This window comes from Lathyrus oleraceus, chromosome 7 (assembly GCF_024323335.1).
Source record: "Lathyrus oleraceus cultivar Zhongwan6 chromosome 7, CAAS_Psat_ZW6_1.0, whole genome shotgun sequence".
Lineage (NCBI taxonomy): Eukaryota > Viridiplantae > Streptophyta > Magnoliopsida > Fabales > Fabaceae > Lathyrus > Lathyrus oleraceus.
Window position 1 is genome coordinate 176,868,406 of NC_066585.1, and position 71,698 is coordinate 176,940,103.

Below are 71,698 nucleotides of genomic sequence, written 5' to 3' on the forward strand. Positions count from 1 at the left end.
TAGGCTAATCCAAGGTACGTGCTTTATTAATGGTACACCTTTGACTGCCATTATTGATACCGGTGCAACACATTCTTTCATTTCTTTGGATTGTGCTAAGAGATTGAATCTTATATTATCTGATATGCGTAGAAGTATGGTTATTGATACACCTGCTATGGGTTCTATTTCTACTTCCTATGTGTGTCTGAATTGTCCGTTGAGTATCTTTGGTAGGGATTTTGGAATTGATTTGGTTTGTATTCCTTTAGAGCAACTTGATGTGATTTTGGGTATGAATTGGTTAGAATTTAATCGGGTGTATATCAACTGTTTCGAGAAGATGGTTAATTTTCCTGAGGTTGGTGCGAAGGAAGATTGGTTTGTGTCTGCTAAGCAAGTTGATGAATCGGTGCAAGGTGGTGCCGAGTTATTTATGTTGTTGGCAACTTTGGATATTCGTGAGAAGAGGACGATTGAAGAATTGCCAATAGTTTGTGAGTTTGCGGAGGTATTTCCTGAAGATATAAGTGATTTACGGCCGGAACGTGAGGTTGAGTTTTCGATTGATTTAGTTCTTGGAACTAGTCATGTATCGATGGCTCCCTATAGAATGTATGCTTCTGAGTTGAAAGAGTTGAAGAGTCAACTTGAAGACTTGCTCAAGAAGAGGTTTATTCGTCCTAGTGTATCGCCGTGGGGTGCACCTGTTCTGTTGGTCAAGAAGAAAGAAGGTTCTATGAGATTATGTGTTGATTATAGACAACTGAATAAAGTGACGATTAAGAACAAGTATCCACTTCTGAGGATTGACGATCTGATGGATCAGCTGGTTGGATCTTGTGTGTTTAGAAAATTGATTTGAGGTTTGGGTATCATCAGATTCGTGTAAAGGTTGAGGATATTCAAAAGACTGCTTTTCGGACAAGGTATGGTCACTACGAGTACTCAGTGATGCCTTTTGGTGTGACTAATGCACCTGGTGTATTTATGGAGTATATGAATAGAATTTTTCATGATTATCTGGATAAGTTTGTTGTTGTGTTCATCGACGATATATTGAAGGTTGTGTTATCGGTGTTGAAAGAGAAGAAGTTGTTTGCTAAACTCTCTAAATGTGAGTTTTGGTTGAGTGAAGTAAGTTTTCTTGGACATGTGATTTTGAGTGGTGGTATTTCTGTGGATCCTACGAAGATTGAAGTTGTATCTCAATGGGAAGCTCCTAAGTCTGTTGCTGAGATTAGAAGTTTCCTTGGTCTGGCGGGTTATTATAGGAAGTTCATTGAAGGATTTTCTAAGTTGTCGTTACCATTGATGCATTTGACTAGGAAAGGTCAAGCTTTCATTTGGACTTCGCAGTGTGAAGCGAATTTTCAAGAGCTTAAGAGAAGATTGACTACGGCTCCTATTTTGATTTTACCGGATCCGTTAGAAACTTTCGTTGTGTATTGTGATGCTTCTTGGTTAGGTTTAGGAGGTGTTTTGATGCAAAAAGGGCAAGTGGTAACTTATGCTTCAAGGCAACTTAAAGTTCATGAGAGGAATCATCCGACGCATGATTTAGAGTTGGCCGCCGTTGTGTTTGTGTTGAAGCTTTGGAGACATTATTTGTTTGGATCGAGATTTGACGTGTTTAGTGATCACAAGAGTTTGAAGTACTTGTTTGATCAGAAGGAATTGAATATGAGGCAAAGGAGATGGTTGGAATTCTTGAAAGATTATGATTTTGGTTTGAATTATCATCCTGGAAAGGCGAATGTTGTAGCCGATGCATTGAGTAGGAAGTCATTGCACATGTCTATGTTGATGATTCGAGAGTTTGAATTGTTGGAGCAATTTAGAGATTTGAGTTTGGTTTGTGAAGCGACACCTTCGTATGTTAAGCTTGGTATGTTGAAGCTTACGTGTGGCATTATTGACGAGATTAGAGAAGGTCAGAAGTCAGATTTGAAATTAGTCGATGTTATGACATTGATTAATCAAGACAAAGGTGGTGACTTTCGGATTGACGGGAATGGTATCATGAGGTGTCGTGATCGAGTTTGTGCTCCGGATGTTGCGGATTTGAGAAAGAGGATTCTCGAGGAAGGGCATAGAAGTGGTCTGAGTATTCATCCTGGTGCTACTAAAATGTATCAAGACTTGAGAAAGATATTTTGGTGGCAAGGTATGAAGAAGGATGTAGCGAAATTTGTGTATTCATGTTTGACTTGTCAAAAGTCAAAGATTGAACATCAAAAGTCGTCTGGTTTGATGCAACCGTTATCTATTCCCGAGTGGAAGTGGGATAGTATCTCTATGGATTTTGTTTCGGGCTTGCCGAGAACATTGAGTAATTGTGAGGCGATTTGGGTCGTTGTGGACAAGTTGACGAAATGTGCTCATTTTATTCTGATGAGGATGGATTATTCGATGGAGAGACTTGCTAAGTTGTACATCGAAAGGATTATGTGTTTGCATGGTATTCCGTCGAGCATTGTTTCGGATAGAGATCCGAGGTTCACTTCGAGATTTTGGGAAGGTTTGCAAAGTGCTTTGGGTACGAAGTTGCGTTTGAGTTCGGCATATCATCCGCAAACTGATGGTCAAACGGAGAGGACTATTCAGTCACTTGAAGATCTTTTGAGGTCTTGTGTGTTGGAACAAGGAGGAAATTGGGATAGTTTCTTGCCTTTGATCGAGTTTACGTATAACAACAGTTTCCATTCGAGTATTGGAATGGCACCTTTTGAGGCTCTTTATGGTAGAAGGTGTAGAACTCCTTTATGTTGGTACGAATCGGGAGAGAGTGTTGTGGTTGGACCCGAGTTGATTCAAGAGACTACAGATAAGATTAAGATGATTCAAGAGAAGATGAAGGCTTCTTAGAGTCGTCAAAAGAGTTACCATGATAAGAGGAGGAAAGCTCTTGAGTTTGAGAAAGATGAGCATGTGTTTCTTCGAGTTACGCCAATAACGGGTGTTGGTAGAGCTTTGAAGTCGCGTAAGTTGACGCCGCGTTTCATTGGTCCTTACCAGATTTCCGAGAGGGTAGGTGAAGTGGCATATCAGATTGCATTACCACCGTCACTTTCTAATCTTCATGATGTGTTCCATGTGTCTCAATTGAGGAGGTACATTGCGGATCCATCGCATGTTGTTCCATTAGATGATGTTCAAGTGCGGGATAATTTGACGGTTGATACATCACCTATGCGAATTGAAGACCGAGAAGTGAAGAAGCTTCGTGGTAAGGAGATTGCTTTGGTGAAAGTGATATGGGGCGGAGCCGCCAATGGCAATATTATTTGGGAACTCGAGGATAAGATGAAGGAATCATATCCGAAGTTGTTCGTTTGAGGTAAATTTTCGAGGCCGAAAATCTTTTAAGTGGGGGAGAGTTGTAACAACCCAATTTTAGTAATTATTTCTTATATTATTATTATTTTATTTTATTTTATTTATTTGGATTGTTAAGTAATTAATTGGTTATTAGGTAGTATAATAATTGATTATATTAATTAACTTGGTGTGTATATTGTGTTGGTTTAATTTATTTGAATTAAATAGAGATATTATAATACTAGGTATTATTGGGCCTAATAATTAAATTAGAGGTATCATTCTTTAAGCCCAAATATAATACTAGGATATAAGAGGTGAGGAGAGTGAGGAGTAGGATTATTTTGATCATTTGACGGCAACAAAGAAAGAAAAAAGGAAAAAGTAAGGAGAAGAGGGGAAGAACAAGAGAGAAGCTAAGGTTTCCAGAAAATTGAAGAGGTAAGGGGGAGAATCCTTATTATTATGGGTTAGTATGATTGGGTCAACGGGTAGAAATATGTTTACGTTGAAATCCTTAAATTTCATGGTTTTGGAATTGTTAGGTTATGATGAGTATTCTTGATTTGTGGTGATTTGATTGTGTTAAAACTGCAAATTAACGTTATATACTTAGAGTATTGTATGAGTTATAATTTTCTGAACGTTTGACTTTTTACGGAATCGAAATCGGAGGTCCGAAAGGCCTCCAACGATGAAAAACGCAGAAAATTTTGCATTCTGTTTTGCGTTAACCGGTTACCCTCTGAGCGTTAACCGGTTACTTGCTAAAAATCTGCGCAGGAAATTGCATTCTGTTTTGCGTTAACCGGTTACCCTCCGAGTGTTAACCGGTTACTTGCTAAAAATCTGCGCAGGAAATTGCATTCTATTTTGTGTTAACCGGTTACCCTCCGAGCGTTAACCGGTTACCACTGTTGAAAAATGAAAATTTGAGATTTTAAAAGTTGTATTCAATTTGAAATGCAATCTAAGTGTGTGTAGTTGATAATTAGCCTATATTTGTGAATGATATATTGTTATGAATGTGTATATGTACCATTGGTGGATAATTTATAGAGTTGAATTCTGGTGATATGTGGAATGTTAAGATGGTAGAGATGATCTTAATTGTATATGTGTTGGTATTTGTACATTCATTCATGGCATGGTCGGCTTCATGGTGGAAGCGGTGAAACTGTGGGTTCACATGGTAATAGACGTTGATCCTTAATTGGAAATAGGCGTAGCAGACGTTGATCCTTAATTGGAAATAGACGTAGTGGCTTGGATTCTAGATATTGAATCGGAAAGCGGTGAAACTGTGGGTTCACATAGACGTTGATCCTTAATTGGAAATAGGCGTAGCAGACGTTGATCCTTAATTGGAAATAGACGTAGTGGCTTTGATCTTGTCCGGATCGGAAGCGTGGCTTGGATTCTAGATATTGAATCGGAAAGTGGTGAAACGTTGGGTTCACATTGCGGTACCACATGCATAGAGTCACATGTCTTGAATTGAGTCACATTAGAGTTATGTGATAATTGAATGTATGCATTGACGTGATTGTGAGGTGTGTATGAGATATGGTAATTGAATTTGGTGATGTTTGGATACATAATTTGGCAAAATATGTGCTTATGTGATAGTTGTAGTTGTGTGTGTATTTGGGAATATAATATTGGATTTGAATATTATACTCCTTGAGTTTTGATGTATGCTTGAAACCTGTTTTGTGTTAACCGGTTACCCTCCGAGCGTTAACCGGTTACCACTGTTGAAAAATGAAAAATTGAGATTTTAAAAGTTGTATTCAATTTGAAATGCAATCTAAGTGTGCGTAGTCGATAATTAGCCTATATTTGTGAATGATATATTGTTATGAATGTGTATATGTACCATTGGTGGATAATTCATAGAGTTGAATTATGGTGATATGTGGAATGTTAAGATGGTAGAGATGATCTTAATTGTATATGTGTTGGTATTTGTACATTCATTCATGGCATGGTTGGCTTCATGGTGGAAGCGGTGAAACTGTGGGTTCACATGGTAATAGACGTTGATCCTTAATTGGAAATAGGCGTAGCAGATGTTGATCCTTAATTGGAAATAGACGTAGTGGCTTGGATTCTAGATATTGAATCGGAAAGCGGTGAAACTGTGGGTTCACATAGACGTTGATCCTTAATTGGAAATAGGCGTAGCAGACGTTGATCCTTAATTGGAAATAGACGTAGTGGCTTTGATCTTGTCTGTATCGGAAGCATGGCTTGGATTCTAGATATTGAATCGGAAAGCGGTGAAACGTTGGGTTCACATTGCGGTACCACATGCATAGAGTCACATGTCTTGCATTGAGTCACATTAGAGTTATGTGATAATTGAATGTATGTATTGACGTGATTGTGAGGTGTGTATGAGATATGGTAATTGAATTTGGTGATGTTTGGACACAGAATTTGGCAAAATATGTGCTTATGTGATAGTTGTAGTTGTGTGTGTATTTGGGAATATAATATTGGATTTGAATATTATACTCCTTGAGTTTTGATGTATGCTTGAAACCTGTGAAATAAATATTGGTTAGTATTATTTACATGGTTATACAAGGTGTGATGAATTTCGTTAATTGTTGATTTAATCATTGTGCTTTATTATACTTCTTCATAATGATTTGAATTCTCACCCTTCTGTTTGAATGTTGCTTTACATGGCATCGTGCAGATACTACAAAGTAGTATTGTTGAAGTAAGTGGACGGTAGCTCACTCGAGATTAGCTGGAGGGCTTCGGTGCTTTATTTTAGAGACTAAGTAGTGAGTCAATGCTCTGGTCATGTAACACGGGGTAGATTAGTAGTATTGAACTCATGTCTTATTTGGATACGTATTATGTTATTACTTGTGAACATGTTTAATTGCATTTGCTGTTTGAGAGACCATAGTGCCAATTATTCTGGATATGGTTTTATTTTATCTTGAGGAGATTATTGAGAGATGATCATGGTATGGGACATGGATCATTTTATGAAATACATGAGTATTCATTATTTTCCGCTGCGAACGCATATTCTTGAATATTCATGATAATTGAAATGTGCTATTTTAAATAACCAGGTGTATTGTATATGGATGATGAATGACGGTTGGTTTTTGAGAGCTTTTAGTTTTTGAAAATGTCGATGTGACGCCCTTTTGTTTATATGCGTGCTTATTTACTCTGATCATATGTTAAGTATTTTGGGGTAGAAAAAGGGGTGTTACACATGCCTTACTTTATGCGCCATTGATAAGGGCGTCCGCCTTGGATTATTATGGAAGAGGCATCTTCTTTGCAGGCGCATGCTTTGGTTTTGGATTATTAGGGCATAGAATTTGGTGTAAGCCCTAGAGGCCAATACTTTTGGTACTTGTATCGAATTATTTATTAATAATAAAAGACGTTTTCTTTATTATGGTTGATTAATAAAGTCCCTGGAATGGTTAGTCCGTTTAATGTATTAAGTGTGACTTAATCATGAGAGCACATTAAACATAAGGACACTATTCTTAAAGTATCCGTAGTCGAGATTTAGTGTGAAGTGGGATAACATTAAAGCATTAAGACTATTATATTTGTAGACTGATGATCACATCTCATGGATCATGGATAAAGAGTTATCAAGTCTTAAACATAGGTATGAATATTAGGAGTAATATTTATACCGGATTGACCCACTATGAGAATACTATATAGAAAGTTATGCAAAGTGTCATAAGTTATTCTCATGGTGATAATAGTGTATACCACTCTTCGACCTGAAACCACTATGGATCCTAGATGTAGAGTCGAGTGCTTTATTGCTGATCCAACGTTGTCCGTAACTGGATAACCATAAAGACAGTTGATGGGTACTCCACGAAGCATGCTGAGGGACATGAGTGTCCTAGATGGAATTTGCCCATCCTGCGTAACAGGATAAATGTCTATGGGCCTGTCATACGGTGAACTGGACTTTTTGTGTTTTTAATCGCAATGTCGCGGTTAGCAAGAGTCGCCACCGACTTTTCTTTTATCCAATAAGGAAAGGTGGAAAAGAACAGGAAAGACCTTAATTTAGATTTTGGGTTCGGGAGGTACATTATACAAAGGGAAGGTGTTAGCACCCTTTGTATCCATGGTTATCCATGGGCTCTTAATTGCTCGATCACTTATGTTATTTGTCTGAAAAAGTGTTTGTGAATTGTTTGGAAAATTGTTTTGAAAAGAGAATTTAACTTTGTAATGATTCTTGTATGAATGTATACAAAGTGGTTATCTCGTTTAGTTTTGAAAATTGTTTAGAAAAATATAACTCGGTAATGATTCTAGTATGAATGTATACCAAGTGGTGATTTTCTAAAGGTATTTTGAAAGGTGTGAGGTGTGGAAAATGTTTTAGATAGTGAGCCAGCAATTAAGAGTTATACCTGTCCAAGGTCTTTATGAGCATTTCCTATCCTTATGAGGGTAAAACTGTCCTTATTATTGAGAAATAAGTAGTTTTATCCTTTGGATGTAAAAGGGGCATCGTAGGGTCATCGATTGGTCATCGAAGGCAACAATTGTGAGGATACCTTAGTATTCGAAGGGACTATCATCATTTAACCGTAGGTTACACTGAAGGGTCATCGAGGGACAAAATTGTATGTTCGAAGGCAACATCCGAGGGACTATCGTTTATTTTATGATGATTTAATCGAAGGGTCTTTGCTAAGGGTATCCCCACGTTCGCGGGACATGACCGTAATATCGTAATCGTAAGGCAACAAAGAGAGGTTCAAGATCACTTATTCAAAGGCAAAGTTTTACAATTAATTAGATGATTAGGATGAATTTCCACATTAAAATTAATACATTAAAATTAATACATTAAAAATTAATACATTAAAAATTAATACATTAAAAATTAATTAGGTAATTTAGGATGAAACTCCACAAGGGTATCCCACAAATAAAGTGGAAGACCTAGACAGCAATCTTCTCCTGGGAAAGGTGAACCTTTACAAAATTCAGCAAACGGGTTAGGACAACGAGATAAAGTGCAATCGAAAATTGCACCACAAATTCAACACAGCAATCACATGGTCAGATAAGGCATGACTATAATGAGTTCGGATTAGACGAACATAAGACAAGACAAAAATAAAAAAAGCTACCGTCACGTTCGCTTCGGCCTCGCCGGGCGAAGGCCTGGCGAATACTCGCCCCAGGCTCGCTTAGCGATGTGCTAGCGAGCGGCCACAGATTTTGAATTTGAAAACAGCCCCATGTTAGGAACCTTGAATTTTTATGGCATTTAATCACAGGAACAGCATGGTCAAACATTCATGGTATTCAGGCATATTTACATTCATATACGAAAGCAAATTATATATCGAAATTTAATCATGATGCATTATATGTGTATAGATTACCAATTGAAAGTATAAAACAATAGGGATACGCAAACCTGTTTGCCAATGCAAGGTTGAAGGGATTGACCACTTGTGGTATCGGAATGAGTTAGGCGGCGGGAATTGGGCGGCGATGGCTTCGGTGCGGATGAGCTGCCTTCAGGGTTTCTTTACTCTGAATTCTCCGGGTTGGCAGGGTTCCTATGCCAAAGTTTCTATCCGTCCTTCTCTGTTCTCTTTTTTTTTCGTCGTTTTTCATTACTGAAGTGCTGGTATTTATAGTGATAATGGTGACCTAATGGGCTCAGAATGAGGCCCAGAATTTTCTGTTGTCTGTCAGCTTCGCTAGGCGAGCGTGTAGCGAACGCGTAGCGAACGTTCGCTAGGCGAGCGCGTAGCGAACGCCTAGCGAGCAGGCCAGTTTGGGCCATTTTCTGGATTGGGCCATCCGTGAGCTGGGCCTTTGTTTCTTTGAGATTAGTGCCTTGCAAAATACGTTGGAATGCCTTTAGAAGTCCTTTGGAATATTAACGGGCAAATTTTGGGGTATGACAGCTGCCCTTGTTCAATATTCTTGAACCGAGAGAGTTAGGATGGCGTGTATGCCATTCGTGGTCTGGAGGTGGAAGATTATTGAACACTAGAATGCCCCAAAAATTTGCACTTGTAAATCAGCAGTTGGTCTTGATGGAGATGTGCTTAAAGATGCCATCCAGGAAATTTGATGATGAAAGCTTCAGATTGCGCCGTACGTTAGACCAATTTGAAGACATGGGTGCCACACTGGGTCGTACGTTAGACCGTATAATGAGTCATCCATTAGGCTGTCGACTTCGCTGGGGAGTCGGAGTGTGTCATATGCGGCTGGGGATAAAGGATCAGAATGGATCATACGCTAGATCGTATCTGAGTTGCAGAATGAGCCGTACGTTAGGCTGTATCTGAAGAAGAAAGTAGTCGTACGCTAGACTACACCCCTGAATGTACCGTACGCTAGGCAGCATCTGAGGATTTGAAGGTCCAAATGGGTCGTACGTTAGACCGTATTGGAGTTGTTGAAGTTCAGAATGGATCGTACGCTAGATCGTATCTGAGTTGCAGAATGAGCCGTACGTTAGGCTGTATCTGAAGAAAGAAAGTAGTCGTACGCTAGACTACACCCCTGAATGTACCGTACGCTAGGCAGCATCTGAGGATTTGAAGGTCCAAATGGGTCGTACGTTAGACCGTATTGGAGTTGTTGAAGTTCAGAATGGATCGTACGCTAGATCGTATCTGAGTTGCAGAATGAGTCGTACGTTAGGCTGTATCTGAAGAAGAAAGTAGTCGTACGCTAGACTACACCCCTGAATGTACCGTACGCTAGGCAGCATCTGAGGATTTGAAGGTCCAAATGGGTCGTACGTTAGACCGCATTGGAGTTGTTGAAGAAGTCATATGTTGGGCTGAATCAGAATGAACTGTATGTTAGGCTGTATCTGATAACCTGTATATGTTGTACTTGCAATAGATGTCTGAGATGGGCTTAAAGATGCCATCGTTAAGAGGATATCGAAGTGTTGTCAGAATGAATGTTCCCATGAACTGTATCTGAAGATATGTATCTGAACCTTGAATGTGATTAATAAAGGTGTCTGCCTGAACGAACCTTTTACTTTGACTATGTCAGGAGGATAATTAACCTGCAAAGAAAAGTTAACTTCATGATATGTCATGATGCATGAGATGTTTCGTGTTATGCTAAAAAAAATAAATGCGAATGTTGTATGCATGCGTATGCTGTGAAATGATGTAATGAATGAGTTATGCGTCTGAGAAGTTCTTTCTGGCGGCTCCACTGGGGAAAATAAATCTCCATATACTGGTTGGAGACATTTGTGTTGATGATCCTTTCTCAGCTGGGGGTTTCTGATTTCTGTCTAAAGGTGGAAATATTCCACAGAGTCTGGCTGGGGATGGATGAGATGATCAATCTGTCTGCTGATGCCGACCTCTGTTGGGGAGTAACTGGCTGTGCCGGGGAATACTGTCAATTTCTTCTGGGGAACAACAGGCTTGCTGGGGGGAAGAGAATTGGTGGCGGATTCATTGGAAGCATGGTTAGACCTTTTCCTTGCTCCTGAAGTCAAGTAGTAATTGCTATTGCCATTCTATGCATGTATTTTGGTAAACATTTATCATATTCAAATGCACATATTAATTCAAATCAAATCAATGGACGCTTATGCGAACAAAACAGAAAAAGTAAAACAGAAGCATCTTTTTTTTGAAAGAGAGTTGTATTGATTTTGAAAGAAGGCCTATAAACAGGCAAATTGTGTACAAGGAGACAGAAATCCTAGTAAGAGGAAATTGTCAAAAACAAAGAGAAAGCTATGCAGAAAAAGTCCTATTGATTTTAAGTCTACTACTGCCATTATGTCTTCAAGCGTCTCATCCCTTGCTGTCGGGTAGAAGTGATTGGCTTGGTCAGTCCCTTGAACTTGATGAAGTTGACTGAGAACGGGACATAGTCATACGCTTTATATCCCTAATTTTTGCCTGGACCGCCTTTTCAGGTTTTCAGTCCACCAGGATACCCTTTTTTGTCCAAGCCACCTTTTCGGGTTTTCGACTTGCCGCGGGTGTACATTTTTTTATATATATCCCTAATTTTTGCCCGAACCCTTTTGGTTCGCCGGGATGCCCTTACTTTTGCCTAGATACGTCGATCTAGCGGGTCTCTTTTATGCGTAGTATTTTTTAACTATGTCCGCGTTCACGGGATGCGGGAAATCTTCGCCATCCATTGTAGCAAGTATCATGGCTCCACCAGAGAATACCTTCTTAACTACAAATGGCCCTTCGTATGTGGGAGTCCATTTGCCTCTGGGGTCAGCTTGTGGTAGGATGATGCGTTTTATCACCAAGTCGCCAATTTGATACACCTGTCTCTTGACCTTTTTGTTGAATTCCCTGGTCATGCGCTTCTGATATATCTGCCCGTGACATACAGCCGCAAGTCTCTTCTCATCAATCAAATTTATCTGATCGAGTCGTGTCTGAATCCATTCGTCCTCGTCTAAGTCCGCCTCTTTCATGATTCTTAGAGAGGGAATCTGAACTTCCACCGGTAACACGGCTTCCATTCCGTAGACTAAAGAGAAAGGAGTTGCCCCTGTCGAAGTTCGTACTGAAGTACGATAACCATGAAGAGCAAATGGTAACATCTCATGCCAGTCTTTGTATGTTACCGTCATCTTTTGTATAATCTTCTTAATGTTCTTATTAGCCGCTTCTACGGCGCCGTTCATCTTTGGCCGGTACGGAGAGGAGTTATGGTGTTTTATTTTGAACTGCGCGCAGAGTTCAGTAATCATCTTGTTGTTCAAATTAGTGCCATTGTTAGTGATAATTCTCTCAGGGATGCCGTATCGGCAGATGAGGCTGTTCTTGATGAATTGTGCTACCACATTCTTGGTAACAGAAGCAAACGAGGCTGCCTCCACCCACTTTGTGAAGTAATCAATAGCAACAAGGATAAAACGATGTCCATTAGAGGCGGTAGGTTTAATCTCGCCAATCATATCAATGCCCCACATTGCAAAGGGCCAAGGCGCTGTCAACACGTTTAATGGAGCAGGAGGCACATGTACTTTATCCGCATAGATCTGGCACTTGTGACAAGTTCTGGAGTGATGGTGGCAATCAGCTTCCATGGTAGACCAATAATACCCTGATCTCAAAATCTTCTTGGCCATTGTATGTCCACTAGAGTGAGTCCCAAAGATACCGTCGTGCATGTCTTCCATAATCTTTTCTGCTTCCTTTCTATCCACACAGCGAAGCAAAGTCGAATCATGGTTACGTTTGTACAATACTCCATTACTCAAAAAGAATTTAGCGGAGAACTTCCTCAGAAATTTCCTGTCATTGATGGATGTCCCTTCAGGGTATTCCTGAGTTTCTAAATATCTTTTTATCTCGTGGAACCAAGGTTTCTCTTCTACTTCATCAGTGTTAAGCTCATAACAATATGCTGGTTCGTCTAGTCGTTCAATGGTAATCCGGGGAGCTTCATTGTCCCATCTGACTCTGAACATAGATGACATGGTAGCTAATGCGTCCGCCAACTGGTTCTCCTCTCGTGGAATATGTCCGAATGTGATCTCTTCAAAGTATGGGATTAATGTCAACACCTGCTCTCGATAAGGGATGAGGTTCGGATGTTTAGTGTCCCATTCTCCTTTGACCTGACTGATTACTAAGGCTGAGTCTCCATACACCCTCAAAAACTTGATTCTCAGGTCTATAGCAGCTCTGAGTCCCAAAATACATGCTTCATACTCAGCCATATTGTTGGTACACTCAAAACATAGTCTAGCAGTGAAAGGCGTATGGCCACCCTTGGGGGAAATGATTACGACGCCAATACCGTTGCCCAATGCGTTAGACGATCCGTCAAAAACCATAGTCCATCGGGATCCCACTTCGGGTCCTTCCTCTGGTCCAGGTTCTTCATAATCGGTAACAAGCATGACATCCTCATCTGGGAACTCAAAATTCATAGACTGGTAGTCATTCACTGCCTGATGAGCCAAATGATCAGCTAGCACGCTTCCTTTGATTGCTTTTTGGGTGGTATACTGGATATCATACTCTGTTAACATCATCTGCCATCTTGCTATTCTTCCGGAGAGGGCGGGTTTCTCAAATATGTATTTGATAGGATCCATCTTAGAAATCAACAAAGTGGTGTGATTCAACATATACTGTCTTAGTCGGCGAGCAGCCCAGGCCAAAGCACAGCAAGTTTTCTCGAGCAGTGAGTATCTTGTTTCACAGTCGGTAAACTTTTTGCTAAGGTAGTATATGGCACGCTCTTTTCGACCAGACTCGTCATGTTGCCCCAACACGCACCCCATTGAGTTTTCTAAAACGGTTAAATACATGATTAGAGGTCTTCCCTCAACTGGTGGCACCAGAATCGGAGGTTCTTGGAGGTACTTCTTGATTTTGTCGAAAGCTTCTTGACATTCATCATTCCATATCATCTCTTGATTTTTTCTTAGTAACTTGAAGATGGGTTTGCAGGTATCGGTCAAATGGGAAATAAATCGGGCAATGTAATTCAAACGTCCCAAGAAACCTCTGACTTCTTTATCCGTACGGGGAACTGGCATTTCTTGAATAGCTCTCACCTTGGCTGGGTCAACCTCAATACCTTTACCACTGACAATAAAGCCCAAGAGTTTACCGGATCTTACTCCAAAGGTGCACTTGTTCGGGTTCAATCTCAACTTGTATTTCTTCAACCTCTCAAACAGTTTGTATAAATGATCGAGATGTTCTTCTTCAGTATGAGATCTGGCTATCATGTCGTCCACATATACTTCTATTTCGTGATGGATCATGTCATGGAACAAAACCACCATAGCATGCTGGTACGTTGCCCCTGCGTTCTTTAAATCGAATGGCATTACTTTATAACAGAAGGTGCCCCATTGCGTCACAAACGTAGTCTTCTCCATGTCCTCAGGTGCCATTTTGATCTGATTATAACCCGAGAATCCATCCATGAAGGAGAATACCTTGTGTTGAGCGGTGTTGTCTACCAGAACATCAATATGTGGCAGTGGAAAATCATCCTTGGGACTCGCTCTATTCAAATCTCTGTAATCTACACACATTCGCACTTTACCATCCTTTTTTAGCACTGGTACCACATTAGCAACCCATTGAGGATAAGAAGTAACAGCCAGAAAACCTACATCAAATTGTTTCATCACCTCGGCTTTGATTTTCTCGGACATTTCAGGGCGCATGCGACGAACCTTTTGCTTAACAGGATGACAATCTTCCTTCATCGGCAAACGATGCACTACTATATCGGTATCCAACCCTGGCATGTCTTCGTAAGACCAAGCAAAAATCTCTATATAGTCATGTAACATCTGAATCAATCTTTCCTTGACACTGCTTTCCAAGCCTGCTCCTATTTTGACTTCTTTCTTGTCCACCTCGGTACCCAGATTTACAATTTCAACTGACTCCTCATGCGGCTGTATAGTCCTTTCTTCTTGCAATAACAGTCTGGCAAGTTCTTCAGGTACTTTGCAATCTTCCTCACTTCCATCCTCGGCTTGGTAGATCGGACTTTCGAAGTCATAATTAACAGTAGCAGAACTATTATCAACAGGATCCGGAGTGGATATGGATACGCAATTTGTTACGTGAGTGTGTGCAAGAAAACATAGCTTGTTTGAAAGATGATAGGAAAGACAAAGAGCGCAATATTTGAATGCAAAACGTCCATTGATTTATTGAATATAAATATGCTTATGAAAATGACAAAAACCCTTAACAAATTAGCTATTGTGCCTCGGGCATAGACACAATGCTTTAAGAAGTTCGATTGTAAAAGAAAATTAAAATTTGCAACTCTAAAATACACAATAACAATTACTCCAGACTAAAGGAAATCGGGATAATGTCTTCAGCCTTCCAATTGTTGAGTCCGTCACCAATTGTTGGGAAAATCCAGCTATCCAAGTCACAATCGCTGTCAACATCTTCTACAGCATTGATCTGATTTTTAAACCCCAGGCCAGCTTTATCAGACTTGTATGGTACATTGATCAGTCGACCCCAACCAGTACGATCACCACTTTCAACCGCGGCTTGAGCATCTTTCAGAGAGATCATGACAGGGGGAGCACGAACAACCTTGGGCACAAGGGGAGTTGGCTTAAGGACAGGACTGGGTGGAGGAACCACTTCAAATGACTGAGAAGGAGTCTCAAAGAATTCACCATCCATCTCGACGTATTTGAAGGCTTGCACACTACTGACAATATACTCTTCTTCTCCACATACAGTGACAATCATGCCTGCTATTGGATACTTCAGCTTTTGATGGAGAGATGAAGCTACCGCACCTGCCCCATGGATCCAAGGGCGACCCAGCAAGCAGGAGTAGGCGGGACGAATGTCCATTATGTGAAAGGTAGTGTTGAAGACTTGAGGTCCTATCTTGATAGGGAGAACCACTTCACCATAGACAACACTCTTCGCGCCATCGTAAGCACGCACCACAACATCGCTAGGTTTCAGTTCAACGCTTTTATAGTCAAATTTATCGAGCACAGCTTTTGGGAGCACATTCAAGGAAGAGCCGTTGTCGATCAACACGTGAGCCAAGGTGATCCCCTCGCACTCGATGGAGATATGCAGAGCTTTATTGTGATTCTTTCCTGCTGGTGTCAGGTCAGCATCGGAAAAGCCTAGGCCATTGTCAACAGTCAGATTAGCAACATAATGTTCGAACTGATCGACGGATGTTTCTTGAGGCACATGAGCAGTCTTCAAGAATTTCATCAATGCGTTGGCATGGGATTCAGAAGATAATAATAAGGACAACATCGAGATCTTAGACGGAGTATGCCCCAATTGTTCCACCACATCAAAATCACTCTTACGGATGATTTTCAGCATCTCTTCCATCTCTTGTTTGGCAACATCTTCAGAAGTAACTTTGACCGATGTCTCTGACTGAGGAGGATTGACTGGTCCTTTTCCTCGAGTTTCGGGGGCGGGAGGTGAAATTTCTGGAGAGAAGATCCTTCCACTTCGAGTAATTTTACTAGTCCCCACAATATCATTAGGATTAGCAGAACTACCAACTTGCTTTATGCCATGGATGTAAACATCGCCTCCACAGTTCCACGGAATGGCTTTGCTTGAGGAGTACGGTACTGGGCCAGGTGCAGTAATAATCAGGGGAGTTACCTTGGGCTCAGCAGTAATCTTCACAGGTACCCTCGTAGCGGTAATCTTCACTGGAACTTTGGACTTAGTAATCACAGATATTCCTTCCACAGAGTTGTCCGCCTTAGGAACCCTTTCAAATAGAATTGTACGATCATCCATCAGCCGTTGAATGCCGTTCTTCAACTTCAAACAATCATTGGGTCGGAGTACACAGAGATCGCAACCTTCAGCACAACCTGGAAATAAACCAGCTTGCAATAAATTCTTCTTGACGATCAGGAGAGGAGATGCTAAATCAGCGATATCAGTAACGTGAGAATTGTCATCCACAACATTAACAGTCTTGTCATGATTAGGCATAGGTGCTGTGATGACGTTAGGAGTCTCCGGAGGATCAAATTCAATTTCTCCAGCGTCGATCATATCCTGAATCTTGTTCTTCAACAACCAGCAATCATTCGTATCATGCCCGGGGCTATCGGAGTGATAGGCGCACCTGGCGTTGGGATTATAACGAGGAGATGCAGTGTTGAGATTTGCAGGAGGATCTCTGAGGGTAATTAAATTTGCCTTTAGCATACCCTGCAGTGCTTGTGCTGAAGTCATATTGATCTTGGTAAACTGCCTTCTCGGCCTGTCTTGAGATGGCGGTGCTGCAATCGTAACTGCCCCAACAGTATGGTCACGATTTTTCTTGTTATGACCCCTTTGACCGTATACAGCATTTGATTCATCCTTCTCCTGATAGGACTTTTTGGTGCTTGCAGAGGTAGTTGCCTGTATCTTTCCACTTCGAATGCCACTTTCAACACGTTCACCTGTCAGTATAAGCTCAGTGAAACCTGACGAAGAACTTCCTAATAGATGGCTGTAGAATGGGCCAGTCAGTGTATCCATGAACATGTCCACTAACTCCCGATCAGTCATAGGGGGTTTGACTCTGCCAGCCAAATCTCTCCATTTTTGCGCATATTCTTTGAAACTTTCTTTAGAGCCCATAGTCATATTTTGCAGTTGTAGCCGATTTGGTGCTAATTCAGAATTATACTGGTAGTGCTTGTAGAAAGCTGTTGCTAAATCAGTCCAGGTGCGGATGTTAGAGCTCTCAAGCTGATAATACCACTCTAACTGTGTGCCAGACAGACTCTCTTGGAAGAAATGGATCCATAGCTTCCTATCAGTAGTGTGCGGCTGAATCTTTCTCACATAAGCCCTTAGATGCATCTGAGGACAAGAGGCACCATCATACTTAGTGAAAATGGGAACCTTGAATTTGCGGGGAATGACCACATCAGAGACCAGACCCAAGTTTTCGAAATCCAGACCGGGCACTTTCTGACCCTCCATAGCTAGCATACGTTCTTCCAGCAACTTGTATTTATCGTCTTTCGGAGAGTACTGTTCATGTTCATAATCTTCATCGTCGTCCTCAGAATTGAAAGGTTTAGCGCTCTCCTCTTCCGAATCATTTTCGGTCTCTTCTTCTGAATCCTTCGGAATTCTAATCTTGACTCCTGTAACCTGTCCCTTAAGCCTTCTCCCCGGGTTGATGTAACCCACAGGTTTCTGGTCCTTCTTCTTCTCCATCAAGAGAGCCTTCAGTTCTTCTTGCCCCTTGGACAAGCTTAGCATCATCTCCTGGAATTGAGCATTCTGAGCCTGGAGATCTTTGACAGTTTGTTCGAGAGCCATTTTTCTGTTTTGAATCTGCCTGAATCTGTTTGCAATAGGAAGACCGTGAGAATACTGATCCCTTAGAATACCTGTCATGCAATGTTATGCTATGCAATGCGATGTATGAAATGTTTCCAAGGATTTTCGGGATTTAACCTTGCGTAAACTACCAAGAAGACCTCTTTTTTTTTTTTTTTTTACGAAATATAGCAAAGCTAATTCCCTAAGTCCTTGAAATGGTTAGTACAATATCATGATGTTATGATGTTATGATGTTATGATGTTATGTAAATAACAAGCACAAACAAGTCACACACAACAATCATTCCTAAGTCTTGAGGCTTGCATGAGTTCCACAGGTAAATACCCTCCCCACTGAAGTTTGGTTGGTTCAACCTGTCCTAGAATAGTAACCGGGTTCTAGAAGGATCTCCAATCATTGACCTTTCCTTAAGTCCGCTTCAGTGCAACACCAAGTGGTTGACCGAAGCTTCCCTAAAGTCCAATCTCAAAGAGTGTAGTATCGAGTCTCAACCAACCCCAGTCGGAACCGAAGTCAGTTATCTCACTACTTTCTAATGGCCAGGATGAGTCAATTAGGGTTCTAAAGGTCTGGTTAATGCTTTAATGACACCACGCGAATGCCAAATATTTCCTCAACTAACATGAGGAACATCAGGACATCCAAAGTGCCACATTAACCGTAGCCATCATTTTGACCATTCCAGTATACGCCGGATAGTCGCGATGATCTCTTGCTACTTACCTAAGGTACACTAGATCCGGGTGTAGGATCTTTCACTCAAAAACACCCAAGCAATCCCTTAAAAGTAAATCAGACAATTTGGAATAAGTGATCTTGTTTTTAAGGTAACCTCTCTTTTTAAAGTATCTTCCCCAGCAGAGTCGCCAGTTCTGTCATACGGTGAACTGGACTTTTTGTGTTTTTAATCGCAATGTCGCGGTTAGCAAGAGTCGCCACCGACTTTTCTTTTATCCAATAAGGAAAGGTGGAAAAGAACAGGAAAGACCTTAATTTAGATTTTGGGTTCGGGAGGTACATTATACAAAGGGAAGGTGTTAGCACCCTTTGTATCCATGGTTATCCATGGGCTCTTAATTGCTCGATCACTTATGTTATTTGTCTGAAAAAGTGTTTGTGAATTGTTTGGAAAATTGTTTTGAAAAGAGAATTTAACTTTGTAATGATTCTTGTATGAATGTATACAAAGTGGTTATCTCGTTTAGTTTTGAAAATTGTTTAGAAAAATATAACTCGGTAATGATTCTAGTATGAATGTATACCAAGTGGTGATTTTCTAAAGGTATTTTGAAAGGTGTGAGGTGTGGAAAATGTTTTAGATAGTGAGCCAGCAATTAAGAGTTATACCTGTCCAAGGTCTTTATGAGCATTTCCTATCCTTATGAGGGTAAAACTGTCCTTATTATTGAGAAATAAGTAGTTTTATCCTTTAGATGTAAAAGGGGCATCGTAGGGTCATCGATTGGTCATCGAAGGCAACAGTTGTGAGGATACCTTAGTATTCGAAGGGACTATCATCATTTAACCGTAGGTTACACCGAAGGGTCATCGAGGGACAAAATTGTATGTTCGAAGGCAACATCCGAGGGACTATCGTTTATTTTATGATGATTTAATCGAAGGGTCTTTGCTAAGGGTATCCCCACGTTCGCGGGACATGACCGTAATATCGTAATCGTAAGGCAACAAAGAGAGGTTCAAGATCACTTATTCAAAGGCAAAGTTTTACAATTAATTAGATGATTAGGATGAATTTCCACATTAAAATTAATACATTAAAGTAATACATTAAAAATTAATACATTAAAAATTAATACATTAAAAATTAATTAGGTAATTTAGGATGAAACTCCACAAGGGTATCCCACAAATAAAGTGGAAGACCTAGACAGCAATCTTCTCCTGGGAAAGGTGAACCTTTACAAAATTCAGCAAACGGGTTAGGACAACGAGATAAAGTGCAATCGAAAATTGCACCACAAATTCAACACAGCAATCACATGGTCAGATAAGGCATGACTATAATGAGTTCGGATTAGACGAACATAAGACAAGACAAAAATAAAAAAAGCTACCGTCACGTTCGCTTCGGCCTCGCCGGGCGAAGGCCTGGCGAATACTCGCCCCAGGCTCGCTTTGCGATGTGCTAGCGAGCGGCCACGGATTTTGAATTTGAAAACAGCCCCATGTTAGGAACCTTGAATTTTTATGGCATTTAATCACAGGAACAGCATGGTCAAACATTCATGGTATTCAGGCATATTTACATTCATATACGAAAGCAAATTATATATCGAAATTTAATCATGATGCATTATATGTGTATAGATTACCAATTGAAAGTATAAAACAATAGGGATACGCAAACCTGTTTGCCAATGCAAGGTTGAAGGGATTGACCACTTGTGGTATCGGAATGAGTTAGGCGGCGGGAATTGGGCGGCGATGGCTTCGGTGCGGATGAGCTGCCTTCAGGGTTTCTTTACTCTGAATTCTCCGGGTTGGCAGGGTTCCTATGCCAAAGTTTCTATCCGTCCTTCTCTGTTCTCTTTTTTTTTCGTCGTTTTTCATTATTGAAGTGCTGGTATTTATAGTGATAATGGTGACCTAATGGGCTCAGAATGAGGCCCAGAATTTTCTGTTGTCTGTCAGCTTCGCTAGGCGAGCGTGTAGCGAACGCGTAGCGAACGTTCGCTAGGCGAGCGCGTAGCGAACGTTCGCTAGGCGAGCGCGTAGCGAATGCCTAGCGAGCAGGCCAGTTTGGGCCATTTTCTGGATTGGGCCATCCGTGAGCTGGGCCTTTGTTTCTTTGAGATCAGTGCCTTGCAAAATACGTTGGAATGCCTTTAGAAGTCCTTTGGAATATTAACGGGCAAATTTTGGGGTATGACAGGGCCCAATATTGAACTGGACAAGGATGACACGGTCTATACCTTGTGTTCAATATAGACATAAGGGCAAAGGGATAATTATACACATAATCATTATCACAGGAGGTTTTGTCAGATCACATGACATTTTCGTGTCTTGGGTAGCAGTGATGTGTTGCTAGATATCGCTCACTGTTTATTATGTTAAATGCGTGATTTAATATAATTGCCAACGTCACGAAAACCTACAGGATCACACACAAAGGACGGATTGATGAGAGATAGAGTAACTAAGGAACATCGTAAGGTACGGTGCACTTAAGTGGAATACGAAATATGGTAAGGTACCAAATACTTAGGTGATTTTGGCATATTATGAGATATGGGCCAAAATATGTAACACCCCGATAAAAATATGATAATTATTTAATTTAAGTTAATATTATATTTATTAATTGAATTGAATAATTGGAATATTATTGGGTTATTATTATTATTAGGGTTAAATACACTTTTCCCCCCTGTAATGTTAGCGAGTTTAGGATTATCCCCCTGTAAAAATATTTTTTGTAAACCCCCCCTTATGTTATGTAGATTCCTTCACAGAACCCCCTAATATCCAGGTGGCATGGAATCTAATAAGAGGTCCTACACCTGGCATATTTTTAATTTTGTTAAAGTGATTATGTGTCATTTTACACTTTTTAATTTCAAATACCCCCTTAGAAAATTAGGGTTCTGAACATAGCAGGGAAGACGAAGACGAAATTTCCAGGGGAAGACGAAGACGAAGAAGAAGAATGCAGGGAACGAAGCAAACGAGAAAGATGACCGCAGTGAAGACGAAGATGAAGACAACCTCAGCGAATACGAAGAAGCGATCCAGCTCAGTGAAGACGAGCTCAGTGAAGTGTCCAAAGTCCGAGGTTAGTAAAAATTTGAAGTTCATCAATGTCGTAGGGTAAAATTTTGAAATCAACAATCTTTGACATGTGGGTATAATATATTGACAGGATTCACAACACTTTAGTGTTACACTCCACCATGGGGGTGAATTTTACAGGGTTTTTGAAGAAGAAATTATATACAGAGGGGGTACGGATACGACAGTTAATGGGATACATGTTTCAAATTGGAACATGGATAACATTGAGAAGTTGTTGAGTAGGTTAGGGTATAAGGCTGATTGTGTTAGGGTATGGACAAAAGTTTTAGAAATTCAAGATGGTTTTTTTCTGATTAGGAAAGATGATGATGTTGTTGATGATTTTGCTCTATACTTTAGTGCAATGAATGTGAAAGGAGATTTGTATGTTGAACATAGTACTGGGAACATGGACCCTGCTGATAGGGAACCTAAATGTGTGAATGATGATGACCACCCCCCTGATAATGGAATTGATGGGTTAGATGAGGAGAAGGTAGAGGGGTTAAATGACAGTGAAGATGAAAGAGCTACTGCTTACTTTGATGGTTTTAAAGGAATAGATGTTACTAAGCCTATTAGGTGGGAGCCCAATAACAGTATGGAGGAGCCCAATAAGAGTATGGATTCAGATGATGTATACTATAGTGATGAGTTGAATAGTTCTGACCCAGATGATTCTTGTGATGAAGAAAGGCCCAAGTATGCTAGGTTTAGGAAAGAGCATCTAAACAAAGACTTTATATTCAAGTGGGGTATGGAATTCAACACACTTGATGACTTTAGGGCAGCTATCCGTGAGTGGTCAGTGCTTAATGGGAGGGAAATTTCTTTTGTGAAAAATGAGGGAGATAGGGTAAGGGTGGTGTGTAAGCATAAATGTGGGTTTTTAGTCTTATGCTCTAAGGTGGGCCACAAGGAGACTTTTGCTATAAAAACACTTGTACATAAGCACACATGTGCTAGGGTTTTGAACAACAAGTCTGCTAGCTCAAAGTGGGTGGCCAAGCATGTGGTAAAGAGGATGCAAACTTCTGATACAGTCAGGATAAGAGACATCATCCAAGATATGAGGCAAACATATTCTGTGGGTATTACTGTTGCAAAAGCATGGAGGGCTAAGCTAATTGCCAAGAAGATAATTGAAGGTGATGCTGACAATCAGTATGCTTCCATATGGAGGTATGCAGAAGAACTAAGAAGGGTAAACCATGGCAACACTGTGAAGATAAATGTAGAAAGACCTAGTCCATCCATACAACCAAGGTTTGGGTCATTTTATTTCTGTTTTGATGGCTGTAAGAAAGGCTTTATTCATGGATGCAGACCATTTGTGGGGGTTGATGGATGTCACTTAAAGACCAAGTATGGTGGACAGTTACTTATTGCTGTAGGCAGGGATGCTAATGATCAATACTTCCCTTTGGCATTTGGTGTGGTTGAAAATGAAACAAAGGAGAGTTGGAGATGGTTTATACAACTACTAATGGAGGACATTGGTCAGGATAGAAGATATGTATTTATCTCTGATCAACAGAAGGTATGTATTTAACTCTATCTTTCTGTTGCAAATTATTCTATTCTCTAAATGTTGGAAAAATTTCTATTTTGTATCAGGGACTTGTGGCTGTATTTGAAGAATTGTCTGATACTATTGAGCATAGATTATGTCTTAGGCACTTGTATGCTAATTTCAAGAAAAGGTTTGGTGGAGGAGCCCTTATTAGAGATTTAATGATGGGAGCTGCTAAAGCCACATACTATCAGGCATGGGTCCAAAAGATGAATGAATTGAAGAATGCATATCCCAATGCTTGGACTTGGTTGATGGTTGTTCCTACCAAAAGTTGGTGTAAGCATGCCTTTTCTTTTTACCCTAAATGTGATACATTGATGAATAATATCTCAGAGTCTTTTAATGCTACCATTCTAGCTGCTAGGGACAAACCTATACTCACAATGTGTGAGTGGATAAGAAAATATCTGATGAATAGGTTATCCACCTCTGCAAGTAAACTAGAAAATTGGCCACATAAGGTGATGCCAATACCTAGGAGAAGGTTAGATAATGAGGTGTTCAAGAGTGGTCATTGGTTGCCAACATGGTCAATTGCTGAAACTTTTCAGGTTACACATAGTTACAACACACATGAATTTATTGTTGACATTGCTAAAAGGTCATGTAGTTGTAATTTTTGGGAATTAGTAGGAATTCCATGTAGGCATGATGTAGCTGCTCTGAGTTATAGAAAGCAAAACCCTGATGAATTTGTTGATGCTTGTTACACAAGAGAAAAGTTGGCACTATGTTATGGATTTTCAGTAAGTCCAATCAATGGTCAAGATATGTGGCCAGAAGTTGAGATGGAACCACCTCTACCACCTGCATATAAAAATGGTCCTGGTAGACCTAAGAAGATTAGGATAAGAGAAAGTGGAGAGGATGGTGCAAGGAAGAGAAGATCTGGTGTTGCATATAAGTGCACCAAATGTGATAATTTTGGTCACAATGCTATGACTTGTAAGGCTACCACTCAGGATCCCAATGCACTTAAAAGAAAGGTAATTCATTGTGATATACATTTTGTCTTACATTCTACATTCTGTCTTACATTCTTCATTGTGATATGCATTGTGATGACAACCATACATTGTGTCTTACATTGTAGAGAAAACCTAAAAAAGGACATGTGCCAACTGCAACTGATATGCCAACTGCAAATGATATGCTAACTGCATCTGATATGCCTGCCCCAACTGCAACTGATATGACTGTTCCAACAAATGTGCCTGTTCCAACTGATCCACAGCCTCCAACTGATATGCTTGTTCCAACTATTATGAGTCAAACAGGATCTAGTGTGGCTGCCTCAATCACAAAACAATCCAGAAAAAGGGTTGAAAAAAACCTATCATCAAAAGAAGGCAAAGTGAGAGGATCAAGTTGAGTTGGTTTAAAAGACCCATAACAGGTGAAGGAATATCTAGTGACAAACCAATTACCCTACCAGAAAATGAAGACATACCCACTTCAAAATGAGGGACTGATTATTATGTTTTTGCTATGTATTTTGTAATCCTTTTGGAAAACTCTTTTGTAATGCCAACTGATCTTTGAAGACATGTATTTTGTAATCCTTTTGTAACAAACATATGCACTTACTGTGATGATCAATTCTAATGTATCAGTTTAACATTATTGGTGTGTATTGTCTATAAAACACAATGGCTAGTCTGTCACATTTTTTTCTTGTTTTTCATAAACCATGAATTCTGCAGAGAGCCATGGCTAGTCTGTGCACTAATCTTACAACAAAACCATGAATTCTGCAGGACCTAAAGAAAAAGCCAAAGTATTTAATTACATTCACCTTGAATTCTGCACTGAAAAAGTTTAAGAGATAGACTACATTAAATGCTGAAAGTTTAATCAAATAATGATGCTGCACTGACAGTTTAAGATTGATGAACAGATTACATTTCATTGATGAACACATTACAAGTTCAACATTACATTGCTGAAAAACACTAATGACATAACAATTACATGACAGACTCATTAGACTAACTTAACCATAGCTGCTATCAACATCCATGACAGACCAATTACAAACATTAACCATAAATTTTTCCTCTTTTCCATTGCAATCTTTTTCTTCAGTTTTTCTAACTTGTTAAGCTTTCCGACTCTGCAATCTATCTCCTCAACAATCTCTTTAGCAAATTCAATCAAATAAGCCTTGTTGACTTCACATTGGCGGCATCCGGACGGATTGGTTTCTTTCACTGCAAACTCACTGACCAAATCATCCCACAAAAATAAACCGCACCCATTCTGCAATTTGAGACAAACACCACCAACAATTAATTTCGAAATCAAACTCAAAATAATAAAATGCTTCAAAATTGCTCACCATATTATTCCTGCATTTCCAAAATTTGCGACCGGGGTTTTCAATTGACTTGGAGACCAACAACTTCATGGTTTCATTGCATCCACATCTTGGTAAGCCGTTTCCAACTTCACTCGTGGAAGATGCCTTGCTGCCACCCATAACCCAGATGAAGGGGACACGGACGAAGATGAAGAGAGGGATGGATTTGGGGTAGGGATGGATTTCACGAAGAGAGAGAGGGATGGATTTGGGATAGGGATGGATTTCACGAAGAGAGAGAGGGATGGATTTGGAACCCTAATTTCTAGTTTATGCCATGCTGGAGACCTAATGAAGATTCACATGTGAAAATAAAAAAATTAAAAAGCCACGTCTGAAATAAAAAACCAAGATTCCATGCCACCTGGATATTAGGGGGTTCTATGAAGGAATCTACATAACATAAGGGGGGTATTGAAAAAATAACTTTACCAGGGGGGTAACCCTAAACTCGCTAACATTACAGGGGGGTAAAGTGTATTTAACCCTTATTATTATTTGGAATTATTATTATTGGAATAATAAAGTTGGAATTAGAAAAGAGTTCCATTTGGTAAAGAGGGTTTTTACGTGAAAAACAGAGAAGCGGCTAAAAAGGGAGAAAGGGCAAAGAGGCAGAGCAAGAGGAAGAGGGTTGGAAAAGAGAAGAGCTTGAAGCTTAAAGATTCGCCGGATTAACTCAGGTAAAGGGGGTTTATCGTTGTTTAATGGGTATTATGGGTTAACATGTAATGGGTAGTGATAAGCCATTGAATTGTCCCTGATTAGAGTGATGAATGTTGAATTGTATGAACTTATGGTTGAACGTGATTTGAGTTATAATTAAAGAAATTCGTAAGAATTAGATGGAAAAATGTTAGAATTTGTGAAATTGAATAGGGTATGATTCGTGTTAGATGATATGAACGATAACTGTGTAAAAATTGGACTGGGGAAGGTTGGATCTGAGGAATCCCGTAGCAGAGAGAACCCATTGCAGATCTGAAATTTTGGTTCTGGTCATACGCGTATGGCACTAGGCAATACGCGTATGAGATGGCTTGGAAGGGAGGGGATGTGCGCTGATACGCGCCATACGCATGTCATTACGCGTATTCTGTGGGTGGTACGCGTATGGGGTGAGGCCATACGCGTATGGATGAAGAAGATGATGTTTTTAACGTAATTTTGTCTCTGTTGGTACGCGTATGAGGAAGAGGTACGCGTAGCATACGCGTATGAGATAGGCAATACGCGTATGGGCTTGGCCAGGAAATGGGCCATACGCGTATGGACATGGGGCATACGCGTATGGGCAGAATTTTGGTTTTTCCTGGACTGTTGTTGTGCAGTTTTGGTCGTTTCAGCTGAGTGATGTGATTTAGCTGATGTACGATATAGTAGGGATCATTTCCCGTTGTTTTGAGCAATATAGGTATTAGTAGAGTGTGCTAATACTGTGATTATTAATTGACATGATATGATTTTGTGATAATATGCTGATGATGTGTGATGGTATGCATAATGCTGTGAATGTATGTATTATGTATGCAATTGTGGAATGGACTGTTTATGGCTTAGCGTGTGAGCATATGTCTATTTTGAATTGTTGTTGATGTTTGCATGCTAGATGATTTAGCATGTATATTATGGCCTTTATGGTGGTAGCTAATTCCCATGGTGAGGAATTAGTGAGTGAGTTGTTGTGGATTGTTGTTGATGTTTGCATGCTAGGTGATTAGTGTGCATATCATAGCCCTTTGGGGGTGGTAGCTAATTCCCATGGTGAGGAATTAGTGAGTGAGTCACTAGGTCTCAAATGAGTGGGACTAGTGAGCTTGGTAGCCGTATCTGGATTTGATCGGTGAGGTTGAACTATATGTTCACGAATAGTCGGTACCGCATGCATGGAGTCTCATTGCATAATGTATGTATGGCGTATAATATGAATGGATGTATTCCAATATTATACGTGTGTTTTTGCGTTGAGTTGAGTATGATGATGATTATGAGTTGATGTTACCGTTGCTAAATGTGTGTTCTGATTTGGGTGATGAAATGTGTTAATTTACTTAGCATTACATGATATTCTATAATGCTTATTATATCGATTGAGGAACTCACCCTTACAACTATTTTATAGGTAACGAGCAGTGATTGAGTAGGAGCTAGTGCTTGGAGTCTAGTGTAGTTCCTTAGTGGGTCATGCTCTGGTAGATGTAACATCGGGATGGGATGTTTTAAATGCTTTATCGTTGGTTGTGAACCATTTTACATGTAATGTGTTACATGTTTTGCATGATTGAATTGGTCTCTATCCGCTGCGTATTATGCAAATGTTTTATTTGATAATTAAATGAGCATGACAAGCTACTTTAATGAATGGTGTGAAGTTGTTTGTGTGACACCCTTAACTGCATAATTACTCTGATTGATATATGTTGTTATTTTAATTAATTATTTGGGGTATTTTAGAAGGGTGTTACATTAGTGGTATCAGAGCATAGTCGGTCGAGTCGAGTCGTAATTATCCTGTTTCCCTGTACGGGATAGGTGTTGTGTAACCCTATCAGTACTTATTGTTTTAGCTTGTTGGGTTTTCAGAATAGAGATGGCTGGAAGAGGTAGAGACGATGCTGCGATTGCTGAGGCTCTGGGTATGCTAGCTGGAGTACTTGGAGGGAATCCGAATGTTGTGGGAATGGGAGCTACTCGTCAACTGAGTGAGTTCCAGAGGAACAATCCTCCAATGTTCAAGGGAGCATACGATCCAGATGGTGCTCAGAAGTGGTTGAAGGAGATCGAGAGGATCTTCCGAGTGACTGAGTGTGCCGATAACCAGAAGGTCAGGTTCGGTACGCATATGCTGTCAGAGGAAGCAGATGATTGGTGGGTTGCTACCCGCTCTGAGTTGGAAGCTGCTGGGAATGCTGAGATCACTTGGGTTGTGTTCAGAGAGAGATTCCTGAGGAAGTACTTTCCAGAGGATGTCAGAGGAAAGAAAGAGATAGAGTTCTTAGAATTGAAGCAGGGCAACCGGTCTGTTACTGAGTATGCTGCTAAGTTCACAGAGCTGTCGAAGTATTACACTCCCTATAACGAGGCTACTGGGGAATTTTCAAAGTGTGTGAAGTTTGAGAACGGGTTACGTCCCGAGATCAAGCAGGCTATTGGGTATCAGCGGATTAGAGTGTTTTCTGACCTGGTGGACTGTTGCAGGATTTTTGAACAGGATACCAAGGCCAGAGCAGAGAGCTATCAGCAGAGGGTTGATAGGAAGGGCAAGAATAAGAATGATCGTGGGAAACCGTATGCAGTTGGCAAAGGTTTACAGAGACAGAGTGGGATGAGGAGGCCTAGTGGGGGAGACTCCAGTGCCCCTGCTAAGTGTTTCAGATGTGGTCAGGCTGGACATCGTATCCATGAGTGTACCAGTACTGAGAAGAAGTGTTTCAAGTGTGGAAAAGGTGGTCACTTGGCTGCAGAGTGCCGGTTGAAGATTGTGACTTGTTTCAACTGTGGAGAGGTAGGTCATATCAGTCCACAGTGTCCTAAGCCGAAGAAAGAGAACCAGTCGGGAGGCAAGGTCTTTGCTTTATCGGGTTCTGAGACTTCTGCAGATGATCGTTTGATCCGAGGTACGTGTTATATTAATGGCTTTCCTCTTGTAGCTATTATTGACACAGGTGCGACTCATTCCTTTATATCCTTGGATTGTGCTGTGAAACTTGAATTAGAGATATCTGAGATGCATGGTAGTATGGTGATTGATACTCCTGCGAAGGGTTCAGTGACTACTACTTCAGTTTGTTTAAATTGTCCTTTGAGTATTTTTGGTAGAGACTTTGGGATGGACCTAGTGTGTCTTCCACTAGTGCAGATTGATGTTATCCTGGGTATGAACTGGTTAGTGTCTAACCGAGTTTCTATCAACTGTTTTGATAAGACGGTGATCTTTCCTGAGATTGAGGAAGGAAAAAGTTTGTTTCTATCAGCAAAGCAGGTGAATGAAGCAGTAACAGATGGAGCAGAGCTGTTTATGCTGTTAGCAACTTTGGAGGCTAAAGATAAACTGGTGATTTGCGATCTAGCCGTGGTGTGTGATTTTCCGGATGTGTTTCCTGAAGAAGTGAATGAGTTACCGCTAGAGCGTGAAGTTGAGTTCTCGATTGATTTGGTACCTGGTACTAGGCCGATATCGATGGCTCCGTACCGTATGTCTGCTGTTGAGTTAACTGAATTGAAGAGTCAGTTGGAAGATCTGTTGGATAAGAAATTTATTCGTCCGAGTGTGTCGCCATGGGGTGCACCAGTGTTATTGGTTAAGAAGAAAGAAGGTACTATGAGGTTGTGTGTGGACTACAGGCAACTGAATAAAGTGACGATCAAGAATCGGTATCCTTTGCCGAGGATTGATGATTTGATGGATCAGTTGGTTGGTGCGAGTGTGTTCAGCAAAATAGATTTGAGATCGGGGTATCATCAGATACGTGTGAAAACTGAGGATATTCAGAAGACTGCTTTCAGAACAAGGTATGGACATTATGAGTATTCTGTGATGCCTTTTGGTGTGACTAATGCGCCTGGGGTATTTATGGAGTATATGAATAGGATTTTCCATCCGTACCTAGACAAGTTTGTTGTGGTGTTTATTGACGATATTTTGGTGTATTCGAAATCTGAAGAAGAGCATGCTGAACATTTGAGAGTGGTTTTAGGAGTTCTACGAGAAAAGAAGTTATTTGCTAAACTGTCTAAGTGTGAATTTTGGTTAGAAGAGGTTAGTTTTCTTGGTCATGTGATTTCAAGAGGTGGTGTTGCTGTTGATCCTTCTAAGATAGAAGCGGTTTCTAAGTGGGAAGCTCCGAAGTCAGTTTCTGAGATAAGGAGTTTTCTTGGTTTGGCTGGTTATTATAGGAAATTTATTGAGGGATTTTCTAAGTTGGCGTTACCGTTGACGATGTTGACTAGAAAGGGGCAAGCGTTTGTTTGGGACTCAAAATGTGAAGAAGGTTTCCAAGAGTTAAAGAGAAGGTTGACTACTGCTCCTATTCTGATATTACCGAGTCCGTCGGAACCATTTGAGGTTTACTGTGATGCTTCATTGTTGGGTTTGGGTGGTGTGTTGATGCAGAATAAGCAGGTTATAGCTTATGCTTCGAGACAACTGAGGGTTCATGAGAGGAACTATCCGACACACGACTTAGAGTTGGCAGCTGTGGTATTTGTTCTGAAGTTATGGAGGCATTACTTGTACGGGTTAAGATTTGAGGTTTTCAGTGACCATAAAAGTTTAAAGTATTTGTTTGATCAGAAAGAGCTGAATATGAGACAAAGGAGATGGTTAGAGTTTCTGAAAGATTATGACTTTGGTTTGAATTACCATCCGGGTAAAGCAAACGTGGTGGCTGATGCATTGAGTCGGAAATCATTGCATATGTCTATGTTAATGGTTAAGGAATTGGATTTAATTGAACAGTTTAGAGACTTGAGTTTGGTGTGTGAGAGTACTCACAATAGTGTTAAATTGGGAATGTTGAAGTTAACGAGTGGTATTCTGGATGAGATTAGAGAGGGTCAGAAATCCGATATGCTTTTGGTTGATAAGTTGACTCTAGTGAATCAAGGTCAAGGTGGTGAATTCAGAGTTGATGAGAATGGTGTTTTGAAATTTGGTAATCGGGTGTGTATTCTGGATGTTACTGAACTTAAGAAGAGTATTCTTGAGGAAGGGCATCGTAGTGGCCTGAGTATTCATCCTGGGGCTACGAAGATGTATCATGATTTGAAAAAGTTATTTTGGTGGCCGGGAATGAAAAGAGAAATTGCGAGTTTTGTTTATTCTTGTTTGACTTGTCAGAAGTTAAAGATTGAGCATCAGAAGCCGTCTGGGCTAATGCAACCGTTGGCTATTCCAGAGTGGAAGTGGGATAGTATCAGTATGGATTTTGTTTCTGGTTTACCGAGGACAAGTAAGAATTTTGCAGCTATTTGGGTGATTGTTGACAGATTGACAAAATTGGCTCATTTCATTCCGATCAGAATGGATTATCCGTTAGAGAGATTAGTCGAGTTGTATATTGAGAAAATTGTAAGTCTGCATGGTATTCCGTCGAGTATTGTTTCGGACAGAGATCCTAGATTTACATCGAAGTTCTGGGAAGGTTTGCAGAGGGCTTTGGGAACTAAGCTGAGATTGAGTTCTGTATATCATCCGCAGACTGATGGTCAGACTGAGAGGACGATTCAGTCACTAGAGGACCTTTTGAGGGGTTGTGTTTTGGAAAAGGGAGGTGCTTGGGATTGTTATTTACCTTTGATTGAGTTTACCTACAACAATAGTTTTCATTCGAGCATTGGTATGGCACCATTTGAAGCTTTGTATGGTAGGAGATGTCGGACACCTTTATGTTGGTATGAGTCCGGTCAGAGTGCTGTGGTTGGACCGGAGATTGTTCAACGGACTACGGAAAAGATTAAGATGATTAAGGAGAAGATGAGAATTGCTCAGAGTCGTCAGAAGAGTTATCACGATATAAGGAGGAAGTCACTTGAGTTTCAAGAGGGAGATCATGTGTTTCTCCGTGTTACTCCGATAACTGGGGTTGGTCGAGCTTTGAAGTCGAAGAAGTTGACACCTCGATTTATTGGTCCTTATCAGATTTTGGAGAGGATAGGGGAGGTAGCCTATCGTATCGCTTTACCGCCGTCACTTGCGAATTTGCATGAGGTTTTTCATGTGTCTCCGTTGAAGAGGTACATTCCTGATCCGTCGCATGTAGTCCAAGTAGATGATGTACAGGTGAGAGATAACCTGACTGTTGAAACATCACCTATGAGGATCGAGGATCGAGAGTTGAAGCAGTTGCGGGGTAAAGAGATTGCTTTGGTAAAAGTAGCTTGGGGAGGACCAGCAGGTGGCAATGTGACTTGGGAACTTGAGAGTCAGATGAAGGAGTCTTATCCAGAGTTATTCGCTTGAGGTATGTTTTCGAGGACGAAAACTCTTTTAGTGGGGGAGAGTTGTAACACCCCGATAAAAATATGATAATTATTTAATTTAAGTTAATATTATATTTATTAATTGAATTGAATAATTGGAATATTATTGGGTTATTATTATTATTATTTGGAATTATTATTATTGGAATAATAAAGTTGGAATTAGAAAAGAGTTCCATTTGGTAAAGAGGGTTTTTACGTGAAAAACAGAGAAGCGGCTAAAAAGGGAGAAAGGGCAAAGAGGCAGAGCAAGAGGAAGAGGGTTGGAAAAGAGAAGAGCTTGAAGCTTAAAGATTCGCCGGATTAACTCAGGTAAGGGGGGTTTATCGTTGTTTAATGGGTATTATGGGTTAACATGTAATGGGTAGTGATAAGCCATTGAATTGTCCCTGATTAGAGTGATGAATGTTGAATTGTATGAACTTATGGTTGAACGTGATTTGAGTTATAATTGAAGAAATTCGTAAGAATTAGATGGAAAAATGTTAGAATTTGTGAAATTGAATAGGGTATGATTCGTGTTAGATGATATGAACGATAACTGTGTAAAAATTGGACTGGGGAAGGTTGGATCTGAGGAATCCCGTAGCAGAGAGAACCCATTGCAGATCTGAAATTTTGGTTCTGGTCATACGCGTATGGCACTAGGCAATACGCGTATGAGATGGCTTGGAAGGGAGGGGATGTGCGCTGATACGCGCCATACGCATGTCATTACGCGTATTCTGTGGGTGGTACGCGTATGGGGTGAGGCCATACGCGTATGGATGAAGAAGATGATGTTTTTAACGTAATTTTGTCTCTGTTGGTACGCGTATGAGGAAGAGGTACGCGTAGCATACGCGTATGAGATAGGCAATACGCGTATGGGCTTGGCCAGGAAATGGGCCATACGCGTATGGACATGGGGCATACGCGTATGGGCAGAATTTTGGTTTTTCCTGGACTGTTGTTGTGCAGTTTTGGTCGTTTCAGCTGAGTGATGTGATTTAGCTGATGTACGATATAGTAGGGATCATTTCCCGTTGTTTTGAGCAATATAAGTATTAGTAGAGTGTGCTAATACTGTGATTATTAATTGACATGATATGATTTTGTGATAATATGCTGATGATGTGTGATGGTATGCATAATGCTGTGAATGTATGTATTATGTATGCAATTGTGGAATGGACTGTTTATGGCTTAGCGTGTGAGCATATGTCTATTTTGAATTGTTGTTGATGTTTGCATGCTAGATGATTTAGCATGTATATTATGGCCTTTATGGTGGTAGCTAATTCCCATGGTGAGGAATTAGTGAGTGAGTTGTTGTGGATTGTTGTTGATGTTTGCATGCTAGGTGATTAGTGTGCATATCATAGCCCTTTGGGGGTGGTAGCTAATTCCCATGGTGAGGAATTAGTGAGTGAGTCACTAGGTCTCAAATGAGTGGGACTAGTGAGCTTGGTAGCCGTATCTGGATTTGATCGGTGAGGTTGAACTATATGTTCACGAATAGTCGGTACCGCATGCATGGAGTCTCATTGCATAATGTATGTATGGCGTATAATATGAATGGATGTATTCCAATATTATACGTGTGTTTTTGCGTTGAGTTGAGTATGATGATGATTATGAGTTGATGTTACCGTTGCTAAATGTGTGTTCTGATTTGGGTGATGAAATGTGTTAATTTACTTAGCATTACATGATATTCTATAATGCTTATTATATCGATTGAGGAACTCACCCTTACAACTATTTTATAGGTAACGAGCAGTGATTGAGTAGGAGCTAGTGCTTGGAGTCTAGTGTAGTTCCTTAGTGGGTCATGCTCTGGTAGATGTAACATCGGGATGGGATGTTTTAAATGCTTTATCGTTGGTTGTGAACCATTTTACATGTAATGTGTTACATGTTTTGCATGATTGAATTGGTCTCTATCCGCTGCGTATTATGCAAATGTTTTATTTGATAATTAAATGAGCATGACAAGCTACTTTAATGAATGGTGTGAAGTTGTTTGTGTGACACCCTTAACTGCATAATTACTCTGATTGATATATGTTGTTATTTTAATTAATTATTTGGGGTATTTTAGAAGGGTGTTACAAAATACACTTAAGTGGGCTTTTTAGCTTGAAGCCCACACAAGTGGTTCTATAAATAGAACCCCTTGGGTAGAAGCATTGTCACTCCACAGAGATTCAACTCAAGTGAAGAGTTGGAATTTCGTTTCTCTCTCTCTCTCACTCAAAGCCTTCATTCGTACCAGCTAGCACTGAGATTGAAGGAATCCGTTCGTGTGGACTGAGTAGAGACGTTGTCATCGTTCAACGTTCGTGATCACTCCGTGGATCTGTATCAAAGGTTTTGATCATTACAAGAGATCTGCACCAAAGGTTTGAATCGCCACAAGAGGTAACGATTCTATCACTGATCATGCTCATTCGTAAGGATCACTAAATGGAGAAAATTTTAAATTCCGCTGCGTCTTGTATGGCAATTCTCCTACAATAGATTATTTGCAGTCGCATGCCTTACATTGTCTTGTCAATGCATGGATTCTTTGCATTGCATTGTCTTGTCTTTGCAGATTATTTGCGTGATCAGTAGATACACAATCTCCCTTATTTAACTGCATGCGAATAACATATCAATACATTCACCATAAAATACTAAACTTACATTTAAAAAAATGTCTTCATCACCACATTACATGATCAGTGCTCATACCGATGGTGAAATATTTGAGCATCAATTATTTGGTTTTTGTTTTCGCAACACAGAAGTATATCGGTTTACAATAAATCAACGATCAAATTTTTTACATTTGAAACAAAGAATATAAAATAAATTGCAGTGTAGTCAGGTGGGTCAAATCATCTATAAAAATCCGATGTGGTTTGCAGACAATCAAGTAAAGTTTTATTAGTTGAAGATTCGAGATGATGACCATGTGCATCACATGTTTGTCAGTCATAAACAATCTGGGTACAATGATATAGAGTTATATATATTACCACAAAAATAACAAGTGTCTCAGTTAGTTGATCAATCACAAGTGTTTTGTGAAACTGGTGACGACGAACAAGCTAAAGTCAATGTTGTTGATGATGAAGAAGAAGAAGCCGAGTTATTGGTTGATCCAATGGTGAATGACGAAGAAGAAGATGAGTCATTACCATCTAGTCATGTATATTGTTCACCTCAACACATGACAAGCTTGAATTTGGGTGTCGATGAACCTTCATCAAATATATTTTACAATCCTTATATGCAAATTCAAGGATCATTGAAAGAAGGAGACACATTTCGCGCAAAAGAAGACTGTGTAAAAGCCATTAAAAAGTATCACATGGAAGTATCAGCTGATTACAAAGTTGATCGAATTAATGCAATGAGGTATAAGATTTATTATCGAAATGCGCGTTGCCTTTTCCGGTTGTCGGCTTCTTACCGGAAGAGGAGTCATTCTCGGGAGATTGGATCCATGGGTCCAGTTCACACATGCATGCTCACAAACCCAATGCAAGACCATCACAAACTTAGCTCGCAGTTAATATGCGATGAAATTTTGTTTGTCATTAGCGACAATCCATCGTTAAAGGTGAGTATAATAATATCGTATAGTGTAGCACAATACAACTATACTCAATCATACAAGAAGGCTTGGATAACTAGGACAAATGTGGTTGAAAAAGTGTATGGCAATTGGGAGGAGTCTTACAAACAACTTCCAAAATACTTGGCGGCTCTTAAACAATATGCTCCAAGGACTATTGTCAAGTTGGAAACGTTGCCGATGTATACCCCAGACGGGACTTGTGCTATTGGAAATGGAATATTCCACCGTCTCTTCTGGGCGTATCAACCATGCATCAAAGGTTTTGCTTTCTATAAACATATTATACAAATTCCTGGTACATGGTTGTACGGGAAATATAAAGGAACGCTACTGATGACAGTGGCAAAAGATGGCAACAACAATATTTTTCCAATCGCCTTTGCCCTAGTTGAAGGGGAGACTGCTGAGGCATGAATTTTTTTCCTAAAAAATCTCCAACTTCACGTTGCTCCTCAACCTAACTTATGTTTGATCTCTGACCGACACCCTTCAATAGTGAGTGCCTACAAAAACATTGATAATGGCTGACAGGATCCTCCGTCGATGCATGTCTACTGCATTAGACATATCGCTCAAAATGTTATGCGAGAGATCAAAGACAAAATGTTGCGGAAAAAGGTTGTCAACGCAAGTTATGCATTAACAAAACCTTCTTTCAAATACTACCGTGAAGACATCAGATTGTCTAACGCAAATGCAGTACGATGGATCGACAGTATTCCATTGGAGAAGTGAACTGGTGCATACGACAACGGTCAACGTTAGGGTCACATGACAATAAATCTTGTGGAATCAATGGGCTCTGTCTTCAAAGACATCTGAAACCTACCTATAACCGCTTTAGTGCAAGCAACATATTTCAGGCTAATGGCGTTGTTTGAGACGAGATGTTCCAAATGGAGTTCAGTGTTATAAGCTGGGCAGTTGTTCAGTGATGCTTCAATGAAATTCATTAGACACGAAGCTGCCAAAGCTAACACACACGTGATCACGATGTTTGACCGTACTAAAGGTTGGTACAATATTTGCTGAGTCTATGGATCACAATGAAGGCATGCCAATGGGATAATACAAAGTGGAACTAGATAGAGGTTGGTGCGACTGCAAAAAGTTCCAAGTCTTTTGTATGCCCTGCTCTCATGTCATTGCGGCATGTTCAAAGGTTCGAAGGGATCCATCTTACTTCCTATCCGACGTTTACAAAGTCATAAGCATATCCAATGTTTACAAAATTAGCTTTTTAGTAGTATCAAAAGAGGATTAGTGACCTGAATATCAATGGGACATTCTCTGGCATAATGAAGTAATGGGAAGAAAGAAAAAGAATCGACCAAACAACATCCGTATTCGAACTGAAATGGATACGGCGAACAAAATGGTTCGATTATGTATTTCATGTCGCCAACCCGATCACAATCGTACTAATTGTCCCAGTGTTGGAACAAACACAACTAGATAATTTTAATTGTACATCTTTTGCTTTATATTAAAAACAATATTTATTTCATATGATAACTTTGTGAGAAAATACCATCACAAACAAATACAACACATTCAACAAATAAGCAACACATAAACAACAACACAACAAACTAGAACAAATAAAATACCATTAATATAACTAAGCGATTACAACAATCAAAATTTTTTAAAACATATTATACATCATCCTGTGAACGTCTCTGTCAGTCTTAATATCCACTCATGCACGCACTTTTCCATTTTGGTTGAACGTGGACTCAAGCCATTGAATTCTTCTAATCCTTTCACCATCTGCAACTTCTCCATCTAACCAACGGTTCAACGTCCGATTAAGACGTTCAAACGATTCTATATTCCAAAGTCGAATCTTTATCGGAGGCTGCACTACTAAAAAGATTAAATCAACATTTCTCTTATGAATGTATTCAGACATGGCTAAAGAACAAAAAAATTGAAGGAGATTGAAATAGAATGAAAGAATGGGGTTGGAGAGTAAGAAGGTGTCTGAAAAAATATGGGAGATGCACATGTTATTTATAGATGAAACCATGAATGCATGCGTCAATGCCCTAGACACCACAGACACATGGCACAAGCACACACATGCATGCGCCAGATGCACGAACGCACTTACTAAACCACACTTGCATGCGCCAGCTACCATGACACCTACATATAATACCATTGAGAGTTAGTTAGCGTCTCTCTCAATGGTTTATACATCAATTAAAATTCTTAAAAAAATAACAATTATTTTTAAATCGGGGTCTTATTTTTAAAACTAAGAGAGTATTTAGTTTACCTCCAAATAGAAAACCTAGAGCATTCTTCTGCCATGGCCGGCGTGGAAACAGCAAAACGGTTTTCGATTTTTCTAGCAAATACTGGATTGTAAATCATCACGTTTCGCCTTGCAAAGCATCGAAAATTGTAAATCATCAAGATTGATAACAATCATCAACGAAGTTACAGAGAAGATGTCGCTGATTCCGAGTTCACTTTCCAGTTCCTTTCCTGAAAAATCAGCATTCTTGAGCATACTTGTGGACTGGAAGGAGACTCCAGAAGCGCATGTCTTCCAGACGGATCTTCCTGGACTGAAGAAGGAGGAAGTGAAGGTGGAGATCGATGATGATAGTGTTCTTCAGATAAGTGGAGAGAGAAGCTTTGAGAAAGAAGATGAGAACGATGAATGGCATTGCGTGGAGCGTAGCAGCGGGAAATTCATGAGAAGGTTTAGATTACCAGAGAATGCTAAAATTGATCAAGTCACCGCAAATATGGAGAATGGTGTTCTCACTGTAACCGTTCCTAAACAAGAGGAGAAGAAGCCTGAAGTCAAAGCATACATGGAGAATGGTGTTCTCATTATACCAGTTCCTAAACAAGAGGCGAAGAAACCTGAAGTCAAAGCATACATGAAGAATGGTGTTCTCCATATACCTGTTCCTGAACAAGAGGCGAAGAAACCTGAAGTCAAAACATACATGAAGAATGGTGTTCTCCATATATCTGTTCCTGAACAAGAGGCGAAGAAACCTGAAGTCAAAACATACATGAAGAATGGTGTTCTCCATATATCTGTTCCTGAACAAGAGGCGAAGAAACCTGAAGTCAAAACATACATGAAGAATGGTGTTCTCCATATATCTGTTCCTGAACAAGAGGCGAAGAAACCTGAAGTCAAAACATACATGAAGAATGGTGTTCTCCATATATCTGTTCCTGAACAAGAGGCGAAGAAACCTGAAGTCAAAACATACATGAAGAATGGTGTTCTCCATATATCTGTTCCTGAACAAGAGACGAAGAAACCTGAAGTCAAAACATACATGAAGAATGGTGTTCTCCATATACCTGTTCCTGAACAAGAGGCGAAGAAACCTGAAGTCAAAACATACATGAAGAATGGTGTTCTCCATATACCTGTTCCTGAACAAGAGGCGAAGAAACCTGAAGTCAAAACATACATGAAGAATGGTGTTCTCCATATATCTGTTCCTGAACAAGAGGCGAAGAAACCTGAAGTCAAAGCATACATGAAGAATGGTGTTCTCCATATACCTGTTCCTAAACAAGAGGCGAAGAAACCTGAAGTCAAAGCATACATGAAGAATGATGTTCTCAATATACCTGTTCCTAAAAGTCAAAGCATACATGAAGAATGGTGTTGTCACTATAACTGTTCCTAAACAAGAGGTGAAGAAACCTGAAGTCAAGACCATTGATATCTCTGGTTAAACGCCCAACGAGTTCTGCGTTAGAATGGTGTTATTTGCTTTATTCTAGCATAGTATGTTTTTTTTGTGTTTATCTATTGTATATGAAAGGAAAAGATTGTATTATGGAATGTGTTTCGAATTTTCAAGGATTTTATGTGAATAAATATCTGTTTAAAGTAAATATGAAATACGGTATCAATTTCCCTGGTAACCCTATAGCTGAGAATATTGTAATTCAAAATTTTGATTAGGCGATTGAAAAAATTCAAAATAAATGTTTTTAGTTAAATATTCATAAGCCACATTGTAAAAACATTCAGCTCCCCTAAACTTGATATGAATGATCAAATCTAGTTATTACATTCTGTTTACTTTCAGGTTCAAACTAACCTGTAGATCTAAAGAAAGAAGGGACTGAGAAAAATTGCTCATTTGTTGTGGGAGACAGAGAAGCTAGGAATGGCATATTTTGTGGGAGAGTAGGGAATGGAGCTTCAAAGTTTAGTACTTTAATCACTTTCTTTATAGATGGTCTTGATGTGTTATCTGGATTAGCACACCAAAGTCCAACTACTAGCAAACATTCTAATTGCTTCACATCATAAACCTCACAAAGCTTTGGATCTACTGTCACAGTTAGATTTCTCAATTCATATAGCTGCCAAACCCACTCAACTAATGAAACTTCACCCTCCCGTTCTTGGTGGTGTATGGCTTTTTTCCCACAGGCTATCTCCAACAAAACAACTCCAAAACTAAATATGTCAGATTCCTTTCTAGCCTTGCCTGTGTCCCATGTAATCAGGTGCTAGGTAACCCCTGGTTCCAGCAACAACTGTGGTTTCTGACCCTTTTTCATGATCCCTAAGTCTAGCTAGACCGAAATCCCCAAGCTTAGTATTGAAGTTGGAGTCCAACATTATGTTGCTTGATTTTATGTCCCTATGAATCACGCATTTTTCCCATTCTTCCTGCAAATAAAGCAATGCTGAGGCCAACCCAAGAGGTATGTTATACCTCAACTTCCACAACAAAATGCTTCCTCCTCGAAAAAGATGAAAATCTAAACTACCATTAGGCATGTATTCGTATATTAGGATAAGTTCATTCTTCTTGTGGCACCAACCATTGAGTTTTACCAAATTTCTATGCCTCAATTGACTGATGATCTTCACTTTTGCTGAGTATTGCTTTATACCCTGTCTTGAATCTGCTGATATCCTCTTTATAGCTGCAACTGAGTTTGAATCTTTAAAATAACCCTTGTAAACACCACCCAAACCACCTTGGCCAAGCTTTTGTGTCTCTTCAAAGTTGTTTGTTGCATTCAACAACTCATAATAGCTCATCTTAGGTCCAGCACTCATTTGGAATTTATCATCCATATCCAGATCAGATGTGGTTTCTGAAGTAAGGTCTTCTTCTTTTCCTTTATTCTTCTTCCACAATAAAATGTTTAACACTGCTATTAAACTCAAACTCGAACATACAAAACCTACTCCCAGTCCCTCCAATAATGTAGTCTTGATTATGTTTATTTTCTTCTCAGAATCATCTTCGTGAGAATCATAATGTGGTTGGCTTGTATTAAAAGACCATGACAGTAGCTTATGTTCCTCATCTACAGTTCCTGTTGAAGCTGATATGCCAACAATAACATACTCTGGTAAGTGCTGTTTTAGATCAATGATGTGTGAAAAGTTGTGTCTCTTGCTCTTCATTCAATCTGTATCCAGTGAGAGAAACATTTTGATTATTATTTTTGGAACTGTATTCAATGCGACAATTATAAACTATCCTTTCTGAAACTCCGCAGACCATTTAATAAATGTATCGGACACCACAGAATTGATATTCACTCCCACATTGTTGACCCCTGGTTCCCAATAATTTTTGATCGTGTCGAACTCCACTGATACAAATGAATACTCAGTTGAGTTTAAAGCAACTTTGCTTGTAAGACCAACTCCTCTTTACAATCGTGACTAAACATAGGGTAATCAAAAAAACACAAAGTGAGCCTGTGCAAGAGGAACTATCAGAAAGAGCAAAGTTGTTCCCTTGCATAACAAAATATAGGAACCATTTATCTAACTTAGCCATGTCAGGGTTGTTTAGTTTCATGTTTGAAGCCTAACACTTTCGTGTAGTACACATTTATTTACTGTTCTTTCTTTGTCATTTATCTAACTTTCTTTCCTATGTAGATTATGTATTTTAATTGCTACAGAGTATATGTCTAGATTTTGTACATCCACAACTGTTGTTGACGGATACTATGCAGGAGGGATCACAATAATGCTCATAAGTTGTAATATTGTACTGAGTAGGAACAAACTATGTTGGGTTGGATAACAGAAACATTCAGAAAATAAAAGATATGTACAATCAAAATATAAAATTAAATTGGTTCATGCAGGATGTAGCATTTTAGAAATAGATAAACAAGTTTGGTCTTTTGGCCAAGGTTAAGGATGTCAAACAAAGTCCTTAAACATCCAATGTCATTTTGTAATGCTGCCCTTAGGCACAAGTTACCAAACTTCATAATCATTTAGGACACTTGTAACACCATCTCTCTCAAAAGCCACACAAGCATGCATCCCATGTACACCATAGCAGTTCAACCACTCCGAGGTATATTTTTTTGGTCATCTCACAATGACAATGCAACATTCAAATTTTGTATGAATGTCTTTTGACAGTTTTTTCTTAGACAGAACTGAGCTCGTGTAGTATTTAGAGCAAGCTGATATTGGTATGCAGTGTCATCATAGTTTTTGAAAGAAAAAGTAAGTGGTATAACATGGTTTTTGGTGATAGATACATTTGTCATTTGTATGCATATTGCTCAGGAAAAAAGCAATTGAACATATATGTTGCAAATAATAATGTTACATTTTTTGCTCCTATACAAAAAAAAAAAGTTCTCCAATGATTGTTACACTCTGCCTATTTCTAACTATTTGTCCAATAGGTGGACGAAACTGAAGAAAAAAGTGCTTTTATGGTTGGAGGAAGATAGGTTGGCACAGGCATTTTTTCTGGGAGAATCGGTAGAGAATACTCAAATTTGAGCACCTGAATCACTTGTCTTATAGAAGGCCTAAATGAATAATCTGGATGAGCACACCAAAGTCCAACAATCACCAAACGTTCCAATTGCTGCTCATCAAATGCCCCACCTAACCTAGGGTCAGCTGCTTCAAGGAACTTCCCGAATCCATAGAGCTCCCAAACCCACTCGACAACACTTATTTGACCCCCCTTTTCTTCTCTTTCAATAGCTTTCCTTCCGGTGACTATTTCCAATAACACTACCCCAAAGCTGTATATATCAGATTCCTTAGTAGCTTTTCCTGATGTGAAATATTCAGGGGCAATATAACCCCTTGTCCCAGCTAAAAGTGTGGTCTGTGACCCTTTCTCATGATCCACAAGCCTAGCTAAACCAAAATCACCAAGCTTAGTATTGAAACATGAATCCAACATAATGTTGCTTGATTTAATGTCCCTGTGAAGCACACACTGCTCCCATTCTTCCTGCAAATAAAGCAATGCTGAAGCCAAGCCCAATGCAATGTTATACCTCGCCGTCCATGTCAAGAAGGTTTTCTTACCATACAGATGAGAGTCTAAGCTTCCATTTGACATGAACTCATAAATAAGAAGAAAATCATTCTTCTTGTGGCACCAACCTAGAAGTTGTACTAGGTTCCTGTGTCTCAGTTGACTTATGACCTTCACTTCAGTAGCATATTCTAGTATTCCCTGTCTAGACTCTCTTGATATCCTCTTGATAGCAACATAGGAGTTCATGCCTTTCAAATAACCTTTGTATACACCGCCAAAACCACCTTGCCCCACCTTATCTGACTCTGAAAATTTATTTGTCGCACTCACTAGTTTATTGTAGGAAAACCTCTTGGGTCCAGAGCCCTTTTGGAATTCGTCATCCATGTCGAGATCAAAACCAAACTCTGTTTTTCTTACTCTACTCCTCTTCCATAATAGAGTACAAACCAGCCCTGATAAACTCACAGCCAATCCTGTACCAATTCCAAGCCCTACCTTCAATCTTATCTTGTTTTCTTTTCCAGAAATTATAGGACTGGGAATCGGGGCCACTACCTGATATCGGGTCTCATCACTTAATAGACTTGAATGAAATGACCATGATCGAAGAGTATGCACCTCGTACAATCTTCCTGTTGCAGCGGAGAAGCCAACAATAACCCTCTCTGGTAATAAATCTCTCAAATCAACCTTGTGTGATATGTACCCTTCAACTGGTTTATCATCCTCATCCTCATCATACATGGTGAATGAAACACTCAGATTAAAGGTGTTGGAATTGTACTGAATGCTGCAATTGTAAACTTTCCATTTAAGAATATTTGCCAACCATGGTTTAGTTATATTAGACCTCATAGAGTTGAAATTCAAACCAACATGAGTGCCTTCGCCTGAAGGGTCCCACGACGGGTTATTGAAAGTGTCAAACTCCACTGCCACAAATGAATGTTGAGTTGATTTTAGTACTTGGTCTGTATCCACAAGGCCAAGACCACCACCTTCTTTGATATTCTTCAAAAGCGGAAGATTTGGATCGGCCATGAAGAACACCATTCCATCTCCATAATCTCGCGTGTTTGAAAAAACAACAAAGGAAAAATTGGTGGTGAAGTCAGAAAGGTTTCCAGACTTCGAATCCCAGAGATGCATCTGTTTAAAACTCGTGACTCGCCCGACACTGTAGTTGTTGTTTTGATCAAGGGTGTTGGAAGTGATTTGAATAGCTCCTTTATAAGGAGAAGCATCTCCTTCCCAATTGACATCACCATTCTTAAAATAGGGATAATCAAAGGAGAGTGAGTTTGCAAGATAGATTATTTGGAAGGTGCAAATGGTTCCTATTGCATAACCGAAAACAAGAGTTTGAGTGTTATGACTAATATGCAAAGAAACCATTTGTGACAGTAAAATAAAATAGCCTGTTCAAAAAATTGTGTGAAACATTATCATCTATCATATGCAAGTAAGACTTAAGTACTAGGACTTCAGTATTTATCATTAATAATCTTTTTTTTGTCTGCTATTCTTGCAGTGTTGAAGAATGAGCGATGATTCCAATGATTTTGGTCCATAGTGATAAATGTCACTTGAGCTTAATAATCTATTCATAATGGTTAGCTTATTTTTATCTGTTAAAATAGTAAGATGATTTCGTTGAAATTTATGCACGCACTAATTTTATATCTTTTGTTATTTAGTATGTGATTTTAGGATCATTGGATGGCCTTCATTCTTGAAGTCTGTCTTTGTGTCTTCTTGTAAGTTTGTCAACAAAACTCTATCATCAAAACCCTATCATCAAAACCTTTCATATCATAAATCATAATTAACATAAATGGTCGGCATAATTTTTAGACTTAAATATAGTGTCTTGTTGGAATATTTTAAACTTAAATATCATTTAATTATATATATATATATATATATATATATATATATATATATATATATATATATATATATATATATATATATATATATAAATGACATTAGGAGTATCAGTTGATAAAGATTCATAAGCCAACAAGTTTCAATCACTGACATGTTAATGATGTCATAACTCATAACCATCGATTTGTTCTTACTTTACTAGTTATGGTTACTTCTTCGACACAGTCGATGACGAGATCTAAAATAGAACCATCGTCGAGGATAGAGAGAGAAATATTGAGGGCTCATGCCTTTTTTTATGTGTATTTGGATATTGAAATATCGATGATGTTGACGAAAGTTTTGAGACGGCTAAGGAAGAAATGGATTCACTTTTTAGAATGATAACACATCGCTTTCGATACTCGACGATTTTATCAATTGCCAAAAAATTTAGATTTCTCACTGTAGAAGCTGAGAGATGCTTTCCACCTCTCCAACAACCAATGACCCACTGATACAGATTCCCAAAATCTTTTTATCCCTTGACAACAATCCATTATGTTTAAACCTTTTTATTATTGTTTGCATATATTAATTGTAGCACCATCACCTTTAAAAAAAACGTGTATGTGTTAGTGTCGGTGTCCAAAACCAACACCAATAATTATGATTACATTTAATTTATTTATTTTCTAAAATTATTACCAATACCGATACCGATGTATCATGTCGTGTTTTTGGGATTCGTGTTTTATAATATATATGTCTTTCATTGTCGATGACAGTCATTTTGCCACCGGTGATGACATATACTATAAATATTGTAGATACTCCATATTTTATTGTCATTGTAGATCACAGAATAGTAGTGGGAGATTCATCTGAAATATTTGGATTTAGAGATCAAGATCCAAGTTACGCTCGGTCTCCCTTTAAGCCGATAAACATAATGGAAATACAAATAGTTATTAAGGCCATGATGATGACGTATTATTTCGAACGGGTCGACGTTTCCTCCTCCCAGCGAGATGGATTCAGATGAAGGTAATGTTCCTCAACTGTGATCATTTTTCTCATGTTAACATCCACGCCTTGCGGATTGTAGTTATTTTCTCTTTTTCTTTAGAAAAAAGGTTGTAATTGCTCTAACAACCAAAAGTATATATTTTTAGGTTGATTATGCATCGTCATCTTCCTCATCTTATTGTGGATTAAACTTGAGGTCCAAGTCATTTTTATTGGACCCCACAGTGGGTGTCAAAGATGCTTGTAGAAAATACATCGTGTGTAACCTCAATTGTATCTAATTTGTGAATTAATCCTCTTTATTCTTTTTGTATGTGTATACATACATGCCCAAGCAAATTCCATGATTATGGTCACTTTGTGATCATTAATGACGATATACCATTGTCTAAGCAAGATCTTTATGGTCTTGATGACCTTGTGTGGTCTTTATGGCTATTATATATCTTGTCCTTTTTTCAATGATCGTGAAGTTTGGTCGATATGACTTGAGATTAGTTCGGGTTCGCTATGTCGATTTGAGTCTTCTCCATGGAATTAGTGTGCTCTAGTCCTAAAGATATGATGTCCATTGATGCCAAATGAACTTAGTCATTATAGATACACCGGTACAATACTTTTTCCCTAAGGATGCGTTTGATTTGCTAAAATTTGAGGGAATGGACATTGTCATACCCCAAAATTTTCCCGTTAATCTTGCAAGACATTTTTCAAGGCACTCTAACTCGTTTTTCAAGGCATTGATCTTAAAAGAACAAAGGCCCAGCACCCAGGTGGCTCAATCCAGAAAATGGCTCAAACTGGCATGCTCGCTAGGCGAGCAACTCCTTCGCCTAGCGAACCCTTCGCTATGCCACTCGCCTAGCGAAGCTTGCGAATACTAGAAAATTTTGGGCTTCATTCTGAGCCCATTAGGTCACGAAAAAGCATTATAAATACCAACACTTCAGTCAGAAAGGAGAGAACGAAAACGGGAGATAGAGAGAAGGCACAGCAAACCCTGGAGGCTAACCCAGAGAATTCAGAGCAACCCTAAAGGAAACCCTGAAGGAAACTCATTTGCACCAAGGTTACCTCCGCCCAACTCAATCCGGCGCCAACCCTAAGAGTGACTCGCCCATTCAAGGTTGCAATTCAATTGCAAACAGGTTTGCATTACTATTATCGCTTTAGGTTCTTAATTTGCATGTGGCATTATGATTGAATTTATAAAAATATCTTAAGTTTTGCATGTGAATTTAAGTATGTATGGATGTCTTGAACGTTTAACCATGTAATTTCTGTAATGGATGCCATAGGGTTTGGGAGCTTTCTGGAATTGTACTGTTATCAAAGCCAGAACCCGCAGCCGCTCGCTAGCACATCGCTAAGCGAGCATGCAGCGAGCATTCGCTAAGCCTTCGCTAGGCGAGGCAGGAGCGAACGTGACAGTCGCTGATTTTTCTGTTCTGTTCTATGCTTATTTGATCTGTTTTATTCTAACCATGTGTTATTTTGCCTGACATTCCTACTGCTGTGTTTCTTTTGCGGTGTAATTCTCGATTGCACCCTGATTTGGTATTCTGATCTGTTTGCTGAATGTTGTAAGGGTTCACATATTCCCAGAAAAAGTAGCTTGCTAGGTATTCCACTTTATTTGTGGGATACCCTTGTGGAAATTCATCATAATTACCTAATTGATTATAATGTGGACCTAATTACTTAATTGACTACAACTACCTAATTGATTATAAAATACTGCCTTTGAATATGTGATCTTGGACCTCTCTTTGTTGCCTTACGATATTACAGTATTATGGTCATGTCCCGCGGATGTGGGGATACACTTAGCAAAGACCCTTCGATTAACTCATCATGTCCCTATAAAATAAATCATAGTCCCTCGGATGTTGCCTACGAATATATGATCTTGTCCCTCGATGACCCGTCGTTGTAGCTTACGGTTAATGATGATCGTCCCTTCGAATGCTAAGGTATCCTTACAAATGTTGCCTTCAATGACCAAACAATGACCCTATGATGACCCTTTTACATCCAAAGGATAAAACTACTTACTTTTCAATAGTAAGGACAATTTTACCCTCATAAGGATAGGAAATGCCCATAAAGACCTTGGGTCGGTATAACTCTTAACTGCTGGCTCACAACCTAAATTTTTTTTCATACCTCACACTTTGCAAATACTAGAAAATCACCACTTGGTATACATTCGTACTAGAATCATTGCCAAGTTATATTTTTCTAAACCGCTTTCAAAATTAAACGAGATAAATACTTTGTATACGTTCGTACAAGAATCATTACAAAGTTAAACTCTCTTTTCAAAACATTTTTTAAGCAATTCACAAACACTTTTTTCAGACAAACATAAGTGATCGAGCAATTAAGACCCCATGGATAACCATGGATACAAAGGGTGCTAACACCTTCCCTTTGTATAATGTACCTCCCGAACCCAAAATCTAATTAAGGTCTTTCCTGTTCTTTTCCACCTTTCCTTATGGGATAAAAGAAAAGTCGGTGGCGACTCTTGCTATCCGCGACATTTGCTTTCCAAAGCAAAAACACACAAAGTCAGTTCACCGTATGACAGAACTGGCGACTCTGCTGGGGACTAACAAAGAGAGGTCACCTTAAAAAAAAAAGATCACTTTCAAGGGATTGCTTGGGTATTTTTGAGTGAAAGATCCTACACCCGGATCTAGTGTACCTTAGGTAAGTAGCAAGAGATCATCGCGACTATCCGGCGTATACTGGAATGGTTAAAATGATGGCTACGGTTAATGTGACACTTTGGATGTCCTGATGTTCCTCATGTTTACTTGAGGAAAAATTTGGCGTCTGTGTGGTGTCATCAAAGCATTAACCAGACCTTTAGAACTCTAATTGACTCATCCTAGCCATTAGAAAGTAGTGAGATAACTGACTTCGGTTCCGACTGGGGTTGGTTGAGACTCGATACTACACTCTTTGAGATTGGACTTTAGGGAAGCTTTGGTCAACCACTTGGTGTTGCACTGAAGTGGACTTAAAGGAAGGTCAATGATTGGAGATCCTTTTAGAATCCAGTTACTATTCTAGGACAGGTTGAACCGACCAAACTTCAGTGGGGAGGGTATTTACCTATGGAACTCATGCAAGCCCTAAAACTTAGGAATGATGATTGTGTGACTTGCTTGTGCTTGTTATTTACCTAACATCATAACATCATAACATCATAGCATTGTACTAACCATTTCAAGGACTTAGGGATTTAGCTTTGCTCTGTTAAACAGGTTATGGCTTCCAGGAAGACCATCCGGATCAATTTTGTAGCGACCTCTCCTCAACTCAAGGATTTAGTGTCAGAACTTCCCGATCATGCTCAGTTCATCAAAAAACATGGTTCTCTTCTCAATTTGGTTACCACCGGTTTCAAGGAAGATATGATGAGAGTTCTATTCCAGTTCTTCGATCCTAAACATCATTGCTTCACCTTCCCAGATTATCAGTTGGTACCCACATTAGAAGAATTCTCCAGGCTGCTTGGGATACCTATCATTGATCAAACACCTTTCAGTGGTTTAGAAAAGATCCCGAAGTCTGAAGAAGTTGTCGTAGCTTTACACATGACAAAGTCCGACGTTGAAACTAATTAGGTAACAAGAAGTGGAGTTAAGGGTTTACTCGCCAAATTTCTGATAAATAAGGCCCGAGAATTCTTAAAAGTTATGGATGTCCCTGCTTTCGAAGATGTCCTAGCATTACTAATCTATGGTTTGGTGTTATTCCCTAATCCATACCAATTCATAGACATGAATGCTATTAAGATATTTCTCACTCGTAATCCTGTGCCTACCTTGCTTGGAGACATTCTGCATTCCCTTCACACCCGTACTATGAAAAGGCAAGGGACTCTCATGTGCTGTGTACCTTTATTGTCTAGGTGGTTTATTTCGCACCTTCCTCAATCAGTCTTGAAGAATGAGCAGAATTTGAAATGGTCTCAAAGGATAATGTCGCTCTCCCATTCAGACATCCGTTGGTGTCCTCATCTCAAAGAAAAGGTTATCATCATCGACCGTTGTGGAGAATTCTCTAACGTACCACTCCTGGGGATAAGAGGAGGTATTACTTATAACCCAGCTTTAGCCCTACGTCAGTTTGGTTATGCTCGAAAAGATGGTCCACATGAAGTAATCCTTCAAGGCACTGTGTTTGACTATGACAACGACTCTCAAGGTCTCCGTCAAAGGTTTGTACGAGCTTGGGGCATGGTGAAAAGAAACACTTTAGGACAGAAAAACTCTATTCCTATGGAACCTTATCTCAGATGGGTACGCGCAAGAGCTCGTGAACTTGTCATGCCATATCTTGCAGTCAGACCATTGATTGTTGAACCAGGAGTTGAAGGAGGTACTCCTCAGATCATTCCTTATCCAGATATGCCTACCGATGTTGAAGAATTGAAGAGATCCTGGATCCAGTTGAGAGAGAAAAGAGATACTTTTGAAGCCCAGTTCTGTGCTGAAAGGAAGAAAGTGTTAGAACTTACCAGCCAGCTTAATGAGGAACGAAGACTCAATGCATATCTTCGCCCAAAAAGAAGCCGTCCCTGGGAGACTTGAGCTTTCATTGTATTTTTATTATTATTTCTTGTAATGAACAATGATTAAAGAAACTATTAATAAAAATTTCTCTCTTTTTGGTGGTTTACGCAAAGTTAAATTCCAAAACTCCTTGAAAACATTTCATACATTGCATAGCATAACATAACATTGCATAACTGTTAGATGCCCAAAAGTGCTTATTTGAGCTATCATATGTGGGCATCTTTCACTCTTTTTCCTTGCTAAAATTGTCAAAATCACATTTGTTTTACATGGAATGCGTTACATTGATAAACAAGCTTGGTGCCTTTGATGTGTGTGTTATTGTGCAGGAAAGGCATGAATTAATTGATAATAAAGACACAAAAGAATTGGCAAAGGAACCAAAGAATAGGAGCATTTCATCTGCCTACTCGCTAGGCGAGGCTGTGGCGAAGAATGGGTTCGCTAGGCGAGCTCCTGGCGAACAGCTCCAGTAAATTAGCAAATTAATTCGCTAGGCGAGCTCAGGGCGAAGTTTGCAGCGAATTCATTCTGTTTTGGTGAAAAGTGCAGCCAACACTCACTCGCTAGGCGAGGCTCTAGCGAGTCCCCAGCGAGCATTCCAGTAGCAAAACCTCTCAACCTCGCTGGGGCGAAGGTTGAAGCGTGCCTTTCGCTAGGCGAAGGTATGTTCGCTAGGCGAACATGACAGTTCAGCAGGCCCTGTTTGCTCTGGGCGCAGGGGCTTTTTGTGCTCATATTTGACCTTCGCTAGGCGAGCCATTCTGCTCGCCTAGCGAACATGACAGATCTGCATTTGTCTATAAGTAGCAGGTGCCACTTTTGGGCACCAGACCTCATTTTTACCACCTTTTCCATTTTTTGTACTTTCTTCTAGATATTATACAGCATTGTTTTGTGGGAGCTTTTATGCCCTAATTTCATTTCTCTTCATCTAGCAACCATCTTCCACAAAAAGAAGGTGGATTCCCATCCAACTTCGATTATCCGACTTGGATGTTGATCAACCTTCTTTCCTTACTTGCCGACCAAGCTACCATGAAAATGAGTAGCTAAGTCATCCATTTGTCAAGGTTAGATGTAGGTGATTTCTAGCTTTGTGTGTAAATGTAAGGATCCTCATATGTAAACTCTTTAACGGTAAATATATGATGAAAACTTTGTTTCTATTTAAAACTATTTGTGTTGGTATTTGATCGAGAGATGTTTACCGATTCTTGACCTAGGTTTTCATCCAAACTTGTTTGTTAGCTAGAGATAGTAACGAATGATTTTGTTCACCATAAGGTTGAACCAAAAAGTTGTCATTTTGATAGATTGTGTTCGAGAGAAACAATGGATCAAAATGGCAAAACTCACAATGGGTGTTCGAGAGAAACGCATTGAGAGGACCTTGTGAAATTATTTATCATCTAAAGGAGTTTATAAGATTGTTGACCGAGCTAATACATGCAAAGTGATCATTGAAACCTCACTTTGACAATATTTCTCATATTAATCAAAACATAACTTTTACCGCAATTAATTACTTTGTATGCAAGATAACTTGATTAAAACCAAAACCCTATTGTTACATTAAGTTAAGATTAATTCAACCATTGAACGGCAGTGATATCTTACAATCTCTGTGGATACGATAACAAAAACCCGACACGAAATATACATTTCAACAATAACAGGTATTCTAAAAGATCAATATTCTCACAGTCTTCCTTCTAAACAGAGAAATGGCCCTCGAACAAACTGTCAAGGATCTTCAGGCTCAGAATGCTCAATTCCAGGAGATGATCCTGAGCTTATCCAAGGGGCAGGAGGAACTGAAGGCTCTCTTGCTCGAGAAGAAGAAAGACAAGAAAGCTGTGAGTTACATCAACCCGGGAAGAAGGCTTAAAGGACAGGCCGCAGGAGTCAAGATCAGAATGCCGAAGGATCAAGAAGAGGAGACAGAGAATGATTCAGAAGAGGAGAATGTTGATCTCTTCAACCCTGAGGACGACGATGAAGATTACGAGAATGAACAGTACTCTCCAAAAGATGGCAAGTACAAGTTGCTGGAAGAACGTATGCTAGCTATGGAGGGCCAGAAGGCGCCCGGTCTGGATTTCGAAAGCTTGGGACTGGTCTCTGATGTGGTCATTCCTCGCAAATTCAAGATCCCCACTTTCACTAAGTACGATGGTGCGTCCTGTCCTCAGATGCATCTGAGAGCTTATGTGAGAAAGATTCAACCGTATACCACTGATAGGAAGCTATGGATCCATTTCTTCCAAGAGAGTCTGTCTGGCACACAGTTAGAGTGGTACTATCAGCTCGAAAGCTCTAACATCCGCACCTGGACTGATTTAGCAACAACTTTCTATAAGCAGTACCAGTATAATTCTGAACTAGCACCTACTCGGCTACAGTTGCAGAATATGAGTATGGGATCTAAAGAAAGTTTCAAAGAATATGCTCAAAAATGGAGAGATTTGGCTGGCAGAGTCAAACCCCCTATGACTGATCGAGAATTAGTAGACATGTTCATGAGTACACTGACTGGCCCATTCTACAGCCATCTATTGGGAAGTTCCTCATCGGGTTTCACTGAACTTATATTGACAGGTGAACGTGTTGAAAGTGGCATTCGAAGTGGAAAGATACAGGCGACTACCTCTGCAAGCACCAAAAGGTCCTACCAGGGGAGGAACGAATCAAATGCTGTGTACGGTCAAAAGGGTCGTAACAAGAAAAATCGTGACCATACCATTGGAGCAGTTACGATTGCAGCACCGCCATCTCAAAACTTCCAGCACAGACAAGACAGGCCAAGAAGGCAGTTTACCAAGATCAATATGACTTTAGCACAGGCACTGCAGGGTATGCTAAAAGCAAATTTGATTACCCTCAGAGATCCTCCTACGAATCCCAACACTACTTCTCCTCGTTATAATCCCAATGCCAGGTGTGCGTATCACTCCGATAGCCCCGGGCATGATACAAACGATTGTTGGTCGTTGAAGAATAAGATTCAGGATATGATCGACGCCGGAGAAATTGAATTTGATCCTCCAGAGACTCCGAATGTCATCACTGCACCTATGCATAATCATGACAAGACTGTTAATGTTGTGGATGACAATTCTCACATTTCTAAAGTAGCTGACTTAGCATCTCCTCTCCTGGCCATCAAGAAGAAGTTGTTGCAAGCTGGTTTATTTCCAGGTTGTGCTGAAAATTGCGATCTCTGTATACTCCGACCCAATGATTGCTTGAAGTTGAGAAATGGTATTCAACGGCTGATGGACGATCATACAATTCTCTTCGAAAAGGTTCCTAAGGTGGAAAACCCTATTGAAGAAATATCTGTGATTGCTAGGTCCAAAGTTCCGGTGAAGATTACCGCTACTAGAGTGCCTGTGAAGATTACTGCTGAGCCCAGGGTAGCTCCCCTAATCATTACCGCACCTGGCCCAGTACCGTATTCCTCAAGCAAAGCCATTCCGTGGAATTATGGAGGTGATGTTTACATCCATGGCGTGAAGCAAGATGATAATCCTGCTAATCCTAATGACGTTGACATTGTTGGGACTAGTAGAATTACTCGAAGTGGAAGGATCTTCTCTCCCGAAATCTCACCTCCCGCCCCCGAAACTCGAGGAAAGGAACCAGTCAACCCTTCTCAGTCAGAGACACCGGTCGAAGTTACTACTGAAGATGTTGCCAAACAAGAAATGGAAGAAGTGCTGAAAATCATCCGCAAGAGTGATTTTGATGTGGTAGAACAGTTGGGGCATACCCCGTCTAAGATCTCGATGTTATACTTGTTGTTATCTTCTGAATCTCACGCCAATGCGTTGATAAAGTTCTTGAAGACCGCTCATGTACCTCAGGAAACATCTGTCGATCAGTTCGAAAATTATGTTGCTCACTTGGCAGTTGATAATGGCCTAGGCTTTTCCGATGCTGACCTGACACCAGCAGGAAAGAACCACAATAAAGCTCTGCATATCTCCATTGAGTGTAAGGGGATCACCTTGTCTCATGTGTTGATCGATAATGGCTCTTCTTTGAATGTGTTACCGAAAGTTGTGCTCGACAAACTTGACTGTAAAGGCATTGAACTGAAACCTAGTGACGCTGTGGTGTGTGCTTACGATGGTGCAAAGAGCGTTGTCCACGGTGAAATGGTCCTCCCTATCAAGATAGGACCTTAAGTCTTCAACACTATCTTTCACGTAATGAACATTCGTCCTGCCTATTCCTGCTTACTGGGACGCCCTTGGATTCATGGGGCAAGTGCTGTAGCTTCGTCTCTCCATCAAAAGCTGAGGTATCCGATAGAGGGTAAGATCGTCACTGTGTGTGGGGAAGAAGAGTATATTGTCAGTAGTGTGCATACCTTCAGATACGTCGAGATGGATGGTGAATTCTTTGAGACTCCGTCTCAGTCATTTGAAGTAGTTCCTCCGATTAATCCTGTCCCTAAGCCAACTTCCTGTGTGCCCAAGGTTATTTGTGCTCCTCCTACTATGATTTCTCTGAAAGATGCTCAAGCTGTGGTTGAAGATGGTGGTCGTACTGGCTGGGGTCAACTGATCGATGTACCGTACAAGTCTGATAGATTTGGCCTGGGATTTAGCTCTGAGAAGGTAGTCAAGAATCAGATTAATGATGTAGAAGATGCTGATAGTGATTGCGACCTGGATAGCTGGATCTTCCCAACAATTGGTGACGGACTCAATAATTGGAAGGCTGAAGACACTATCCCGATTTCCTTTAGTCATGAGTAATTGTTATTGTCTATTTTAGTGTTGCAAATTTTTTAGTTTTTACAATTGAACTTCTTAAAGCATTGTGTCTATGCCCGGGGCACAATGGCTAATTTGTTAAGGGTTTTGTCATTTTCATAAGCATATTCGCATTCAATAAATCAATGGACCTTTTTGCATTCAAATATTGCGCTCTTTATCTTTTCTGTCATCTCTTAAACAAGCTATGCTCTCTTACACACACTCACGTAACAAACTGCAGATCCATATCCACTCTGGATCCTGTTGATAATAATTCTGCTACTGTTCATTATGGCTTTGAAAATCCGATCTACCAAGCCGAGGATGGAAGTGAGGAAGATTGTGAGGTACCTGGAGAACTTGCCAGACTGTTACTGCAAGAAGAAAAGACCATACAGCCGCATGAGGAATCAATTAAAATTGTAAATCTGGGTACTGAAGTAGACAAGAAAGAAGTCAAAATAGGAGCAGGCTTGGAAAACAGTGTCAAAGAAAAATTGATTCAGATGTTACATAACTATGTAGAGATTTTTGCTTGGTCTTATGAAGACATGCCAGGACTGGATACTGATATAGTAGTGCATCGACTGCCAATGAAGGAAGATTGTCGTCCTGTTAAGCAGAAGGTTCGTCGCATTCGTCCTGAAATGTCTGAGAAAATCAAAGCCGAAGTTATGAAACAATTTAACGCCGATTTCCTAGCCGTTACTTCTTATCCTCAATGGGTTGCTAATGTGGTACCGGTACCGAAAAAGGATGGTAAGGTGCGAATGTGTGTAGATTACAGAGATTTGAATAAAGCGAGTCCCAAGGATGACTTTCCACTTCCGCACATTGATGTTCTGGTAGATAACACCGCTCAACACAAGGTATTCTCATTCATGGACGGATTCTCAGGTTATAATCAGATTAAGATGGCGCCTGGGGACATGGAGAAAACTACGTTTGTGACGCAATGGGGCACTTTCTGTTATAAAGTAATGCCATTCGGTTTAAAGAACGCAGGGGCAACGTACCAGCGTGCTATGGTGGTTTTGTTCCATGATATGATCCATCATGAAATAGAGGTATATGTGGATGACATGATAGCCAGATCTCATACTGAAGAAGAACATCTTGATCATTTATACAAACTGTTTGAGAGGTTGAAGAAGTACAAGTTGAGATTGAACCCGAACAAATGCACCTTTGGAGTAAGATCCGGTAAACTCTTGGGCTTTATTGTCAGTGGTAAAGGAATTGAGGTTGACCCGGCTAAGGTGAGAGCTATTCAAGAAATGCCAGTTCCTCGTACAGATAAAGAATTCAGAGGTTTCTTGGGACGTTTGAATTACATTGCCCGATTTATCTCCCATTTGACTGCTACCTGCAAACCCATCTTCAAACTACTGAGGAAAAATCAAGAGATGGTATGGAATGATGAATGTCAAGAAGCTTTTGATAAAATCAAGAAGTATCTCCAGGAACCTCCCATTCTGATACCACCAGTTGAAGGAAGACCTCTAATCATGTATTTGACCGTGTTAGAAAGTTCAATGGGGTGCGTGTTGGGACAACATGACGAGTCTGGTCGAAAAGAGCATGCCATATATTACCTTAGCAAAAAGTTTACCGACTGTGAAACAAGATACTCACTGCTTGAGATAACTTGCTGTGCTTTGGCCTGGGCTGCTCGCCGACTAAGACAATATATGTTGAATCATACCTCTTTATTGATTTCTAAGATGGATCCTATCAAATATATATTTGAGAAACCTGCCCTCTCCGGAAGAATAGCAAGATGGCAGATGATTTTAACAGAGTATGATATCCAGTATACTACCCAAAAGGAAATCAAAGGAAGCGTGCTAGCTGATCATTTGGCTCATCAAGCGGTGGATGATTACCAATCTATGAATTTTGAGTTCCCAGATGAGGATGTCATGCTTGTTACTGATTATGGAGAACCTGGACCGGATGAAGGACCCGAACTGGGATCCCGATGGACTATGGTTTTTGATGGATCTTCTAATGCATTGGGCAATGGTGTTGGTGTTGTAATTATTTCTCCCAAGGGTTGCCATACGCCTTTCACTGCTAGACTATGTTTTGATTGTACCAATAATATGGCTGAGTATGAAGCATGTATTTTGGGACTCAGAGCTGCTATAGACTTGCGAATCAAGTTTTTGAGTGTGTACGGAGATTCAGCATTAGTGATCAGTCAGATCAAAGGAGAGTGGGACACTAAGCATCCGAATCTCATCCCTTATCGAGAGCGGGTGTTGACATTAATCCCATACTTTGAAGAGATTACATTCGAACATATTCCACGAGAAGAGAATCAGTTGGCAGACGCATTGGCTACCATGTCATCTATGTTCAGAGTCAGATGGGACAGTGAAGCTCCCAGGATCACCATTGAACGATTAGATGAACCAGCATATTGTTATGAACTTAATACTGAGAGAGTAGAGGAGAAACCTTGGTTCCACGAAGTGAAAAGATATTTAGAAACTCAGGAATACCCTGAAGGGGCATCCATCAATGACAGAAAATTCCTGAGGAAGTTCTCCGCTAAATTCTTTTTGAGTAATGGAGTATTATACAAACGTAATCATGATTCAACTTTGCTTCGCTGTGTGGATAAAAAGGAAGCAGAAAAGATTATGGAAGACATGCATGATGGTATTTTTGGGACTCATTCTAGTGGACATACGATGGCCAAGAAGATTCTGAGATCAGGATATTATTGGTCTACCATGGAAGCTGATTGCCACCATCACTCCAGAACATGTCACAAGTGCCAGATCTATGCGGATAAAGTACATGTGCCTACTGCTCCATTAAACGTGTTGACAACCCCTTGGCCCTTTGCAATGTGGGGCATTGATATGATTGGAGAGATTAAACCTACTGCTTCTAACGAACATCGTTTCATTCTCGTTGCTATTGATTACTTTACAAAGTGGGTAGAGGCGGCCTCATTTGCTTCTGTCACCAAGAATGTGGTGGCACGGTTCATCAAGAATAATCTCATTTGTCGGTATGGCATCCCTGAAAGGATTATCACTGATAATGGTACTAATTTGAACAACAAGATGATTACTGAACTCTGCACGCAGTTCAAAATAAAACACCATAACTCTTCTCCGTACCGGCCAAAGATGAATGGCGCCGTGGAAGTTGCTAATAAGAATATTAAGAAGATCATACAAAAGATGACAGTGACATACAAAGACTGGCATGAGATGTTACCGTTTGCTCTCCATGGTTATCGCACTTCAGTACGCACTTCGACAGGGGCAACTCCTTTCTCTTTAGTCTACGGAATGGAAGCCGTCTTACCGGTGGAAGTTCAGATTCCCTCTCTAAGAATCATGAAAGAGACAGGTCTAGACGAGGATGAATGGATTCAAACTCGGCTCGATCAGATAAATTTGATTGATGAAAAGAGACTTGCGGCTGTTTGTCATGGGCAGATATATCAGAAGCGCATGACCCAGGCATTTAACAAAAAGGTCAAGAGACAGGTATATCAAATTGGCGACTTGGTGATCAAGCGTATCATTCTACCACAAGGTGATCCCAGAGGCAAATGGACTCCCACATACGAAGGACCATTTGTAGTTAAGAAGGTATTCTCTGGTGGAGCCATGATGCTTGCTACAATGGATGGCGAAGATTTCCCGCATCCTGTGAACGCGGACATAGTTAAAAAGTACTACGCATAAAAGAGACCCGCTAGGTCGACGTATCTAGGCAAAAGTAAGGGCATCCCGGCGAACCAAAAGGGTTCGGGCAAAATTTAGGGATAAACATATAAAAATGTACACCCGGCAAGTCGAAAACCTGAAAAGACGGCTTGGGCAAAAAAGGGTATCCTGGTGGACTGAAAACCTAAAAAGGTGGTCTAGGCAAAAATTAGGGATTAAAGCGTATGACTATGTCCCGTTCTCGGTCAGCTTCACCCAAGTCAAAAGGACTGAACAAGCCAATCACTTTTATCCGACAGCAGGAGATGAGAGGCTTGAAGACACAATGACAGTAGTGGAATTAAAATCAATAGGACTTTTTCTGCATAGCTTTCTCTTTGTTTTCTTGACAACTTCCTCTTACTAGGATTTCTGTCTCCCTTGTACACAAATTGCCTATTTATAGGCCCTCTTTCAAAATCAATACAATTTTATTTCCAAAAAAGATGCTTTTGTTTTACTTTCTCTGTTTTGTTTGCGTAAACGTCCATTGATTTCATTTGAATTAATATATGCATTTGAATATGATCGATGTTTACCAAAAATACATACATAAAATAGAGAGCACAATTACTAAAAGACTTCGGGATCGAGGATAAGGTCTAACCATGCTTTCCAAGGAATCCGGTTGCTAATTCTATTCCCCAACAAAAACCAGCTATTTCCCAGAAGAGGTCGGCATCACCAGACAGACGGGTCATCTCTTCCATCCCCAGCCAGACTCTGTTGGATATTTCCACCATCAGACAGAAATCAAGTATCCCCAGCTAAGAAAGGGTCATCAATACAAGTATCTCCAACCAGAATATTGGGATTTATTTTCCCCTGGAAGAACTTTTCAGACGCATAATTCATTCATTACATCATTTCACAGCATACACATGCATACATTGTTCGCATTTATTTTCAGAAGCATAAAACATCTCATGCATCATGACATGGCATGAAGCTAACTTTATTTTTCAGGTTAATTATCCTCCGGATACGGTCAAAATAAAGGTCCATTCAGACGGACATCTTTATCGATTACATTTACATCTTTCAGATATAATCCACATGAACATCCATTCCGACAAGCACTCTGATATCCTCCTAATGGTGGCATATTTAAGCCCATCCCAGACATTTATTGCAAATACAACATATACAAATATTGTCAGACCTAGCCTAACGTACGGTTCATTCTGATTCAGCCTAACGTATGGTTCCTCCAACTGTTCCAAAACGGTCTAGCGTATAACCCATTTGGATGTTCATCCCCTCAGATACGATCTAGCGTATGATCCATTCTGATCTTTATTCCTCCGATACTACCCAGCGTACGGTACATTCTGAAACGTGGTCTAGCGTACGACTACCCTTTCATCCTCAGATACAGCCTAACGGACAACTCATTCTGCAACTCAGATACGATCTAGCGTACGATCCATTCTGATCTTTCCTCCCCGGCGAAATCACCCGCCTAATGAATAACTCATTCTGCGATTCAGATACGGTCTGGCGTATGGTCCATTCTGATCCCTTATCCCCAGCAGCGTATAACACACTCTGACTCCCCAACGAAGTCGACAGCCTAATGGATGACTCACTATACGGTCTAGCGTATGACCCGGTATGACACCCATGTCTTCAGATATCGTCTAATGTACGACGCACTCTGAAGCTCTCATCATCAAACTTCCTGGACGACATCTTTAAGCCCATCTCCATCAAGACTAATTAACAAGTGCAAATTTCTGGGGCATTCTAAGTGTTCAATAATCCCCCACCTCCAGACCACGAATGGCGTATATACCATTCTAACTCTCTCGGTTTAAGAATATTGAACAGGGGCAGCTGTCATACCCTAAAATTTGCCCGTTAATCTTGCAAGACATTTTTCAAGGCACTCTAACTCGTTTTTCAAGGCATTGATCTTAAAAGAACAAAGGCCCAGCACCCAGGTGGCCCAATCCAGAAAATGGCTCAAACTGGCATGCTCGCTAGGCGAGCAACTCCTTCGCCTAGCGAACCCTTCGCTATGTCACTCGCCTAGCGAAGCTTGCGAATACCAGAAAATTCTGGGCTTCATTCTGAGCCCATTAGGTCACGAAAAAGCATTATAAATACCAACACTTCAGTCAGAAAGGAGAGAACGAAAACGGGAGATAGAGAGAAGGCACAACAAACCCTGGAGGCTAACCCAGAGAATTCAGAGCAACCCTAAAGGAAACCCTGAAGGAAACTCATCTGCACCAAGGTTACCTCCGCCCAACTCAATCTGGCGCCAATCCTAAGAGTGACTCGCCCATTCAAGGTTGCAATTCAATTGCAAACAGGTTTGCATTACTATTATCGCTTTAGGTTCTTAATTTGCATGTGGCATTATGATTGAATTTATAAAAATATCTTAAGTTTTGCATGTGAATTTAAGTATGTATGGATGTCTTGAACGTTTAACCATGTAATTTCTGTAATGGATGCCATAGGGTTTGGGAGCTTTCTGGAATTGTACTGTTATCAAAGCCAGAACCCGCAGCCGCTCGCTAGCACATCGCTAAGCGAGCATGCAGCGAGCATTCGCTAAGCCTTCGTTAGGCGAGGCAGGAGAGAACGTGACAGTCGTTGATTTTTCTGTTCTGTTCTATGCTTATTTGATCTGTTTTATTCTAACCATGTGTTATTTTGCCTGACATTCCTACTGCTGTGTTTCTTTTGCGGTGTAATTCTCGATTGCACCCTGATTTGGTATTCTGACCTGTTTGCTGAATGTTGTAAGGGTTCACATATTCCCAGAAAAAGTAGCTTGCTAGGTATTCCACTTTATTTGTGGGATACCCTTGTGGAAATTCATCATAATTACCTAATTGATTATAATGTGGACCTAATTACTTAATTGACTACAACTACCTAATTGATTATAAAATACTGCCTTTGAATATGTGATCTTGGACCTCTCTTTGTTGCCTTACGATATTACAGTATTATGGTCATGTCCCGCAAATGTGGGGATACACTTAGCAAAGACCCTTCGATTAACTCATCATGTCCTTATAAAATAAATCATAGTCCCTCGGATGTTGCCTACGAATATATGATCTTGTCCCTCGATGACCCGTCGTTGTAGCCTACGGTTAATGATGATCGTCCCTTCGAATGCTAAGGTATCCTTACAAATGTTGTCTTCAATGACCAAACGATGACCCTATGATGACCCTTTTACATCCAAAGGATAAAACTACTTACTTCTCAATAGTAACGACAGTTTTACCCTCATAAGGATAGGAAATGCCCATAAAGACCTTGGGTCGGTATAACTCTTAATTGCTGGCTCACAACCTAAAACATTTTTCATACCTCACACTTTGCAAATACTAGAAAATCACCACTTGGTATACATTCGTACTAGAATCATTGCCAAGTTATATTTTTCTAAACCGCTTTCAAAATTAAACGAGATAAATACTTTGTATATGTTCGTACAAGAATCATTACAAAGTTAAACTCTCTTTTCAAAACATTTTTTAAGCAATTCACAAACACTTTTTTCAGACAAACATAAGTGATCGAGCAATTAAGACCCCATGGATAACCATGGATACAAAGGGTGCTAACACCTTCCCTTTGTATAATGTACCTCCCGAACCCAAAATCTAATTAAGGTCTTTCCTGTTCTTTTCCACCTTTCCTTATGGGATAAAAGAAAAGTCGGTGGCGACTCTTGCTATCCGCGACATTTGCTTTCCAAAGCAAAAACACACAAAGTCAGTTCACCGTATGACAGACATGATAATTATTTATGTACTATGTTTGATGCAGAAATTAATCATGAGACTGGACAAAACAAATGGCAACGGACTAGACAAATACATGAATTCTTGTCCCTCATTCAACCATGTAACAACTTTTTATCCCAAACACAAATTATTAAAGAATAAAAAGAAATCCTTTTCTCATAGTTTTTACTTTAAAAATACTCTCTCTCTCTCTCTCTCTCTCTCTCTCTCTCTCTCTCTCTCTCTAAGGGCACTAGAAACCTACCCATAACTAGGGGTAACGAAACGAGCTCGATCCGTTGGACATGCCTGCTTTGCTCGCACTTTAGCGTGAGACGGACCAAAGGGTTTAGGCATTCACCATCTAATGTGCCCGCCCCGCTCCGTTTTTTATGGGCTTTTATGGGTGTGGACATTAACATAACTTTATGTATTTTTAGGCTTAAAAGATAAAGTGCATGCAAGCCTACCCCTCCTGCACTTTAGTGCGGGGAGGATTTAAGTTTTAGATTCGCATCCTCGATTATGTCCGTCCCACCCCATTTTTGGTGGACTTTTGCTGGGCATGCCCGTTTTCCATCCCTGCACAAAACTGCGTTTGTGAGAGAAGTCTATTAATAACATTTGTCTCAAGTAATTCTTAATAACACATTTCTCTTAATTTAAATATGTTACTCTAAATTCATCATTCTTTATGTAAGTTGTGAGTCTTTAACATGTATGATTTGTTTTTCCTATTAGATACAATTTCTGTAATATTTAAATTTACAACTCTTTTGATTGATTAGTGTTTTTGACAATTATTGATATTTTAATATTAAATTAATTTGTTAATAATTAATTATTGTCATCTAAATGAGATATTGTTAGATTCGCGTTTAATGACCGAATTAGAGACTGAAAAAACTTAAAAACCGGTCACTATAACGTTTAGCGACTTATAAAGCGACTACTAATTTTCGGTTGGAAAAGTGCTAGTCGCTAACCTTTAGCGACCGTAATTCAATGACCGATTTTGTGACAGAACTATTGACCGAAATTCAGTTAATTAAAGAACTCAAAATAAAATCAAAAGATTTGTCATATTCAAAAATTGAACCAACATCCTTATCTTTCAGAAGTTCAAACGTGACCACTAGGCTACTTAATTTTAGTAGTTATATTTTCTTTGAAAATTGTATATATTATAAACGAAATTAAAATTTTAAATATTATTTAAAAAAATTATTAAACTAATTATAATTAAAATTATATTTTTTTAATTAATAAATTTGTATGAACAAATTATTTATATAAATATATATTTTATTTGTTAAAAAAAATAAAACTTTCACTAAAAAATAAAAATTGAAAAGGAATTAAAATATTTAAAAAAAGGAAAAAATTGGGGGATGTAACTTAATACAGAAAAAAATTATTAGTGACTGAATTTTTGGTCACTAAAGGTTTTTATAAATTAATTTTTTATACAAATGCTTACTTGAGACTGAAAATTATGGTCACAAAATATCAGTCACTAATTTGGTGGCTAATATTATTTAGTGACCGATTTAGTGACCTTTGAAATTTTATTAATATGATGTCTAATTTCGGTGGCTATAATGACCAAAATAGTCCAGTCACTAATTCGATCACTAAAAGCGAATTTTCTAGAAGTGATTATGATCAATTCTTATAAAACACTAATTATTGATGAATGACTTGATTGAGTTTTGTGCCTAAATGAACTATGATGTGTTGGACCATTCAGTTAAGCCCAATGAGAGATCCTTACGCTCAACCGTTTAATTATTTAAGCATTGTCCCATTAGACGATTAACACATAATGAAAACCCTAAAGGGCAACAAGGGTAGCAATGCTCTCATACTCATTATCTTTGACAACAATCTTATCAACTTCTACAAGGTACACCATTCTTGTTATTCCTGATTATTCAATAATATTATAATATGTTATCATTTGTATCTATCGAATAACAATTTAATAATTTAAATCCATCAATTGTGACATGTTCTAGTTTTCGTCAAGACGCATAATTTACCAAAACGAAAATATGAGAAGGAACAAAAAAATCGCCCCACCAACACACGAATTAGAACCGAAATTGATACAATTGAGAAAATGGAAAGAACGTATGTAATATATTGACTTTCCAGTCACACACGAAAATATTGTCCCAATGTTGGAACAAGTTCTAGAAGATTTAACTATGTTGTTACATCTTTTGTAAACTTCACATTTAATATGGATTACAACATTTGGTTACAAGAAAGCAAAAAACAAACGCGTCTAAAACAACAACATAAAAAACAAATAAAAAGACTTAACACCACAACATATCTAAGAAATTACAACAATCAAAACAATATAATCTGGTGCAGACATCATATCCCTAACATCATTGTCATCTTTAACTAACTTTCATATACGTTGGATATCATTATTGTCATATGCAATAGAGATGTACAAAACAAGTCTCTCAATACTTCTAATTCTTTCACAATTATTAATCTCCCTGTCTAACCAAAAGATCGAGTTCCTCTCAAGTTGTTCAAAACTTCAGATGTTCCAAAAATGAATTTTAATCGGAGACTTGATTCTCGAATAAAAAACATGCTCATGTCTTTTACTATTCATGTTTGAACAAATAAAAAAAATTGAAAAGATGTGTGAAAAATGATAGAAGACACACATCTATTTATATAGAATTTCACACTAAAAAATAATATTAAATATTACATAATTATATGATATATATTAAATAAATAAAATAATAATTAAAAATGAACAACATTAAATGCTATCGACGTCCATTTTATTATTAAAGAAGCCTCTTAAATTCTATCTGTGTTTCCTCTGAAACTCAAAGAATCGATTTTTTTTTAAAATAACCATATTTTAAAAATTAAATGATAAAATAACCATTTTAAAAAAAATTACGAAAGTAACCACCTTTTCAAAGAGATGCGCTAGTTGATCTGAAAGATGCGCAGGTTGATCTGACCCATCCATTTAGCCTTAAGAGCCAACTCCCTTGACGTCAGCTTCTAGAACATTGCATGGAGGCAGCAGGGTTGCTGGCGCATGCATGTGTCTTTAGCTACATGCGCACACTACAACAAACAAGACCTTAGACAACGCTTTTTTTAGCCTTAGACAGCGCTTTAAAGCGCTGTCTAAACCTCCGCTGCTATAGGTTTAGACAGCGCTTTTTTAAATCTTAAAAGCGCTGTCTAAGCCCCCCCCCCCCCTTAGACAGCGCTTTGGCCAAAAGCGCTTTATAAGACCCTCTTATTTTAAAATTTTTAGGTATACCTTAGACAGCGCTTTTGAAAAGCGCTGTCTAAGCCCCACCCCCTTAGACAGCGCTTTGGCCAAAAGCGCTTTCTAAGACCCTCCTATTTTAATTTTTTTAGGTATACCTTAGACAACGCTTTTCAAAAAGCGCTGTCTAAGCCCCCCCCCCCCCCCCCCCCCCCCTTAGACAGCGCTTTTGCCTAAAGCGCTTTCTAATCCCCCCCTTAGACAGCGCTTTTTACAAAAGCGCTGTCTAAGGTATACGAAATTTTTTGAAGCTTTTGTTTTAAACCACATTTTTTCCAGGTTTATAAACCAGAATTTCTACCTGTTTTCAACCAGATTTTGACAGACAATTATCACATTTTATATATGCCATTTTGGCCTTTTTTCTACCAATTTTTGGCTAACAAATATATATATATACCAATTCAAACCAATTTTGCCTTAAATGTATCAAAATATATACAAATTTATGTACACATTTACAAGTCATTACATATACTACAAATGTACACAGTAATTACACAAATTTATGAAAAAACATTGAGCTCTATCATGAATTGACACCACTCCTCTTTGATTTCGTCCACTTGATCCTTTGTATAAAATGCACACTTGAATTCCTCAAAGTACTACATAATAATATAACATATTTTGAATTAATTCCAACTATTTAATTATATGAGATATGTGTAAATATAAAAATAACTCATAAGTTAGAAATACATACATCGGTGGGAATCATTAATCGGCCCAAAGCAAGAGTATCTCGCATAAACCTCAACATGAAATACCCGCAATCTATTTGATTACGTTGTTGAGGACACTACATATGAAAAAAAAATATGGATTATAAATCCTAAGTTTTATCAAGTGTCATCACTAATATAATAAAAAATGTGGTAATTAAAAATATACCGCCACTTTAATCCATGTAATGGAGTTGGCGCCCCTCCTTGAGGTTTGGATATCTCGTTGGGCCCGAAAAGCTTGTAGGACGCTAATAAAATAAAAATGAAGCAATTAGAACAATTCACATAAACTAAGAAAAATTTTGAACATTCTCACTTACGTGTCAATTAGGACCTTCATATCCGGGTATGTTGTCCAATCATTTCCTAACGAGTCAAGATAATACACAATTTCTCGGATAGGATTGATTGCGAGCAACAACCAATGTCCACTGTAATGATTAGGCAAATGTTAGATGGTAACTTGGAAAATAATTATAATAGATGAATTTAGAATGAAATGCTAACCCGGTATTAAACGGTATAAAAAACAACTTCTCCGCATCTTTATTGTCCATGAGGATCCGAAGAACGTACTCCGTCACGGTATTCGGTCTACTTAAGATTAAACCTAAGTTGACGGTCGCGGGTGCTAAGAATCCGAATGACACGTCCAAACCATTGGGGCGCATCAATTTGTCATACAAAAACCTAATATAAAAACATCATTAACACCTCTTTTGAAACATAAAGTAAACCGGATTAACATAAAGTAAACATCATTAACATAAGTTGTTTAATTAATAAAACAAAGTAGACCGGATTTACCTAATATATGTATTGACAACGGTGACGCCGATTTCTTCATGACTAAAAACTTGCATGAAGTCTTCATTACCAATCATTTGGTCGTGATCAAAGCCGAAAATCCCTACCTCCATATGTACAGTCCGAACACCTCCGGTCGGTATATCGGTCATCTCTAGAAATGTCCTGAGGCACGACCTATACTTGGTGGTAGGTTTTTTCCTAGCTACGGTCTTCTTAGCACCAGAACTTTTTACCCGTGCGGAGGCGTTGCTAACCTCCTTTTTTTGTTGTGCGGAGGCATTGCTAACCTCATTTTCTTGAAGCTACATGTCATATAAATAGTTAGATCAAATTAAGAATGTAACAACTTCCATGAATATATGTCATATAATTGTATATTACCTCTTTTCTTGAAACCGTGGACTCGGTATGCCGTGGAATCGCATTATCTTTTGATTTGGATTTTGTGGGAGTCTATTTAACATAACCAAGGAAAATATGTAAGTAAAATTTTAAGCATAAATTTTAAACTTTGAATATACACATTAAAGTTAACATAAGTTTTAAGCATACCTCATATCCTACGCATATGAGGTTTGTCGGCCATGCAACAAACGAACCTACTGCTTCGTGCACCGTTGTTGCATCCGAATCATCGCTAGGATATGGTAATGCTGCATTCGGCTCAACTGCAATATCAACTGATACCTTCAAACATCCAGCAGGGAGCTCTCTAGTGTGGAGTAATACTCCGCTAACGTTATGCACTTTTCCCTTGCCAACCATCCGATAGTATGGTGACGACAAATACAACTGACAATGGGAAATGCCCTAAAACCAATAATAACAAGAAATCGTTAATGTGTATATATGTCAAATACATAATTTAAGCAAATAGTTCAATTTAAGACAATTATATGTAATTACCTCTGGAATGTTCGGCTGAAAGGTACAGTTGATACTGTTTTTGTCCGAAGCATCTCTGTATACTGTTGAGGCGCTAGCCTCTCTTTCTCTCCTCAATGCATCAAGCTCAGCTTGCATGGCTTCCAATCTTGCATGAAGCTCCCGATTACTAGGAGCCTTTCCTTTTTTAATACTCAGGGAGGTCGGAGTGACTCCAAATCCCTTACCCCTCACCCGACCAGAATACTCAGGGACATCTAATGCCCGACTAAGTATGCCCTTAGTATCATCGGGAGATAAAGACTGAGATAGCTCCTCCTGAAAAATCAGATGAATACCGTATACTTGTCAAATATTTGTGTATAAAAATGTTATTCAATTAATGAAAAAATGTTATACTTACACATTTCTGGTATACGTGTAAAACTTCTTCTTGAGGAACTCCAGATTTGCCCACACGGGCTTCCTTCCACAAAACATGTGCAGGAAGAGATGTTTCTGAACTTTCCTCCTTCTGCAGCTACACATTAAGTCATACAATTTGATCAGATAAAACTAATATATGATGAACAAATTTGTTATCGCAATTTATAAATACTTACCATGGATTGTTCTAAGCGTCCATATCCGACACGTCCTTTTCGGTACGGATATGCGGGACTTGATGCTCTTTCCCGATTTGTAGCACTTATTCTTTGAAAAACCGGGTCTTGTCTTTTGGATTTGAAAGCTTCCCACAAACACGACTTATAATAATCCAAATATCTCATATATTGACACAATATATGACACAACGAGAAAATTAGCAAATTATCAATATAAATCCAAATATCTCATATATTGATGATATTTAGGACTCCTCCACAAACACGACTTATAATAATCACAAAGACACACGCCTTTTTCAGAAGTGCTTCCACTCATGTTAATATTTAGAAATTTTACATTTGCCCATAAATTGACAGCAATATACACTGCATATTTCAAATAACCAATGTCCATTTAGATCCATTGACATATCCAATTGAGGAAACTGAGTGCAATGTAAAAAGCAATTTGAAAAGCTGCATAAAAGCCACAGCTGAAAAACAGCACAAAAGTCAAAAACCAGTTGCAAGTGAAAACGACAACCCCCAGCTGCCAAAACGCAGTAGCAGTAAAACACAACTTGATGAACGCAAACGGTGTGAACAGTATAAAAACTCAAGCCAAACCAGAAAACGACAACCAAACTCAATCCTTGAACCACCTTAAAGGCAAACTTATTCATATGAACTTTTACTCATCGTAACAAGAAATCATGAATTCTCAACAAATAATATTAACTTGCAAGTATGTTAATATCATTAGAAACATGTTCAGCTAAAAACCAAGACAACCAAACTCATTGTGACATTTCAACAAACACCTTGTTTGCAAAATCAAAGCATATACCAAAAGAATAGCTAACTCAAGAAACATCAAAACCACATGAAAGAGAGTGTATGAGGTTTACCTGACACAGGAAGCTAAAGGAAGAGGGAGAGAGAACGAGAAAGATGCAGCGGTGCTGCTGATTTTGGCAGAGCTGGATGACGGTGAATCGGCTTGTGTGTGGGTTCTCTGGAGGGAAAACAAAAAGAACTGAGAACGAAAATAGAAGTCTGAAATTTAATTTTAATTAGACCTTAGACAGCGCTTTTGTGGAAAACGCTTTCTAAGATATGCCTTAGACAGCGCTTTCCAAAAGCGCTTTCTAAACCCCCACCTTAGACAGCGCTTTTGGTTTTAATTTTTTTTTTAATTGAAAGACTTTAAACAGCGCTTTCTCAAAAGCGATGACTAAGGTCTATATTTAAAAGCGCTCTCTAAGGGGGGGTCTTAGACAGCGCTTTCTAAAAGCGCTGTCTAAGACCCCCCCTTAGACAGCGCTTTCATTATTTTTTTAGAACATTTTCCGTGTTTTATTTTTATTTTAACCTTAGACAGTGCTTTCTTTTAAAAGCGCTGTCTAAGATGCGCTGTTAAAAAACCTTTTTGGCGTAGTGGCACATGCATCTAGCGCATGCATGCAATGTGTGTTTGGCAATAAAAAAAGAATTAAGGTGTATGCGTCAGATGCATTGGCACATACATACTACATATATACATGAGCCAGCAACCCTGACGCCTCCATGCAATCTTTTAGAAGCATGCGCCAAGGGAACTGAAGCCTCCTCTTAATATCTCATGTAGTATGGTTGAATTGAGGAGGATTATAAAAGAAATATTAGTATTAATAATTTATTTGACTTGATTCCTAATCAAATAGGGCTTTTTTTTCTACAGTCCCATTATACCACACATTCATTGACACGCCATCATATATATGACATGCTGTCGTTTTCCTACGAATATATGTACTATATGTATTCTTATTTGTGATTTCTGTACTTGCTCAACGCTCATTGGCCCACACAC

The 71,698-nt window shown here is 39.3% G+C and overlaps 3 protein-coding genes, 1 long non-coding RNA gene and 1 pseudogene across 19 annotated transcripts; 2 read left to right on the plus strand and 3 right to left on the minus strand.

Annotated features, from left to right (window-relative positions):
* Positions 1-25,516: 25,516 nt before the first annotated feature.
* Positions 25,517-26,240, minus strand: LOC127102739 (uncharacterized). Its single transcript, XM_051040078.1, has 2 exons — positions 25,872-26,240; positions 25,517-25,792 (listed from the first exon to the last, which is right to left on the minus strand). Exons 1-2 carry the CDS (start codon positions 26,010-26,012, stop codon positions 25,517-25,519), a joined length of 417 nt encoding a protein of 138 aa, XP_050896035.1. The 5' UTR covers positions 26,013-26,240.
* A 12,504-nt stretch (positions 26,241-38,744) lies between these two features.
* On the plus strand, positions 38,745-40,381 carry LOC127105438 (inactive protein RESTRICTED TEV MOVEMENT 2). Of its 16 annotated transcripts, none has more exons than XM_051042635.1 (3): positions 38,745-39,615; positions 39,823-39,918; positions 39,988-40,381. In XM_051042635.1, the coding sequence occupies exons 1-3, from the start codon at positions 38,943-38,945 to the stop codon at positions 40,155-40,157; spliced, it is 939 nt and encodes a 312-aa protein (XP_050898592.1). In that variant the 5' UTR covers positions 38,745-38,942; the 3' UTR covers positions 40,158-40,381. The 16 variants fall into 16 exon arrangements, with proteins under 16 accessions (XP_050898592.1, XP_050898587.1, XP_050898582.1 ...); XM_051042630.1 differs by having other exon boundaries at positions 38,745-39,684; positions 39,988-40,379; XM_051042625.1 differs by having other exon boundaries at positions 38,746-39,753; positions 39,988-40,377.
* A 70-nt stretch (positions 40,382-40,451) lies between these two features.
* On the minus strand, positions 40,452-42,907 carry LOC127105437 (L-type lectin-domain containing receptor kinase IX.1-like; annotated as a pseudogene).
* Positions 42,908-43,034: 127 nt separating this feature from the next.
* LOC127105436 (L-type lectin-domain containing receptor kinase IX.1) lies at positions 43,035-45,579 on the minus strand. The gene has a single exon (XM_051042619.1). It carries the CDS (start codon positions 45,156-45,158, stop codon positions 43,146-43,148), a length of 2,013 nt encoding a protein of 670 aa, XP_050898576.1. The 5' UTR covers positions 45,159-45,579; the 3' UTR covers positions 43,035-43,145.
* A 246-nt stretch (positions 45,580-45,825) lies between these two features.
* LOC127105440 (uncharacterized) lies at positions 45,826-47,123 on the plus strand. The gene is made up of 2 exons (XR_007795000.1): positions 45,826-46,679; positions 46,808-47,123. It is a non-coding gene; the product is annotated as an uncharacterized LOC127105440 (long non-coding RNA).
* The last annotated feature ends 24,575 nt before the right edge of the window (positions 47,124-71,698 follow it).

Bases quoted from the DNA above. Each gene is read 5' to 3' on its own strand.
- LOC127102739 (XM_051040078.1), bottom strand. From the start codon at position 26,012: ATGGGTGGCAGCAAGGCATCTTCCACGAGTGAAGTTGGAAACGGCTTA. The intron at 25,793-25,871 runs GTGAGCAATTTT...CTCAAATTGCAG, and splicing joins GGAAATGCAGGAATAATATG to AATGGGTGCGGTTTATTTTT.
- LOC127105438 (XM_051042620.1), top strand. From the start codon at position 38,943: ATGTCGCTGATTCCGAGTTCACTTTCCAGTTCCTTTCCTGAAAAATCA. The intron at 39,754-39,822 runs CTGTTCCTGAAC...TTCTCCATATAC, and splicing joins GAATGGTGTTCTCCATATAT to CTGTTCCTGAACAAGAGGCG.
- LOC127105436 (XM_051042619.1), bottom strand. From the start codon at position 45,158: ATGGTTTCTTTGCATATTAGTCATAACACTCAAACTCTTGTTTTCGGT.